Raw genomic sequence first — 58,558 nt, 5'->3', positions numbered from 1 at the left:
CCTGTCTCGTCCAACCAGTATGAGTTTATCTTTTCATCAGGTCAGTTTGGGAAGTTTTACTGCGCCTTGGAATTATGATGCAGTGGCAGTTGTTTGGAATCTGGACCTTGCCTCTACTGAGCAGATTACTGGTGAGGACTTGCGCCTCCTCATGCGACATCTCCCGCCCTTAATCGCTCGGTAGTGTTGCAGGAACAGCACGACAAATTCTTGTTGAGACTTTACATCTCCCCATACAGGACGTTGGTTTCTGGTATTGCTGCTCATGCTGAATGCCCTAAATGTCATTCTGCACCTGCTGGTTTGTTTCATATGTTTTGGTTCTGGGACAGAATACAAACCTTTTGGTCTTTTGTTGGACTTCATCTGCAGACGATCATAAAGAAAAGGATTCCCTTTGGAGCGAATGTTTTTCTTTTCTATCAATTTACCTCTTTGGGACTCTCTAAGGGTAATTCCTTATTGCTAAAGAAGGCTTTCTTGTTATCTCGTAAATGTATTCTTTTGTTATGGAGGCAGACTGAGGTGCCTACCCTTACCATGTGGAAAAATGAACTGTTTACCTTGTTGAAGTATGAATACTTGGATACTAAGAACTGTAGCCCTGGTCAATGGAGGAAATTCCGGGCAGTTTGGGCTCCTGTTTGGGACAGTTTGTCCCATGGTACCCGAAGTGCTTTCTTGAATTTCTGACACTGGAGTGCTTGGAGGGGTGGGGGTGGTGGAAGGGGGGTTTGGGGGGGTTATTGGGGGTGGGTTGATCTTTGGTTTTTTGGTGGGTATCTTTTGTCTCCGCGCAGACACCACGCAGTAGACCCTTTTGTCTTGTGCTTTGGTTAGTTTCTGGTTGTTTCTGTTTCCAGATTGTGGTATACTTCTTTGTATTTTCATTTTCCTAATAAATCTTTGAAAAAAAAAAAATGGGGTTCTTATGTTTTATTTTTCTGCTTTTGTAAACTGCCCAGTTTTAGGTAAGCTAAGATTATTTTAAATAAATATTCTTCATTAAAACTTCCCCTCCCCAAACCAGTGAGCTCAAAAAGGGTTTTTAAACAAGAATTGAGAGACAGACAACAAAATGGAGGAAGACTCTTTATTCTCCGTGGACTGAGTAGTACAGGGCTGAGCCAAAACAGGCCAGTAACATACAGTAGGAAATCCAAATCATAAAATTAGAGTCACCCCCACGTTGACCAGACAAGCTGACCCCATCCTGGTTTTGCATGCTGGGTGATGCTGGCAATAAATGGGAGAATCAGAAAAACTCCTCCCTGAAGCCAATGGCACAAAAACAGGCCTGGATCGACTTGTTTGATTGATTTGGGATGACACAGGGTTGTAAACCACAATTATTAATACAAAATCACCCAACAATATGGCAGCTGAGCAATGCAGCTATGACATCATAGTGGCAGAGACAATGAGCCTTAATATCATTTGTTCTTACTTATGGCACAGAAAAATGGTCACATCCTCGCTCAGAGGGAGGAGAATAGAGGCCCGATCATTAACAGTTCCTGGCATCAGATTCTACCCACAATTCCCTCTTACCACTGATTCTTTCCCCTATCACACTGAGGTGAAATGCATGCTGGAAGAGGTCTTCCACTTCCACTGAGCAGACCCAGGGAAAACATGAACAGGTTTCCCAAACATCATCCGATGCTCACCAAGTCCATCCTCTGGGTCATATGCAAACTGTTCTATACTGATGTCATACCAATCCAGCCCACACTGCATCAATGATTGCTAAATTGTATATCCCACAGCTAAAGGAAAAAAGTTTCTGAACACTATGAAAAGCCACAATGCAGAGCTGCTAAGAATGAGATTTTAAGGCTGTAACCAGGGAAAGGGAACAGAGCTCAAGAGCTTAAGGTAGGTGAGCTAAGTGACTTGCTTTGAGTTAGTGGTAATGGTGGGATTGGAACCTGGATCGGCAAGCAGTTATAGTTCTCTGTATTAAGTCTCGCACAGTCAGTAAATGGCAGGAGTGAGATTAGTTCCCCAAACCAGCATTGCAAGGTCTCTAAATGAGAAATCAGAGCCTTAAGTTATATGCCTCAGACATTGATAAAGATAGATCACTAAGCTTCCCCCTCTCCTCTCTCATATATCCTCTCCTCAGATGGTTACTCAAAACTAGACAATGACACGGGGGTTTTGTTGCTGTCCCATTCCTGTAAGCTCTGCCTTAACTGCACAAGCCTCAACACTTATGATTTTACAGTGTTTGAGGCTTGTGCATATGAGGATAGAGCTTGCAGGAATGGGGCAGGGACAGAATTGGCCGGGATGGGAAAATGAGTTCCCGCAGGGACAGGGAAAAATCTGTCTCCATGTCATTCTCTACTCAAGACATACTGGAACTCTTGCTGGGAGAGGACTAGAAGGAAGATCTGCTCTGAACACCCCCTTCAACTCCCTTCTGTGGCCACTGGAGAATCCTCCTTCCCTCTGGGGTTTTAGCAAGTCAGCACTGGGTGTTTCTGAAGAAATGGAATCTCTTATTAATAAAAGAAGCAAGTCTAAACAACACACTTTTAATGGAAAAATAAATCACAACTGTTTAAGCTGAAAATTTTAAGTCATTTAGTCTTAGACAGACTAAATAACCCTCTTCCTATTACACAAAATATTAATGCAGAAAACTACCTTAACACTGCAAAAGAGATCAGAAAAAAATACAACCAGCAGATTTTTTAAAAACACATCAGTGATTATTATTATTTTTTTATATTTCACATAATTAAGCAGTGGAATGGTGTTGCCAGAGGAAAAAGTGAAGTTCACTAACATAAAGAGGGTTCAGAAGAATTCTGGAAAAGTTCATAAAACATTAGACTTGGAAAAGCCATGCTTTTTTCCTGGAAATAAGTTAAGAGAAAGTAAGCTACTTTTTGGGATCTGCTAAGATACTTGTCACCTAGACTGGCCACTGATAAAGACAGGATGCTGGACTTGATGGACCTTAGCATGGTTTTTCTGAAGTTCTTAAAAGAAAGATCTGGGTTTTGTGTTTGCTCCAGGATCAACCCTCAGTGGGGCAACTGATATAACCTACTGATAAGTGGAGGCACTACAGGTGTGCTTTAGGGAGTCCTTTTCCCCTGGTTCCATCTGGTGGCAAGTATAAATATTGCAGATATATCACCTGCTCTAGATCCCAATTTTTCTTCTAATTTTTTCTTAGGCAAAGAATTAAAAATTAGGAAATCAGTTCTATCAATCATCAGAACATTAATATACCTAAAATTTATAAATATCAGATGATTTTTTTTAACACATTGCAGTTGAGAAAATCAAAAGAAATCACAACCAAGTTAAAATTCTATGGAAGTCAGAAACTGATGGTTCAGCCAGGAACAGCGAAAGAGAGAAGACGCTGGAACACATCTGGTTTTCCGTCCTCTGAAAGAGCAAAATCTCTTCTTCCTAAATAGCTGAAATGAGACACAGAGGGAGAGAATCAGTGTCATTAAAAAGGTATTGAGAAAATCAGAAGAATCTTTACATTCCTTTCTTTCTGTAATATGAGCATGGGTTAATGCTACAGTATTCAGAGTATGGCAGAATATTAAAACATAATTGTATGAGACATAACTAGCTAATATCACCTGTCTCACTCAGAGATTGCATCCAAAAACATCTGGCACCAATACTGGGAATAGATCGCACAGAGGCAGTGGCCTGAACTGTGATAGGGGGATTTTCTCTCCCCAGGAAGAAATACATTCAGCTGGCTGGAGCATATACAGTGGTATCTCGGAATTCGAACGCCCCAGAACTTGGAATCCAAACTTTTTTATTAAAAATTAAATTTTGTCCTGGAATCTGAATGCTACTTTGGAATCTGAACGTACGGGAATTGCAAGCGTTGCTCAGCCCAAAGCTTCCCCTCTGACGCAGCTTCCTGTTTCCGCTTGGGCGGTTCACTTCAGAGGGAAGCTTTGGGCTGAGCACTGTTTACAGTTGCCGTTGCCAATTTTGCTGCCTATGCCGGCAGGGGCCCGATCTTGCTGTCTATGCCACAGCGCATTGGTCCTGCACAGCCCTCAGGCCATCTATATTAGCCATGTGTCCAGCAGAAAATTTATTTGAAAATCTGAGTTTGTGGGACCAAGGAACGGATTAATCCAGTTTCTATTATTTTTAATGGGAAAAACTGTCTTGGAACTCGAACGGGGTTCTGGAAGGGATTACGTTCGGATTCTGAGGTGCCACTGTACTAGAATCTGCTGGAGCACACGGTGCCAGTTTTGTCGTTCACGCCTGTCATTATCACACCTTGAATACAACACATGCATAGTCTAATGCTTTTTATATGGCAGTCAATTAAACAAGCTAAAAACTCTTTCAGATTTTGCAGTTAATTATGCAAATCTTCATATGTCTTAAATTCACTTCTTAAACGATATTCAATTAGTATTTCTAGAGCCATCAGAAGCAGCATCCCAACTACAGAAAGTAGAAGCACGAGGAGAAATACTTTTTCAGGGCGTGGCACGATTTTTCATAGTTAAACACTCATTTAAACATGGGAGGCCTGAAGAAGTATTGCTTACATGCATGTCAGCGTTGGCGGCTAACTGTTCCTGGAATCGAGTTATCCGAACCGGGACGATTAAAATGATAAGTTGATGAAATCATTTAAACTTTACTAATTTATTAGCAACTTTGAGAAATTAGTAGAAGAGCCTACGAGGAAGTGCTAGCGGCAAGATAGCCCCTGGAGCTCCCCGCTTCTGATGGCTCTAGAAATACTAATTGAATATCGTTTAAGAAGTGGATTTAAGACATATGAAGATTTGCATAACTTGATGAATTTTATATGGCAGTGGCAGGTGGGGGAAAAACTCACACTATATATACATAAAGGCCTCACATTAAATACACACCCCTATATAATAAAAGCTTACCGGCGCATGCGCTTTGAAAACAGCGTGATCCCTGCCACTGTGGTGTGTGAGCCGTGGCCGTGTTCCATTTTAGAACCCGGCGGCAGGGAACATTCTGGCCACTCCCCTCCTCCCGCCCTCACTCACCAACCGCTGGAGGAAGCCGGCCATATTCGGCGGCTTGAGGAGGCGGTGCGGAGCGATGCTAGCGGCGACTGCCGGGAGGAGGGCTTCGAGCCGCTGAGGGTCGGGCGCTGCTCCAGTGAAGATCGTGGCCGGCCCTACTAAACTTCGCAGGCCCACAGCACCTCTGACGTACGCGATCGCGTCAGAGGGAACGCACTTCTGAGGGGCAGAGCGGCCTACGAGGTTCGCAAAAGCTGGCCGCGATGCTCACAACGCTGCATACTGGACCGGGGAAACAGGTAAGGGGTGCTGCTGGAGCAGGGAAGAGGTGCTACTGGGCCGGTAGAGCAAGGAAGAGGGACGGGGAGCAGGGAAGAGGTGCTACTGGGCCGGGGGAGAAGGGGGCTGGGGGAGGGGGTGTAAAATTGGTTTGGAGCGGGGGCTGAAAATAGGGGACATGTGAGGGAAGGAGGCTTTACTAGAACCCGTTAATGTAACGGGCTTAAACACTAGTATAATATATTTTAGGATGAAGTGTGACCGTCTCTGTTTCTGTGTTTATCTTACAACATGAGGTATTTTCCCCCATCTGCCGTTGCCACATGGAAAGCAGCAGACCATGCTTTCATTTGGGGGTTTCAGTGTGTGTGGGGGGGCATTTCATCTTCACGATATTTCTTTGTTGATCAGTATATAGTTAGGTCATCACAATGCACCCCCCCCCCTCAGTACCTGGATTAGGGCTAGTTCCGGATGAGGTGGAAGATCCATCCTCTTTAGCTGAGGGAGGAAAAAAACCAGATCTGGGTTAAGTTTCAATAAACAGTAATTGATTTAATACACGGTGGAGAAGTTAAATGTATGCAAACTTTTCAGCCTTCATGAACCTGACCTTCAGACAGAAAGAAATATCTGCAGATCCTGTGTTGGAAGCCTGGGTGTTATGCAGATGACACGGACAAATGCTACTACTTAATCATTTCTACAGCGCTACTAGACATACGCAGGGCTGTACATCCAAATACTGAAGAGACAGTCCCTGCTCAAAAGAGCTTACAGTCTAGTCAAGACAGACAAATTGGACAAGAAGGTGCATCAATACACTGGGGGAACCATATACAGCTGCATTATGATGTCATCAAGAATTCTGTGTATGACCCAGATGCATTGTGATGTCACTGAGCATTTAGACAGCTTCTAATACTACTGCTTTGACACGCAGCTCCTGATTGGATAAGGCCCGACTTAGTGCAGGAAGAGGCGGTTGGAGCGTACTGTGAATGATTTCCTGCATTCGCAGCGCTCCGGCTGCTCTCTCCTGCCTCTCCCGCTGCCCTCTCCTTGTTGGCGGTTCGGGGTCAGAAAATACCACGAATGACCGGGACCGCCAACTGCGAACCACCGGGGGAACACTGTAAATATTTAAAATAAACATTTATTTCTGAAATCACTGTGTGGGCTGTCCTTCAAAGCTTCTTGGATACTTCATCCTTCCACCATCATCACAATCTAGACTGTGCTCAGTCTTTGAAGAGATGACCATATGTGGAGTTATCCCAAGTTTGGTCCTTGACTAGTCAGTCATCTTCTGTGCAGATCAACCTACCCTGCTTGTCCACAGAACAAGCTAGGTTTCTCCTGTAACAGGGGCTCTCCATTGACAGAAGGAGAAGTGAATTCCACAACCTACCTGCAACTAAAGCCTGAATTAATTACCTTCCACAAGCCTCAGGTTCTCCCTCTTGTGCTGTTTTGCTATATTAGGAATGAGTAAATGAAGGAAGGCATACTCAGAACACCTATTTTCTGGGCTCTGGGAGAAGCACTTCACTCTGGAATCAGAGGCGACACCACCTTTTGTCCACTTATCCTGTCATCCACAGACGACCTTACAGGTAAGAAACTTAGCTTAAGTGCTGACATAGATCAGCACCAGTGAACACATTTAGGAGGTCATTCCCAAACTGACCACATTGGCATAAAATCCACAGGTAATTTTTAACGGCAGACTTTACACTTAATTTTCAAAGAGAAATTACAATTTCACTGTGAAAATTTACTCCAGGGAAGTCAGTTGCACAGGTCTCCACAGGTAATTAGTACGCATGGTTTAGTAACACAGTACATGATGGCAGATAAAGATCCAGCCTGCCCTGTTATTAAATTGTTGCCCGTCTTTGGCACTTCTGAGATACACTGTAGAAGTCCATGCCCCAGAAATGCCAGACAATTAATCATGAATTTAACGCTGACTGTTGGCAGACTGGATGGACCATTTAGGTCTTTATCTGCTATCTTTTAAAGCAATTTAATTTTTCAGGAAAATTACACAAACTTGATTGTAACTTGAAACTCTTCCCCACCCCTGGAACAATTCTTACACCACTGGTAAAGGTACATATATATCTGCATCTCATATGAGTGATTTTCAAAAGCCCATTTATAGGGATAAAGCACTTTTTTGGCCAGGAAAATGGTTTTCAAATTATTGTCTCATATATAGCAAATATCGGACACAACATTTCAAGCAGTAAAACTCTCGAGAGAGGATCTGAGCTCTGACACTTACCCGAGGCCGCACTGTACCCACCAGCCTTTTTTCCTGCAAAATAAAAACTATAGGTTAACCAAATGGTGACCATACCAATATAGAAAATAACCACAAACAAGAACTGAAAGTAACATCATCTCTGTGGCCCATTTCTTTCTTACTGAAAACAAAATCCATTAAAAAAAAAATAATAATAAATGCAGCTGATTTGAGAGAGAAAACCTAGCATGAAATTTGTTCGGATAGTACTATACCTGGATGATCACTGACTGCTAGATCAGAGGAGTGATTTTGGGACAGTCAACTGAACATCATAAACCTTGTGGCACTTATGAACCAGTCACCACCTTTGCTCATCCTTTTCAAACCAAACCCAAGCTACAAAAGATGCCATTTCTAACTTCCACTAGATTCTTTTACTATCTTGGACAGACCAGCGCAGTATATGAGCGTAAATACAATTTTAGTAAATACAATAATCCATGCATTAATTGGGTTGGTTAGATGCCATCAAAATGGCTTAGGTGTCTTTTGATAGCTGCATGTTAGTCTTCTGAAGAATTTACCAGCCCACAAATGAGGTAAGTGATCTAAGCGAAAGCTGGGAGAATTAGGGAGAGGACTTGAGAGGAGTTCCCTTCTTTCTTCTGCAGTAGAAGTGAGGGGCTGTCGGGACCCAACACTTTTATTTTAAATTAACTAAATTAAAGATGCTGTTTAACTTGGCCTTCAGGACGTAACATTCTAAGAATACCTGCCATCATATTAAAAGGGGGGGGGAGGCGGTCCACTCCGGGCGCTGTCTCAATGGAGGCACTAGCACCTCCCTGCCCCACCCACTCCATTCCTCCCCCCACCCCGTACCTCTGTAGATCTTTGCCAGCGTGATCAACTTCTCTTGCCTGATTCCCCTCTGAATCACTTCCGGGTTGTAGGGCCAGGAAGTGATGTCAGAGGGGAAACCCAACAGTGGCACGAGTGATATATTGGAGAAGCCACTTGCGCTTGCAGATTTACAGAGGCATGGGGGGAGGGGGAAGGGAAAGTGCGTGCAAGTGGGGGCGGGAAGGAGTGGGGTAGGGAAAGAGTGTAATACTGGGAAGGATGAATGTAGTCAAGAAACAGCAGCCCATGACTGGCTTTCTAGGGGTGGGTATATATTGGGGAGAGGGTCAATATCCCTAATCCCAGGGACGGGAAAGAACTCAGTTTGGTAGTCCTGTGCACAACATAGGGAAGAAGGGGGATGTGAAGCAGACTTTAGCCAGGATTTCACAGTATAACACGCGACGGGGATGGAAGGGGTCAGAGTTCAGCAAGGTGCTCTGCAAATACAGCACTAGGGGATGTGTTGTGGAGCTCGACTAGGCATCCACCAAAGTAGGATACCAGGGCGGAGGGCTGGGGGCAGATGGAGATTTAGACCAGACTTTCTTCTTTATAATAGGGAGTGTTTGTATGATGGGAGGGAGGGACCACAGAGCTCAACTTTTTCACTATAGGGTGAGGGCTTCAGAGCTCAGCCAGTCATTCCTCGGTATAACAGCCAGAGCGAGTTGAGAGGTGGAAGGACAGGAGAAATCTATCATTGATCTCTGAGGGCAGATCAAGGTTCTCCCCAGGATAATAGGGGGACCCCATAGAAAAACGTAAATATTTCCAATCTCTTACCTGCTCGTTTCTTCCAGATAATGACTCCAATCACCACAGCAATCAGAACCACCGCCACAGCAATTGCCCCGATGATGATTGCAGTCAGTGACGAAGATTTTGGCTCTAAAAGAGAGAAAAGAAAAAAATGCTCATGGTATGAACCTGTCTAATATTTCAGTTCTTCCCAATCACTGATCTCTGAACTTCCAGACCAGCATGTTTACTTTTAGGAACTAATGTAGAACAATGTTTAAATGATAAGGTTGTAAATTATCTTAATTGCCATTACAAAGAAGAGGGTATATAGCAAATCATCAAAAAACACACAATATATACAAACAAAAGCAAAACCGCTGCATCTTATCCATTCCTCCCTTGAAGAGAGGCTTTTAAGCAAGCGACAAATTCAATTTCTTCTGGTAGCTTTATCCACCCTTCAGCCGTCTAAAAACTTTTTCCTCCATTTATGCCTTTCCAAAAATGGTTATATGGGAAGACTGCAAAATACAGGGGGGTGGGGTTTGGATTACAAAGACTAGGGGGCAGCACTGAGCACACATTCTGCACAGAAACCTTCACATACCGAGGAGAGCTTGTGGCACCTCTTCAAGTGGAATTCTAGAAACTGCACAACCCATGTTCAGGCGCAATTTACAGAAAAAGGACCCCTCTCACTTGTGTATATGTGCACACAGACACACAAACGGTCCCTATGCTATATCTTGTGAATCCTGGGCGGAGTTTGGGCCTGTCCATCAACTATATTCCTATCTTACAGATTAATATTAAACTGTAAGTGATTCTGTTGTGTTTAGGGACACCCACGTTCACCTGCTCTACAGCTGATGGAAGTGATGGCATCTAAATGAACCTGCACATCGATCTGTTAGACTAATATTCTAGAAGAGAAAATATGTGTGTGTTTTTCTTTAGAACAGGCTCCTAAGCACATATCTGAGACCTAAATGTGCCAATGGGCAAAACAACAAACTCTACCTGAACCCCAACAAATGGAGATTCTTTGGGTTCCTAAGACAAGTAGATAAATACCTGCTTCAAAATATATTTTTGGAATTATGAATTCCCTCTAAAAGCTAGATTCATCACTCCCTCTGATCCTACAAAGTCAAACCACCTTTAAAAAGCGTCTCTATCATCTTCACCAGGTAGGAAATCTCTCTCTATATATTGAAAAGACAAGTCTGAACACATTGGTCCATGGCATGATAACATCATGAGTAGACTACTGCAATGCTCCAAACTGGTCTAACCGAGAAGCGTTTGCAACTAATTCAGAGTGCTGCAGTGAGACTGATAGAACGCTTCAAGCGACGTGATCACTTCACACCCTTCCTGCGCAAACCACACTGGCTACCAATATCTTACAGGGCTAAATTTAAAATGCTTTGTTTGATTTTCAAGGTCCTCAGCACTGAGACTTCCGAGGCCCTCTCAAGGAGCATCACTATCTGTACCCTCAACTAAAGAAGATGTATAATGTGGTACCTGCCAGTAAGCCTTCTCTGACATAGACCCTCATGCTCTGGAATTTACTCCCAGAGGGGCTACGTCTAACTCCAGATACCTCTCTACTTCAAGAAGCAGGTGAAAGCCTGGCTCTTCTCTCAAGCCTTTAACACACAGGGTGACTGACTCTCCACTCACCCTGCATCCGGACTAGCTTGCTACACACCCTGCAACTTAGAACAGTTCCTTATATCTTGTTTAACTGTAAAACGCGCCTTGAGCTTAGCCACCCCTCTGTTTATCCCAACAGACTCTGTACCAGCCATCTTGCTCCCGGCCCCTCAGCTGTGTGATGAGCTGTATTGCAGAAAAGCAGTAGCTTTATATCTGTTATTTCAATGTTCTAATGAGTGCTTATTAGGTGTTTTATTGGTGTTATGTTGACATGGTATTATATCCGTGTTATTTGAATGTTCTTCCATGCTGTCTATTATGGTATTGTTTGCATTGTACCAACATTTATCATAGTTCTGTTGCATTGTTGTTCTGCAGTGCTGTGAAAGGTCTATATTTTTGTTACCGTTTCATGTTGCTGATTTTGAATTTACCTTATTTATTGCATTTAAGGTTGGTCAAAAAGTTTTAAGCTGCTCAAAAAGTTTTTAAGTTAAACTATACCTCCCATTTCATAAAGAGATTCACCCAAAGTGCTTTACAATTCATTGACTAGTAATCAAGAACTCTCTCCTTCTGTGGTACCTGGAGCAATGGAGAGTTAAGTGACTAGCCCAGAATCACAAGGAGCCAATTTACCTCCTTACTGTGAAAGTGTTCTAGTACCCCCGCTCTCTGAAGTGCTACCCTCTTCCTCCTCCACAGTAGAGAATGACATAGTGGCTGTTACCCCGGCTAGCCACAGGTAACCCGCCGAAACAGTGGAGGGGGGAAGTGCTCACTGTGGAAGTTGCGTCACAGGAGAAGCTTTCGCCCACAGACACACGCGACTTCAGGCAGGCTCCAGTGGTTTGAACAAGTTACTCTGTAAACTTAAAACTTGCTGCGAAGGTAAGAGGAAGGGAGATGCTCAAACCGCACGAGGGGTGCTGAATGGCAGTAGAAAGAAACAGACGCTGAAGGGGGGTGGCGAGAGGGAAGGGTGGTGGTGGAAAGGAAAGGAACAGACGCTGAAGGAGGGTGGAGAGGAACAGACGCTGAAAGGAAATGGGGAAGAGAGAGTGTGCAGAAGACGTTGAAGGGAAATGGGGATGACAGAGTGGGGAGAACAAGCTGAAGGGAAATGGGGAACAGAGAGTGGGGAGAAGACACTGGAGGGAAATGTGGAAGAGAGAGTGTGCAGAAGACGTTGAAGGGAAATGGGGATGACAGAGTGGGGAGAAGAAGCTGAGGGGAAATGGGGATTGAGAGTGGGGAGAAGACGCTGTAAGGGAAGAGGACAGAGATGCCAGACTATAGGAGGAGTGGAGGGAAGAAGATGGGTGCCAGACCAATTGGGAGAGAGGGAGTGAAGGGAGAGGCAAAGTAACAGAGCAAATGGAAGACGCAGAGAGAAGGAATTGAATGAGAAGATGAGGAAAGCAGAAACCAGACAACAAAATTTGAAAAAAAAATTTCTATTTATTTCCTTTTTTTTTGCTTTAGGCTAAAGTAGTATATTAGTTGCGTTGATAAAAATTTATAAACAAAGCTCTGCCAGATTAACATCTCTTTCTCTAGTTCAGCAGCCAGAACTTTGATTTATAAGGAAGGAATGAGCTAAATATTACAGTACTGAGGCTTGTATGGAAGCTGCGAGGATAGTAGAGACGGGGCGGGGACAGTGGTCGCGAGGACGGGGCACAGAGTACAGACACCTCTAACAAAGATTTGGGCATTTTGGGAAGTTTTAAGCTCTGTATCCGGAGTCCATACCAGAACAGTGTGAAACCCAGAGCCAATCACATTACTCAGATTTTGCCCATGTACGTAATTCTGAACTCACGGCCAATCAGATTATTCAGTTCATCTTGTTGTCCTCATAACTAGAACACAACACTTCATGTGTCATTTTAGGAAAGCAATACAGCCTTAGCTTTGTACTCCATTGCCACTCAGCAGTAAGAGTGCATGTGAGAAGAGCAATATTTTGCTAAATAGTTCAGTGACAGACCAGAGACCTATAAAAAAAAAACCAAAAAACTTTATAGCTAATCTACATTGTATAATCAAGCCCTGTAAGGTTAAACCAGCTGACTCCCTCATCTACCCAACTCGGATTAATCCCAGACTTACCCCAGAGGACAGTGAGCGACTCTGGCATGCTGCTGTGTTCCACGTGGCAGGAGTACTTGGCTTCCTCCTGGGGGTCAATCTCCACAGACTCCCGGGTCTGGTAGGTGCCATCGTGGTTGGGGAGAATGTCTTTGGCTGCTGTTCCATGCATGATGTTTCCATTCTTCATCCATTTCACATCAATCTCACGGGGGTAAAACCCGGTCACTTGGCAGTGCAGGGTGATGAGACGCTCCTCAGACTTTCGATCTGAGACCTTCACTTGGGGACGGACTGTGGGGAAGAGAAGGGGGAGGGGAAAACAGGAATCGGGTGTTCAGAACACAGTGCACATCCCATACGATAGGACCCAGAGTCCCTCCTAATTCCCCAGACACAGTCCTTCTGCCTGGAGACGGATCTCTGCCCACTGAAAACAAACCCCAGATCTTCCTTGAGTGGGACTGGATACGACAACCTGAAACTCATCTCTGCAAAAGGGATGCACAGTCCGATCAATCACTGAATCCCCCTCCCTTACCGATACCAGAATGCTACAGTGACTCAGGGGATGCAAGGCATAAATAACACAAGCAACTGACTAGGATCCTACCATTTAAAGGCATCAAAAATCACTATTTTTCTGTGTCCCTATCCTACAAATAAAACTGGCTGGATGGGATCCAGGGACTGGGGACAGAAATCCTGAGTCAGGAGCATGTGGCAATCTGGCCCTTATCCATCTCAAACACTAAACTCTCTGGTTTTCTTATTCACCGTTCTCCTCTGCTCACCCTGGTGTTAGGGGAGAAGCAAGATTCCACCTTCAATACAAGTGACACATCTGGACAGCAACAGAGGTGGGGCCCACTATCGTGCACTAGAAGAGGGTCAGGGTGGGGGGTTGTTACCTTTATTGTTCAGCTCCTTGGCTCCGTATTTCACATATTTCTCTAACCACTCGATGCATATCTGCTCCAGGTAAGCCTTCCGTCTCTCAGCATTACTCCTATCTGCATTCCATCTCTGGGTCGTGATCTCCGCTCCTGGCATTGCCGTCACATAGGTCAGTCTGTCCTTATCGAAGCTGAGGAAGTCATGTCCGTCATAAGCAATCTGATGAAACCCCCAAGTGCTGCCATCTTGGTTCTTCTCACAGCCGTACATCCTCTGAAGTGTGTGTACCCCTGAGACAAATAGAGAAAACCAACTGATTCCGACTCAGTAGAGGGGAGGGAAAGTCTGTCTTTACTGGGCAATGAGGAAAATAAACATTGCTGGAGAGAAGAATTTTCCAGGAAGGAGGAATTAATGACCATCAAGGGCTGGGGGGTTGAGATTTGGGGGGGGGAACAGGGGTAGGGCCCTTGGAAGAAAAGACCAGGATAACAAGGATCTCATTCTCGGCACCCCACTCCTCACCCCTCAGTTGTTACCAGTGTTCAAACACCAAGGGCTCCTTTTACGAAGGAAATTACAGCGCACTACACCACACGCTACGCTTCTAGAACTAACGCCAGCTCAATGTTGGCGTTAAGGTCTAGTGCGCATGGCAATGTAGCCCTAGCGCACCTTCGTAAACGGAGCCCCAAGTTTATTTCAATATTTATTATACCACCTAATCAGACTTGTAGGCGGTGAACAGAAATAGAAATAATGTATAGGTACATTAAGTTATTTAAGTAAAATTGAATTAGTAGGTAAAACGTTTCTAGGGTAGATTAAGGAGACACATTCACGGGGGATGAACTGCAATATAGAGAGAAAAGGAACATAAGAAGGAAAGACGGGAGGTGGGGAATGATCTTCCCATTGGTCTTATAAGAACCAGTTACCCTTCCTATTCGAAGGAGGAAGAGTTTGCTTGTTGCAGACATTTAAATATTTGAAAGGTATTTGGAATAAAACGGTATATAAATTTGAAAAATAAATACATAGAAGGGAAAACGGGAAAACATAATTTGAGGTTTTATTTATTTATTGATTTTTTTAGCCCGTCCTCCCAAAGGAGCCCAGAACGGGTTACAAAGTACATCCATAATAATCCAGACAGAGCAGAGATGACAGTTTACGTAAATTACAATATAGACATGACAATAAAACATATGCACTAAGTAGCATCTGGTGAGATTAAGTGACATAGGTGCGTTGACTGGGTGGCATTTCAGGGTGAATGACTTTAAGGCGCTGGGTTAGTAAAGAGGAAGGTTCCTTCCTGAAGTTCCAGAGTCCATCTAGTGATCTGACAGATGGAGGGATTGTGGGCCAAAGTTTGGGTATGAAATGTGAGTAGGAGCGTTTGCGGGCGGTTACAGGGAGCGGCCAGAAGGTATGGTCAGTCGTTTTTCTCTTTGGGATCTCAGTGATCACTTTGGGAAGTAGATTTGTAGTTTAGTTTTCATGTAGTACGGAATCATTTCATGGAAGGTTTTGAAAACGAGGAGCAGGGCCTTGAAGGTGCAGCGTTTTTCAATGGGCAGCCAGTGCATGGAAGCTAATGCAGGGGTAACATGGTCGCGGATGCCTAGGTTTTTTAGAAGTCAGCCTTCACAGAAAATGTTATGGGCAGCTGATGATGAGTTCCCGCATAATTCTCCCCGCATTGAAACATTGAATTAGCAGCGGAGTGGTGGGGCTGAGGCTACCTACTAGAGGGGTAAGAAAAAGGGCACTGTGTTTTTAGCCGGGGTCTTATGCATTGGAGTTTGATTTAGGTTTTTTAGAAGGCAGATTGCAGCATTTTGCGCCCTTTGGAGGCGGGAGAGAGTTTTGGTAGGCAGGCCCACTAGTAGAGTGTTAAAATAGTCTACGCGGGATATAACAAAAGTGTAGAGTAGTTGGGCAAATTCAGATTCTGAGAAGTAGGCACGTATGGTTTTTAGCTGGCGGAGGTAGTAGAAGGAGGATGAAACTAGTTTGGATACATGATCTAGACGTTGTCTTTGGGTGTAAGGGTGTTTGTAGCCCAGGAAAAGGACGGACAGGGGTATACACATAAATCTTTGTGGATCCAGAGAACTTCTGTCTTGGATTCATTTAACTGTAACTTGTTTACGGTCATCCAAAACTGTATTTCAGTTAAGCAAGACTGAAGATTTTTGATTTGTGTGTCTCGGTGACGTCCTAGGGGAAGATAGAGTTGTAGGTCGTCAGCAAAGGAGTGGATTCTGATTCGGTGTTTTCCTGCTATGTCCAGAACTGGTTTGACATAGAGGTTGAACAGGAGAGGTGAAAGTAAGACTCCCTGAGGCACTCCATAGTCCCTCTTCCCTGCTCCCCTGGTCCAGTAGCACCTCCTCCCTGCTCCTCCTGTCCCTCTTCATTGCTCCCCCGGCCCAGTAGCACCTCTTCCCTGCTCCCCCTGTCCCTCTTCCCTCTTCCCCCGGCCCAGTAGCACCTCTTCCCTGCTCCCCCTGTCCCTCTTCCCTCCTCCCCCTGCCCAGTAGCACCTCTTCCCTGCTCCCCCGGTCCAGTAGCACCTCTTCCCTGCTCCCCCTGTCCCTCTTCCCCCGGCCCAGTAGCACCTGTTCCCTGCTCCCCCTGTCCCTCTTCCCTCCTCCCCCTGCCCAGTAGCACCTCTTCCCTGCTCCCCCGGTCCAGTAGCACCTCTTCCCTGCTCCCCCTGTCCCTATTCCATGCTCCAGCAGCACCCCTTACTTGTTTCCCCAGTCCTCGTAGGCTGTTCTGCCCCTTGGAAGCACGTTCTCTCTGACGTGATCGCGTATGTCAGAGGATCCCTGCAAGGGCCATACCAATGAATAGGGTATAGACTTAATAGAACGGGTCAGTAGAGTGGCAGTATGATCTGACTTAGGGGGGCCAGTAGACTTAAAAGGGTGGGTCAATGGTGTGGGCAGACTTGATGGGCTGTAGCCCTTATCTGCCGTCATCTTTCTATGTTTTCTATGTTTCTACAGGGGTGCTGTGCGGCCTGCGAAGTTTGGTACAGCCGGCCGCAATCTTTACGGGAGCAGCGCCCGACCCTCAGCGGCTCGAAGCCCTCCTTCCGGCAGCCGCCGCTCCACACTGCCTTTCATGCGTCTTAGCACACATGCGCACTCTGCCGACCACAGACCGACAGATCAGGGATCAGGGAACATGGCAGTAAGAGTGCGCATGCGCACTTAGCATTTTATTATAGTAGATTGCCTATTATAACGCAACTAATTAGGGAAATTATAAAGCAGTATTGCTCTAAACCAGTGTATCGCAAACTGTGGCCATGAGACACTGGGGAGGAAGAGAAGAGCCATCTGACTGCCTACAGGACGTGCCTTTCATGGCAACCATGAGGTCAGAAACATGGACGCGCCATTGCAAGACTGAACCATGGAAGAACAAAGTGCAGTAGTGTGCTTTCTTTGGGCAGAGAGAGCGAAACCTGTGGAAATTCACCATTGGATATTGATTCGGTATGGACATAGCACCAAAAATCAACAAAAGGTTTATGAGTGGGTAAAAAGGTTTAAAGCAAGAAGGACAGGTTTAACCGATGAATGTCGTTCTGGGATTGAGGGGTACAAATAAGAGTTGAGCTAGGTTATAGGAATAGTCAGGGACCACTGCACAGGTGATAGGCCTGAGGGGCCGCCGCAGGAGCGGACCGCTGGGCGGGATGGACCTCTGGTCTGACCCGGCGGAGGCAAATTCTTATGTTCTTATGGTCACCCATCAACATTGCACGCAAGAGCACATTGATAGGGCAGATGCCTTGATTAGAGAAGATTGATGGATAACGGTGTCTCAACTAGTTGCAAATTTGGATATCAGCCATAAAGCATGATGACTTGGGATACAGGAAAGTCTGCACATGATGGGTTCCCAAACAACTTACTGACCCAGTTTCTGATACGGTATGAAGAAGATCCAAGTATTCTGGAGAAAATTGTCATTGGCGACGAGACCTGGGTGCATCACTGCGACCCAGAGGACAAAAGACAAAGCAGGATTACGTAAAGGAAGTAGAGCTCACCTGGCTTCGGGAGCAGCCAAAAAACTTTTCTGCAGGAATGCAGAAGCTAGTTGAATGATACAACAAATGCGTCCTCTTACATGGGGACTATGTGGGAAAATGATATGTTCAATTGCTCACAGTTACTTCTATTAAAGCCGTTAAATGCATTTACTTTTTGATTTACCCTTGTACTTTAAGCCTGAAATGGAGAGACAGTCCTGGAGCAGAATTGTAACTATATGTGACCATCTCTGGGGAAAAGTGACTAACATAATACAATAAAACCTTATTTTATATTTCTAACATTACAGCAAACAATTTGTAATAATAAAAAAAAAAAGTCCAAGCCTCATCCTTTTATGTGAACAAACAAATAAGTTACAGAAGTTCAAATATGTAACTTTTGCAGATTTATGGACCCAGGACATGAAAAATTGGCCACTCTCAACATTTTTGGATTTGAGACTTTAGTCACCTTTTCCCAGAGATCGTCATAAAACACACAAACAGATAGAAATGCCAAGGATACTTACACCAGCTCCACAAGTGTAATTGCATGTGGTTACTGCCTCCCCCCCCCCCCACACACACATACAAAAAGAGGAGAGGGTGACCACTATAAAAGCAAGCAAGTCCACACTTTCTCTTACACAGGGCACTAGGGATCACTCCTGCCCCGACCAGGGCCTTGATGCTCAAAAGCTTGCCATGCAATTAAGAGTGGTTGAAGCCAGTCTTACTTGCAAGACAGTTCAGTTTCTGATGCACAAAAGGGTTCTCCGGGGCTTTTACCAATCCCAGTAGCGATATCCCTGGAGTGACACTTTTGTGCAACAGAGGCCTATGAACCAAACTCTGACTAGGCCTCAACCAATTCTGTCATGGATGCTTGCTTGCTTCTTGCATGTGCATTCAGCCCCACCTCACCATGGACACTGACATATCATCACAAGGTATCGAGAGGGAAAGATGACAGATCTATGCACCCTCTCGTTCTTTGAGATCACAAGGCAGAGATTTTTTGGTTGGTTGTTCCCACAATCCACTCTGATTCTAAAGTTGCAAATCGATCTCGTATGTTTCAAGTTGCTGGACCATTACTATGGAACTCGGTTTGAAAGCGTATTCTTTTCAACGGGCATTTTCAGGTTTGGATATTTTGTAATTATTTTAAGGTTTAAATTTAAGATGCACATTTATGTTGATTCATTCTGATTTGTCAAGTTTTGTTTTAATTATGTAATGCTGTTATCCACATAGATGTTTGATATGCAGGCAATGAGTGTTTTATATAAATAAATAAATATGGGACCCCAGAACGCTATAAGACCCTTTAGTGGCACCAGTACCATTAGCATTGGTGTCTCAGTCAACATGGACCGGAGTGCTCCCTTGGCCTGCTTTCTGTGTGATCTGATTGGGCCAAGGCTGGACTAAGGTCTGCTGGAAAGATTTTGGTCTGAAGGAGAGGAAAATAAATTTGGCCTTTGGAGAGGACAGACTGATTTCTGTGAGCTCTTCCCTAGAAAACCTACCAGCCTAAACACAGGCCTCTCTGTATCTGTACAAAGAAGGGCAAGCTCATATCCCAGGCTTCCCAACTTATAGGAGTTACCAATTCTGGTTGCCCGCTGAGCCGAAGCAGCCTTTTTGCTTCAGATAATCTAAAGTGATTGCCACGCCTGATCAACGTGTGCAAGGGGAGCCTTGTTCTTCTGACAGCCGAGACTGGGCTATGGTGAGCATTACAGGGGATTAGCTAGATTTACTTGTCTGTGATATTCAGTGTTATAACCTAAGGGCATTGTGGTGAGCCTAAGATATTCTGCAGCTAGAATTCATCTCAGGAAATTCCTTTAACACTTAAGAGCAGTGATTTTGCAACAAGGCGTCTAACCTGTAGCCACGCCCACACCTAACATGCATAGCCTATTTTTTTTTTCTAGGCCACCTAGATTTTTAGAGGCGCCTTGTTGCAGAATCGCACTTTCTTGATAGGCGCCTAGGTTTCAATCAATGCTGATTAAAAAGCTTAATTGAGCTTGATCTTCAATTTAGATAGGCGCCTATCTAGCTGGGGGCCTCCGAAATAGGTGCCTAACTTTAGACATTGGTTACAAAATTTGGGCCAAAGTGATTTTCTGCGATACCTATTCTGGCTACACTGAGAATCCTATGCAAATGTTATTACAAGGAGCTCATCAGTATTAAAATGAGACCTCCTTGTGATGGCAACTCTGGACCATAGAGAATGACATCACCGTTCCCGTCCCTGTGGATAACCACGGGAAACCGTCCTGTGTCATTCTTTAGTGTCCATCTCAACCTCAGTCCTTCTACATCAGCATTCTTCAATGCAAAGCTTGAGGGTCAGCGACTGGGACCATTCAAACTCTTCTCTCCACAGGGACGGTTTCCCACTGTCATCCGCAGGGGATGGGAACGGTGATGAATTCTGTCACCGTGTCATCGAGCTGCCAGTAACTGTTTGTGTATGTCCTCCACCTATGGTGACAACGCAGCTGTTAGGCATAGGGGACAGACACTCTCACACAACACATGCACAACATCGTGTGTTAAACCAAAAGCCCCACAAAAATAAAAGCTCTGGCAATCGGGAACTATACTGTGCCTGCGCAGAAGAGCTGAGCCTACCACTTAGCTCTTGTGTGCAGGAACTAGGCAGAATCCCTCCTCCTTTTACCAGGATACTCGGAACAAATCGTGTGCATATAATTTGCATGCTATATGTTCGTAGCTTAGCCCAGCAAATCAAAAATTGCTCCCAACCCAGTCTTTTTTACCAAGATGCTGCAGTTTTGTGCATCCTATCTTAGGTCACTAGATCACCAGGGCTTCTGAAGGTAGGCCCAGAGGGTATTGCTTCTGGATGAGGGAATTTTGGTTTCATCGAAAAACAAATTGGCATTTTTGGCCAAAACCAAATTGACTGTGTGGGGGGGGGGGGGGAGGGGGAGGGGCATGGAACTTGCAAACTGCTTTTCTATGGTTACAAATATACACATACTTATTTTGTGCCTGGGGCAATTGAGGATTAAGCATGGCTGAAGCCAGATTTCGGCCCAGTTTCCGTGCTAAAGCCAAAATTCAGGTGGCCTCTAATTTCTTGTATTTTCTTCTGTACAGAACATAAGTATTTGTTTCTCTTTCTTCCGTGTTCCACTGCTTATAGAATCTGTTTTGGGTGGGGGGAGCAATTTAATATTTTGCTTGTATATTGGTTTCTAATTTATGTTCTCTTGGTTGTGGTCTGGGTTTCCAAGTGTAGCCAAGGTGAGGGATTCTGTTAACCGGCAGGTTCTGCATATTAACGTATATAAATCTGTCTAATAAAGTTCTGTTCTGAAATGTTCACAGTGGATTTCCGTTCTTTGATTCTTAACGTCACATATATAACCAGAATAAATCCCCTTCCAACTCGCCTCCGAATCCCCCCCCACTCCTCCCACTCAGGCCATTCTTAAGCCTCTTTACAAAATCTTTGATGTTTGGTCCATCAGCTTCTCCAAGTGCATTATAAATTTCAAGCGCTCCCTCCATATTTCAAGCATCGATATCCTCGTTTGCTTCCAGCTTCACCACCTCTTGCTGACATAATCCCCCATTTGATCAATCTTTATTTATCTTTACAAAATCTGTGAGGCAATCCCAAAAGGTGCTCTTGATCACAAAGCTCTCCATTTTTCACCTCCTACCCACATTTCTTCCAATACCAGCTTGAGGTGTCTGGGAACAACATTTTTAGCCTGTGGAGTAAGATCCGTCTATAGGGAACCTTATAGGCATCTTCTTCTATAGCTAAACTTTCCTTTACTGTCCTCAGTTGCAAATATCCATTTCCAGTCTCCTATATTTCTACCCCCAAATCCGTCTCACACACAATCAGATGTAAGGAGCAACAACCTTTCTCAAGAGGAAGATAATTTAAAAAGTTTAAATAAAATTAAATGATTTTCACCTGTTACAAAGTTTCTACCCCCACATCCTCATCTTAACGCCTTTGAGCTCTCATATCGTGAAAGAGAATTAAAAAGTCCCCTTTATCCAACTCATATTGCTCTTGTGGATCTTGAAACTCTGAGTGTGACTTCCTCTACCATTTGATGAAAAGTGGACACGGCAGGGCCTGAAGACCTATCAAAGACACCCCTTGTTTCTCCCTTCTTTAACGAAAGTCAGCTTAAATGCTGAATTCTTGATCCTTTTGAGCTTGAGAACCTCCAGATTTGTAATACATGACGAGTAAACGGGTTTTGCACCTATTCCACCTGCTTTCCCCCTCCCCGTGTGATCCATGGTAAATATTTCAACTCAAAATTGGGCTATTCCCCTTTTCTCAATTAGAACTTCTGGCTGATTCCCACCCAAAGACCAATCCAAAAGGTGTTTCAATTCCACCTCTAAATAATAATGTTTAGCAGAGCCAGACCCCCCCTCCTTTCCACTGAAATAAAATTTCTTGTGCCACTGTCGGCTTTTTACAATATCCTTTTTGTAGTTTGGTTAGGACCACTTTGGGAACTAAAACAGTATGAAACAGGTAGAAGATTTATCTTTACGGCCACTATTCTCTCCCACCAGGGTCTCTCTGAATCCCACTGATGTCACCAGTTATCATATAATTTCCCCCTATCCACTCCTACTTATATCCACGGGTACCTAATTTGTTCTTTAACATGGCTTTACAAAAGGTAAATCGTGCCAAACGAACCTGATTGAATTTTTTGATTGGGTGACCAGAGAGAGGACATATGCTAGATGTAATTTACTTGGATTTCAGCAAAGCCTTTGCTACAGTTCCTCATAGGAGGCTGTTGAACAAACTTGAAGGGCTGAAGTTAGGACCCAAAGTGGTGAACTGGGTCAGAAACTGGCTGTCGGACAGACGCCAGAGGGTGGTGGTTAATGGAAGTCGCTCGAAGGAAGGAAAGGTGACTAGTGGAGTCCCTCAGGGTTCGGTGCTGGGGCCAATCCTTTTCAATATGTATGTAAGTGACATTGAAGGGTTAGAAGGAAAAGTGTGCCTTTTTGCAGATGATACCAAGATTTGTAACAGAGAAGACACCGAAGAGGGAGTGGAAAATATGAAAAAGGATCTGCAAAAGTTAGAGGAATGGTCTAATGCCTGGCAACTAAAATTCAATGCAAAGAAATGCAGAGTAATGCATTTGGGGATTAATAATAGGAAGGAACCGTATATGCTGGGAGGAGAGAAGCTGATATGCACGGACGGGGAGAGGGACCTTGGGGTGATAGTGTCCGAAGATCTAAAGGCGAAAAAACAGTGTGACAAGGCAGTGGCTGCTGCCAGAAGGATTCTGGGCTGTATAAAGAGAGGCGTAGTCAGTAGAAGGAAGAAGGTGTTGATGCCCCTGTACAGGTCATTGGTGAGGCCCCACTTGGAGTATTGTGTTCAGTTTTGGAGACCATATCTGGCAAAAGACGTAAGAAGACTTGAGGTGGTCCAGAGGAGGGCGACGAAAATGATAAGAGGCTTGCGCCAGAAGACGTATGAGGAGAGACTGGAAGCCCTGAATATGTATACCCTAGAGGAAAGGAGAGACAGGGGAGATATGATTCAGACGTTCAAATACTTAAAGGGTATTAACGTAGAACAAAATCTTTTCCAGAGAAAGGAAAATGGTAAAACCAGAGGACATAATTTGAGGTTGAGGGGTGGTAGATTCAGGGGCAATGTTAGGAAATTCTACTTTACGGAGAGGGTGGTGGATGCCTGGAATGCGCTCCCAAGAGAGGTGGTGGAGAGTAAAACTATGACTGAGTTCAAAGAAGCGTGGGATGAACACAGAAGATTTAGAATCAGAAAATAATATTAAATATTGAACTAGGCCAGTTACTGGGCAGACTTGCACGGTCTGTGTAAGGCCGTTTGGAGGAGGATGGGCAGGGGAGGGCTTCAATGGCTGGGAGGGTGTAGATGGGCTGGAGTAAGTCTTAACAGAGATTTCGGCAGTTGGAACCCAAGCACAGTACCGGGTAAAGCTTTAGATTCTTGCCCAGAAATAGCTAAGAAAAAAAAAAAAAAAAAAATTTAAATTGAATCAGGTTGGGCAGACTGGATAGACCATTCGGGTCTTTATCTGCCGTCATCTACTATGTTACTATGTTACTATGTTAACCCATTAGAAGGTTGTGTGGTCGGAGCTGCGTTATTTCCCTTTCTGTTAAAATGACCGATGCCTCCGTTTTATTTAAATTAACTTTAAACCCTGTTACTTTTTCAAATACCTGTAATTCTGACAAGGACCCTGGCAGCTCATTTAGCCAGAAAGGCCTTAAGTCTGGCCCTAGATAAATCAGGACATACTATTACATTTAAGCCACAAAAAAGTCTGCTTATAGCGAAAATTCAGTCGTAATTCCCAATTCCTCTCTGGCTCAAGGGCAAAGGTTTCAATTAAAGAGGCTTTGGATGGCAAAATATGGACTATGAACTCTCTCTCTAAAGCTAGTCTCTTCCCCTCATGGGTCCTGAAGGCTCAGTGCTAATGTAAAAAGCTCTTGTTAAAAGGTGGCAGATTCTCTTGGATCTGAAGGTTTTCCACAAAATATTCACCTATACAACCATGAAAACATGGAACAGTTTCCATTAGGACTGAACTGAACTACCTCAACTTTTGAAAACAAAAAACAAAACACCTCAAAACCTACTTATATGACAGACCTTGTCAACCTATAACAAACACTGCTGCTATCTTTAAAAACTATCATCAGTAATACACCAATACACTATCCCAGACATGATAACACATATGGAAAAGCTTCAAAAATTATAATGTACATGTCTGACCCTCCTCACTCATCTCTATGAAATTTTAAAAAATTTGTAACCAAAATTTTACTGTCATTGTAATTCCCCTTATTATATGTCGCTCTCTTTATTTGAAAATTACTTTAAATCTATTTTTGGATACGTATGATACAGAAATTAAGATTAGATTAGAGATCCGTCACAGATATCAGTGGCGATCTCTGATTAAACCTATCAATAGTCTTGAGCTTCTAGTGGACCAATGTCTAAAATCTCACTAAGAAAAGATGAAAAAGAAGCTTTCAAGTACCCCAGGCCTCTCCCTTTGGGCCTACCAGACCAGTTTAGGCTGCATGAGAAATACTGGCTGGCACAGTGCTATTATACAGTCTTAAAATCAGGTGCTCTCAGTCTCCATCTGCTGGCAGGTGAGCATAACCCAAGCATCTAGATTGGTTTGGAGGGCTGATAAGGAAAACTAATTTATGCTTCTCTCTATAGGTATCCCTTTGATAGCTATACTCCTAATTTTGTTGGCAGGGGCTCCACTGAAATGGCAAATAGAGAGAACAAGAGACACCCCTGGGGAGTTCCCCTCTCCAACTGAATTATAATCAGAATATCAGGCCTCTGGTCTTTTGGTACAGTCAGTAGCGTGCAGGACACTGGCGTGTCGACAATTCCACTCCGTCAAATGCGTGCAGCAACAAGTGTGCGCATGAAGGGAGAGGAACTGTCGGTGCGCCAAAGTAAGTATAATTGGGAGGGGGGTTTGCGGGAAAGATTGTGTCAGCATTGAACACCCCCCCTCAACGAGAGTGTGAGTTTTTTGGGGGTTCCCCCCCTCAGAGCACAAAATGCCTTATAAGTTTAGTAGACATGCTATCGCGCGTGAGTTGTAAGTTTAGTGGGGGGGGGGGGGGGGTTTCCCATCTCAGAGCAAAAAAAGGAAGGAAAAGGGCACGCGCACATGTCCTGGGCACAAACGTCACGGTAGAATTGTCAGCGTGCTAATGTCCTGTACACTTTTGACGGGTCACCAATCTTTCATATAATTGACGATTCCTTGTGCAAAATTGCCTCTGTCACCCCCTCCCCACCCACACAAAAAGACCCACATCGAACACTTTTTCAGCATCAAGGGCAAGTAAGATGGCCTTTTCCTTCATCTGCTGTATTGACTAGATCAGTGTTTTTCAACCGCTGTTCCGCGGCACACTAGTGTGCCGCGAGATGTTGCCTGATGTGCCGCAGGGCCGCCGGGCCCGGAGCTGACTAGGGGCCCGAGGCAGGGGCGCCAGTAGCTCGCCAAGGCAAAGTGAGTCGATCACCCAGGACTCATTTTGTCTTGGCGATCTAATCTATCGAGCCGATAAGTCTTCTTCTCCCCGACGTCAATTCTGCAGTCGGAGAGGAAGTTCGGGCCAGCCAATCGCTGCCTGGCTGGGCGGAACTTCCTCTCCGATTGCAGAATTGACGTCAGGGAGAGCATGCGTCGGCGTCGGCTTTGGGGCCTGTTATCCATTGGTGGGTCCTGTTCCCCGATGGCAGCGGCAGTGGCTTGGGGAACGGCAGGGAGAAAGAAAGGGGGCAGGCAGGGAAACAGAAGGAAAGAAGAGAAACAGAAAAAAAGAAAGAAAGGTCAGGGAGAGAGGAAGAAAAAGTTGGGGGAGGGAATGAGGTGTGGAGGAGAGAAAGCATACAGGCTGATAGAAGGGAAGAAAGATTGGATGCACAGTCAGAAGAAGAAAGTGCAACCAGAAATCACCAGACAAGGTAGGAAAAATGATTTTATTTTAAATTTAGCAAAGTGGAGGCAGTATTACCACAGTTTTCAAAGGAATTTGCCCAAATAACTTAATAGTTAACTGGGTAAATTCCCAGAGATGAAAACTTCCCTTCACTTACTATGCACAGTTCTGAATTTATATCTGCTGTCTATATTTTACAATATGGTCCCCTTTTACTAAACCGCAATAGTGGTTTTTAGCGCAGGGAGCCTATGAGCGTCAAGAGCAGCGCTGGACATTCAGCGCAGCTCCCTGCGCTAAAAACTGCTATTGTGGTTTAATAAAAAGGATGGAGGGCATATTTGTCTATTTTTGTATGCTATAAAAACCAAATACAGAGAGAGACTGAGAGCTGTTGACGAAGAGCTACGTGTGTGTCTTTCTTCGATTCCAGCCAGAATATCAGCTTTGTGTTCAGCCAAACAGGCCCAGGTTTCGCACTGAATAAAGTATTTTATAATTTTTATTTCGTAATAAAGTAATTATAAAATACTTTCTTTGTGTTTATTTGATTCCTATTCAAGAGAATTACTTTATATATAGTCAATATAGGCAGAGAGTTAAATTTTTTAACATTTTCTAATGGTGGTGTGCCTCGTGATTTTTTTCATGAAACAAGTGTGCCTTTGCCCAAAAAAGGTTGAAAAACACTGGACTAGATTAAATATTAAGGTCCTTCTGACACTGTCAACCACCTTTCTCTCTGGAATAAACCCTACTTGGTCTACATCAGGGTCCTGCAAACATTTTGACGCCACGGCATATTAAACTCAGTGCCACGGCTGGAGGGCATCTGGAAGTGCGTGGACGTCGGCATAAGGACGTCATGTGCATGTGTGATGGCATCACACCAACATCTGTGCATGCGCGGAGGCCCAGAGCCTATTTTTACACTGGTAGGAGGTAACTGATGGAAGAGAAGAGACACTGGCGAGAAGACGTGCCAATGCCGACTGACAGCCTACAGGGCCTGCCTCTCTCTGGACTTCCTTTCCCACTACGAAGACATTTTAAAACTGCTCTGCCACATCTCGGTCTCCTGCCCACCCGCCACTCCCTCTTCCTATCCCTGAAATGCTTTCATGTTTTCCTTATATACTGATATTTCTCAACATTTGCTTTTTTTCTGATCTGAAGAAGAATGGTTCCCTTTGAAAGCTCATCATAAAATGCACTGAATTAGTCCCATGAAAAAGGTATCACCTTATTTCCTCTGGGTTTTTTTTTTTAATTTCTATATTACCTTGGAAAGTGGACTAACCACAGGTACCACACCATTTCACTTCTGTAAAATATGAAAGAGTAGCCCGAGAGCCTGTCTCGATGGGCGTATTGTAAGACGGGGCTGGGAGGCCCATGTGTCGCCCACGAGGCAAGCTGGTAGAGGTGAAAGAGGGCGGTAGGAAAGAGTTAGGAATCAGTGGGAGGTGTGGTTTGCGCCAAAAGGCTGGCCGAGGATAGGGCAGGCAGAAAGAATGACGGTGCGGGGGAGGTGATAAAGCAGGGTCCTCCAGGGCGGCTTTTTCCCCACCCACCCGCCCGTTAGGGTGGCCTTGGTAGCTCGGGAAGGCGGGTCTCCTGAGATACTGGGTGCTGGGGCTCATGAGCGGTGGGCTGGCTGGGAGCCGTGCCTTGGGGGTCAGGTGACCCAGTTAAAGGGGCATGAGGTCATGTCACCCCTCAGACTCTTGCTGTTTGTGGCAGGGTCGGGGCAATATATTGATGTTTTCACCGGGTAGCTTGGGAAGAGCTTGCAGATGTTGTTCTATAGAAGTTTAATGTTTAAGGATGTTAATATATGCAAATTAATTTATTTGCTGTTCTTGTTTAATAAATTGAGCTGCAGCTATGTTCCAAAATTATGTGTTGTCTTTTAGTAATGAGAACAGGTGATGGGATGGGGGTTGTGCATGGGCGGCAGTAGGGACTATTCAGATCCCACTGTTAATACTGCAGTACCTGCGTTTGCCACAAAGTGGCAGTATTGGCACAGAAACAGTGTAGCTCTTCTATTTGCATATAAAGTCTTTCCTACTTCTATCAGGCTTTGCAGGGCCCAGCACAGAATCAGAACCTGAATGGAACTTTCCTTGAGCTACAAAAAAAAACAAAAGCAAACCATGAGATAGTAAGAGGAAAAAAAGGGGCAAGGGGAGGAAAAGCAAAGGGCTTGGAAAACGATTACAGTAAGGGCAAGGGAAGTATTTTTCCACACAAAGATGATACGTGAAGCTGAGGGGTGGGGTAAGAAGACATCAGAAGCATACATATGACCAGACAAGGGAAAGTAGCTTGGACAGAGCAAGGGAGACTGAGGATAGGATAAAACCTATTGCAATCAAACTACTGAAAAACCTGTCCCTTCGATCCCATCATCACTGCCTTGAGCGAAGTACATTGGCTACTCATAAGAAAACAGGCCATCTTCAAACAACTGACCATTGCCTTTAAACGCTTCCACAACACGGCTCCCTACTATATAACTGAAAAATTCCCCATCTACCACCCAGACCACTCGGATCGCAGCAAGAACGCTGACTTAGCTTCCTCCGGCCCACCAACTCCCAAACTTGATACCGCCCGGAGATGATCCTTCTCTCACAGAATGGCAAAACTGTGGAACCAGCTCCCCCCAGACATCTGAGTTTTAAATAGCCTACTACTGTTCAGGAAAGCAGAAAAACCATATTGTTCTCGAACCAATGCATACCTGCCTTGAGACCCCAATGACCAGGCTTTGGCAGGATAAACCAAAACTGAAAATCAGAATGTACCGCTCTCAACACTAACCTTCGACTCAAATATATGGAGACAGAAACCCATCCCGACACCCTAACACATTATGATTGCATCACTCTATACCCAGACTGAGCGCTTGATGAGTATAGTACGTTATTCCGCCAACATATTAAGAATAAGTCACTATATCCTGCACCTAATTCCCTAATATAATGTGAATAAACCCTGTCCTATGCTAATATAATGTAAATGTACCCTTATTCGTATGCCTAGTTCTATACCAAAATAATGTGTATGTACCCTACATTGTCTGTCGAAATCTGTTCTGGGCTCCTAGAAATCGAAATAAATAAATGAAACCTAATAGGGTTATGCAAATGCATCCTACTAATAACATATGAAAGGCAAGGGAAGGTGCTCTGATGGGGGGGAGGGGACGGACAGGAAGAGGTTCCATTGAATGTTGGGTTAAACCAAGAGGTCCACTGAGCTCGGCATCCTAAAGGATACTGGGCTTGATGGACCTTCGTTTTGTTCCAGTATGGCAATTCTTATGGGTCACTAGAAGGTACCTGCCAGACCCCAAACAGTAAAGCACCTTACAAAAGTCTTCGCATTCTTGTACAATCTAAACAATGCAATTTAAAGGGCCACCACAGTGAGTGGACTGCTGGGGATGATGGACCACTGGTCTGACCCAGCAGAGCCAATTCTTATGATCTTAAAGTGTATTTTCATTGATCTGTACAGCATTAGTGCACTTGCTCTGTGAAATAAAGGAGTTACCAGATATTCTGGGGTAAAATATTCAGCCGAGAGTGGTGAGTATTTTTTTTATTTTTTTTACAGATACATGGAAACATTGTAACATGATGGCAGATAAAAGTCAAATGGCCCATCTAGTCTGCCCATCCACAATAACCATTATCTCTTTCTCTCTCCGAGAGATCACACGTGCCTATCACAGGCCCTTTTGAATTCAGACATAGTCTCTGTCTCCACCAGCTCTTCTGGGAGACTGTTCCATGCATCTACCACCCTTTCTGTAAAAAAGTATTTCCTTATATTACTCCGGAGCCCATCACCTCTTAACTTCACCCAATGCGCACTTACATTACGGAGGTATTTAAACGTCTCTATCCTATCTCCCCTCTCCTGCCTTTCCTCCAAAGTATACAGATTGAGATCTTTGAGTCTGTTCCCAAACGCCTTATGACGAAGATTACTGGCATTGAATATCCAACTCTTTTACTTGGTTAAGTGGGATATTTAGCACTGAACTGCCTAAGCGAAGTCAGAGAAAGATAGGACCAAACCCGTAAGTGCAGATCACATTTAAATGTGGTTAAAAAATAAACTGCATTTCCGAAATGTGTTTAGTTCGGTAAACTTTGCACAATGTTTGGGGCAGCGTAGAAAGGTTGGTTGCCCCTCCCCCCCCCCGACTCAGCTGAGACCCCTCCCATATGAAATATTCCCAGGAGGCCTAACAGCCCCCTCCCACCTACATAAACACACAACAGTGGTTTTTACTCTCCCCCCCATCCCATACACTACCAGAGACCTCCCTGGTCATCACTGCTGTCTCTCTTCCAGGTATTGGGGGGGGAGGGGAATAGACTGCCAGGGAACATTTTGGTTATGGAATTGGAAGAGCAACTGGACCACTTGTGAATATTTAATGTGGGGAAGGGGCAGCTCAGCCCAGTCACTTTGTGGCATGTCTGTGTTTTTTAATGTAAGTTTCCTGTCAGTGTGAAACACCCATTGGCTCCCCATCACTCATCGAATAACATACAAAATCCTCCTGCTTACATTTAAAGCAAGATCTGAACACACCTCAGCATTCATTGATCATCTGCTAATACCATATTCCCCCTCCAGATCACTTTGTTTGACAGAACAAAATCTTCCTTTGAATATCCCTGATCTCTTCTGTAGTTCTGGACTCAAATTTGACAGCATCACCCACTGACTTCTTTCTAATACCCTTAAAGTGAATCTTGTGATGTCATAAGAACATAAGAATTTGCTGCTGCTGGGTCAGACCAGTGGTCCATCGTGCCCAGCAGTCCACTCACGCGGCAGCCCTTGGTCAAAGACCAGGGCCGTAACTGAGACTAGCCCTACCTGCGTACGTTCCAGTTCCACAGGAACCGGTCCAATTTTGTCTTGAATCCCTGGAGGGTGTTTTCCTCTATAACAGCCTCCGGAAGAGCCTTCCAGTTTTCTACCACTCTCTGGGTGAAGAAGAACTTCCTTATGTTCATATGGAATCTATCCCCTTTCAATTTTAGAGAGTGCCTTCTCGTTCTCCCTACCTTGGAGAGGGTGAACAACCTGTCTTTACCTACTAAGTCTATTCCCTTCGTTATCTTGAATGTTTCGATCATGTCTCCTCTCAGTCTCCTCTTTTCAAGGGAGAAGAGGTCCAGTTTCTCCAATCTCTCACTGTACGTCAACTCCTCCAGCCCCTTAACCATTTTAGTCGCTCTTCTCTGGACTCTTTCGAGTAGTACCGTGTCCTTCTTCATGTACGGCGACCAGTGCTGGACGCAGTATTCCAGGTGAGGGCACACCATGGCCCAGTACAGCGGCATGATAACCTGTGATGCTATCACATTCTCCAGATGCTAAACAAGGCATCCCACAATTTTTTTTCTGTGGCACACTCACAACCCTGCCTCACACCACTTCAGCCCCACCCAAACCTTGTCTTTTTTCCCCCTGAGCTCAGTCACGTCTGAAAGTCCTCCGAGTATGCACGGATGTCGATGCAATGATGTTGCACACATGTGTGCATGCACATGACCAGTGGCATAGCAAGGGTGAGAGGCACCCAGGGCAGTAGTGCCCTCTCCCACTCCTTCCCTGACCCCCCTGTCCTCTAGTTGTTCACTGCCGCGACTAACTTCAACGTGCTCCTCGCGACCACATCCTCTCCCTCTGACATCACTTCCTATGTGATGTCAGTGGGAGTGAATGCGGTCATGAGGAGCATGTTGAAGATGGTCGCGGCAGTGAACAACTAGAGAGATGGGGAAGGAGTGGGAAGAGGCGGGGGGGGGGAGGTGAAGAGGAGGAGGTCCCAGGGCGGACAGTTCCCCTTCCCCTTAGTACTGACATCATCACATCGACATCATCACATCGACTGACATCGATGTGATGCCTGACATCATCATCGATGTCATCATCTGACATCGATGTCATCACCTGACATCATCATCGATGTGATGCCTGACATCATCACATCAAATTGCACACATGCTCATAGGCCCTCCAGTCATGGCCCCAAGCTCAGGGAAAATGAGACAAGGTTCGTGTGGGGGAGGAGAGGTGCCGACACTGGAAGTGACACTTGGTAAACGTCAGGCGTCCTTCAATCCCTGGCAGCACACCCGGAATCTCGCAGTGGCACACAGTTTGCGATTCACTGCTCTACCTGAAAGACTGGTACATAAAAACATTCAAAATGGGTTTCAAATCATTTAAAAAATACATCAAAGGTAGAACAGTAGATATTTAGACAATATACACTTCTCCCTCCGTATTTGCTGTCATAGGGGATTAACAGACCAGTGAATAACTTTTTCATGTTATTCGCTCTTTTCTATTAAAAACCATCGTGAATATGGTGAAACTGCGAATAACATGGTGGGAGACCTGGCCTGTTTCTGAAGGAGAGGCAAAACATGGTGAAGAAAGTGCTGGGAATCAGCAATTTTCTCTGTAAATGCTTGGAATCAGCAATTTCTCTATGCAAACTGATGTAATTTGGGGGGAGGAGCCAGCAAGCTAAAGACTGTGAATAATTGAAATCGCGATTACTGAAACCGCAAATACAGAGGGAGAAGTGTCCTACCAAGTTGTTCTTGATTCCTGTCAATGATCAAACCAAGTATGTTCACTCAATCTTGGCTTATGATACTTGCAGTGATCACTGACAGGCACCCGACCTTTAAATGTTCATATTTCCATCAGGACAAGAAGCCAACTTTGCTCAACTTGGTTCGTCCCTCCCTGGAAAACCCAAGCCCTGCAATTATTGTCCACTCTCGTATCCTCTCTTGCCTCAATGTCTTATATTCCAACCTGGCTGCTTCTCACTTATGTTGCATAGAATTAATAGAGAAAAATTTTGTTATATAGTTAAAAAATGGCTCCCTATAGCTTACCAGGACCCATTCAAGGTTCTCATCACCACCCAGCAGGGTTTTCTACCAGGTAGACCTTCCCTTGTACTTCTACTCCTATACTTTACTATCCCGTCTCATTTCTCTTGCTTCAAAGCTGTTGCCCCTGTACTTTGGAAATCGGCTTCTTTTAATTCCATCTCAAGACTTTTTTTTTAATGAGTTCTAATAATTTTCTCTGAGGCATTTCCTACAGATCAAACTTTGCCTTTGGGCCAACACCTGCATCCCTTTAGTTCTTTTCCTTCTTTCATATCTTAGTTCAATATTTTTTATGAGTTTTAAACAGTTTCTGCTGTTTTAGTTGAATTATTAATATTTTACCATTTGTTCCTCTGTCCCCTGTTCATTTCCAAATTTGAACTGTAAACTGATGAGATACAACTTGTTTAGGTGAATATGAAATAAATATGACCTATAACCTGTAAGTATCAAAGGAGAGGGAGATGCTGTGCCACTGTTGTCACTCACCTGCGCTCTGGTTGTAGCGATTCATCAGTGTCCGCATGTCCACTTTGAAGCCTTGCTGCCAGCCTCTCACAATCTGGGTATATCGCTCCTTGTACTCTGGATCCTCCTCCTCCAATTTACTTGTCCATTTGGGCAGCAACTGAAACTGTTGGGTCCCACTGTCATACCAAGTCAAGGGCATGTCATCCACATATCCAATCCTATAAAACTCGGGGGCTCCAGATCCAGGCTCCGATATTCCCGTGTAAAAATATCGGAGCGAGTGAGACCCTGAAACACAAGAGACGCATCATCACCTCCAGCTCTTTATTAATACTTCTAGGCTCATTACTACTCCACAGAACAGAAGCCTGGTGGAACCTCACGCACGTCTTATTACAACCTGCCCCTATTTAGTCAAATTAGGCTTGATCTTACCCACAGATTGCTAATTCTGAAGACCAGATCTGTCCACGGCCTAAAGACTGGATTTCAAAAAACCCGGCATTAGCATTCTTTCCCTTCACTAAAGTGAAGTGCGATTTCAAATTCCCTGTTTGCACCCTGCTGGCACCACCCCATGTTTCTAACTAATTTTAAAGCAACGTTATAGATTGGATGGTCCTATTTTTGACATATTGCCTTGACTGAATCAAATGTTTAGAACATTTAAACTGAAAAAGCTGCGTCATTGAAAGCGAATCAAAATCAAACAATCAATTCAACAGGGTGAATCGAATCAAAATATTTTCCCCTGAACCAGGCAGCTCTAGGGTGTGGGCTCTGGTGCGGGTCACTTTGTTAAGTTATTTCCTCTTTCAGAATCATTTCTCTTGATACCAGGGCTGTGGAGTCGGTACATAAAACCTTCTGACCCCAACTCCTTTATTTATATATCTAAACAGGTGTTTACTACATGTTTTAAGTTTATTGTTTTTGGTCGGCTATTATGGATTTGTCAATTGTGTTCTGTTAGCATGGTTTTTGTGTTGCATTTTGCAGTAATTTGTCTTGTTCGGTTGTCTCGATAGTGGAGGGGATATTTCTGAGGGGGGAGACAGGGGTTTTGTTGATCCTTGTTCTGTATTTGTGATTTATAAAATGACAATTGGGCAGAATATTGTTTCTTTTTATACTGTAATAAAATGATTTCAATATAAAATCATAACTATTCGAGGCTTCTGCGGATAGGATCAGACAAAGTTCACAGCGACAGGCAGGGATGAGAACAGAGCTCATGGGGACAGGAACCAACTTTATCCCCATGTTATTCTCTAGGTGCCACCGATATAATAATCATAAAATATATTACATTTTGTAATCATCAAAAAATTGATATCAAAATATATTCTAAAAGTAAAAAACATATCCTGAATAAAAATGGGTTAATCAAATTATTACTTGTGAAATAAAAAATTAAAGTGTTACAGTATTTGCATGACAGAGTTGAACTCTGAGGTCCTTTTATTAAGGTGCTGATTTGCTGATTTAACGCACACTAAATGCCAGGACATCCATTATATTCCTGTGGGCATCTTAGCATTTGGCATGCTACCCCCCTTTACCTAACCACGACAGCGGATATTAGCCACGCTGTACGCTCCGTGCTGCTCCTGACGCTCATAGACTTCTTATGAGCGTCAGAAGCATTCAGTGCGGCTCCCTGCGCTAATAACCGCTATCGCAGTTTAGTAAAGGGGGGAGGGTAAATCGGTTAGCGAACCTTAATAAAAGGACCCCTCTATTAGGAGTCACAGTCGGCACATTTTCACCAGACTCCAACTCCAATGACTCAAAAATTGCTTCCGACTCCACCTCCAAAGCCCTGCTTGATACGACCAGAGGTAAAATCGAAACATACTGGGACAGAACAAAGTCCATCAAGCCCAGTCTCCTGTTTCCAGCAGTGGCCAGTCCAGGTTCCAAGTACCTGGCAGAACCCCAAAGAGTAGCAACATTCCAGAGCTGGTATTGTGATGTCATAATGCCTCATTCCACCAATGCCTAAGAGCCAGTCTCAGCAGTGATGTCACAATGGGTCGATTGTCCTATACTTGGCTCACATAAGAGTTGTCATACTGGGACAGACCAAAGGTCCATTAAGCCCAGTATTCTGTTTCCAGCAATAACCAACCCAGGTCCCAAATAGGAAAACAGATTTTAGGCTGCTTCTCCTACGAATAAGCATGGATTTCCCTAAGTCCATCTTAACAATGATTTATGGAGCTTTTCTTTTAGGAAGTTATTCCCTGTAATAGGCTCCTCCCTCTGGAATTTATTCCCATGGACAAGTTTCCAAGTTTGATTAATCGCCTAAACTAAGTTTCACAGCGATGAACAATATAAAACCAGCCAAAAGGTTTCATTTTTACTATTTCCAAAGGCCAAGAGAGACTAGAGACTTTGTTGATCCAGGAGGGTAGAAAGGGGAAGAACCACAATATAGAAAGAAGGGAAATAAAAGGGAGGGGAATTAAGAAAATCCCTCTCCACCGTCCCTGCCTTGATTTCATGTTCCTTCTTTTATTAAATTGTACCGATATATTTCTTTGCAAACCGCCTGGATTGTTCGATTTGATGCATCGCAACAGAAACCGGGATCGACCCCCTCAAAGGCTACTTTCCCAGGGATCCGATCGTGACAAGTAAGAGAGGACGAGACTCACCCGAGGAGCCATAAGTCGGCGACAGGAACACGAGGAGAAAGATCAGGATAAGTGCCATTGTCGCCCCCGACTCAGAGAAAACTGAAAATGACTTTCTCTCAAATGATCCCAAACGATTACACATGGAGAACGAGGGGAACTGCCCTCTTATTTATACCAGACACGCCCCCCCCCGGATTATTCGGCCAACCACAACTAAGGAGCGGCGGTGACGTCACTAGGCACTGGGCAGATCCCGGCAGCGCAGTAAAAGTGAAAGTGAAAGTGTTTCGGGCCCGAGGAGGCACGTGATGGGCTTTTGGCAGCTCTTCGACGTTCCGGGGGAATTCTGCGCAATAATTCCCTCCAAAGCGGTGCTTTAACGACCTGTAGGCTGTAGGCCTTATTTGTTCAAACTACACACTAGAATCAGATGTTCTAAAGCAGAGTAAAAGGAACAGAAACCAAACCCCACCTAAGATCCACCAAAAAGAGAACAAGTGGGGAGCGGGATAGAACATGTCAAGCTTGGGACAAACAAACTTTTCTTTCTATAACTTCAAATTAAATACAAGAGCACATGAATAAAAATACATGTATAAAAAGTCCTACGGACGTAATGTCAGGTCATTGGCTGAATCGTGTAAAATGTAAGGACATTACGTCCGTAGGACTTTTTATACATGTATTTTTATTCATGTGATCTTGTATTTAATTTGAAGTTATAGAAAAAAGTTTGTTGATAAACATCAGTCATTGGTCAGAAAAAACCTCCACTTTACACCAAAACTTGGACCATTCCTCCCTTATATCAGGTAAAGACTAAAGAGGGGGACTTGGCCTAATGTACGTGGGACAATGGGGGTAGATCTGGCGACCTGCCCAGGGTCACAAGGAGCAGTGTGGCTTTGAATCTGCAAGCCGCAATTCTAACCACTGTGCCATATTTTCAGACATAGAATGGTAAAAGATAGCACGGAAATTGTCTGACAAAGATGGCAAGCCAAAGTTAACAAAGCTGAGTACAAATATGACAAAACATGGTATGGTGAGACATCGCACGATGCGCATAGTTCAGTAAAACATAGTACGGTAAGCATAGGTTTATAAGATGGCTAAGATGGTATGACAACTAGAAAAATGTTTAGGCAAGCGGGCATGACGAAGCATAGTATGGAAGACATGGAACGGTAGACATTGTTTGGAAGACAAGGCATCAGAGATCAAAGCATGGCCGCTTCTCTGTCAGATGTCCAATCACACCACCTGCTTAATTGTAGTCCCGACAGGCGTACCCTGTTTCGCATGCTGAATCTTCAGGGGAAAGAATTCCAAGGAGCAAACCCGCATAGAATTAAGCAATAATGGCGGCTCTCCAGCTAGTAGCATTCCTTTTCATAGCAGCCTGGAAGAGAACGTCAACATGTTCGAAGATGCTAACAACAGTGTCTTGACGTCACTGAAAAAATAATCCAATTAGAAAAAAGCTTTCCGTTCAATAGCTGAATTCTAACCTATTGGGAAAGCATGTAAGCTATGAAAACTGTTCTATGTGTGACCTTGAAACAACATTTTTTTAAGGATCCAAATTCTCATAAGGAAATTCATTTGCAATCTGTTGCTACCTGTTGTTCATTATTATATTCTATACAAGTGGCTGCTTGGTTTATTAAACTGGAAAATTGCCATAAAAATGCAATTAAAAAACTTAGTAATATTTCTAACTCCTCCAATTCCCTTTCTGAGATACAAAGGCTTCAGCCCTACGGTCACAGCTAATGGAGGGCCTCAGGGTGATCTGAAGTTCTTTTAAAAAATATATATATACAAATTCAACAGCAGAAATGTGAAAAAAGCCCAAATACAAGCAACAGGCAACAGTTGAACAATTCCCCCAACTGAACCCAACCAGAATCCTGTAGGTACAAAAGAAGAGCAGAGGAGCCCAAACGGGCAGGCAAGTGCAAAATATCAAAACAGCAAGTACAGTGGCCTTCCACCATTTTGAAATAAGTGCCCCCCATCCACATCACTCGCCACCCAAACACACTGCCTTAGCCGCTCCACACATCAGAACACACATACCCTCATTCACACTAGAACTCCCCCCCATCCCCCCTCAGGGTACCAAGGAAACTACAAGCCCATTGCAGAACTAGTAGCTCGCTGAAAAGAAGAAGGTGTGGAATCTTCCCCCCCCCCTGATCTGAAGTTCTTACACTGTCAACATCCTGTTGCTTAGAGATGCAGTTTGCAGACTGGTTAAAAGTAAGGTTTGCATTTCCTCTGTTGAAAACGTGGTTTGTGGGTCGTACTTTCAACTGTCTTCAAAGGAACAGATTTCTCTGTCTTTGAGCATCACACCCCCCCGCCTCAGTCCCTGTATTTCTTATCTCGAAAAGCAGTCCAGACAACGCAGCCACTCACCATTTGCATCAAGCCCCCTCCGCCTCCCCAGTAAAAGGGTTTCTTTCACCATGGCGGGTCACAATAGAACATAAGAAACGCCTTCACCGAATCAGACCTTTGGTCCATCCAGTCCGGTGATCCGCACACGCGGAGGCCAAGCCAGGTGTTCCCCGATGAAGACCTGTTTACCCGTATCCATCAATGTGATTTGCAAGAAGGTGTGCATCCAACTTGCCCTTGAAACCCAGAATGGTGGTAGATACACAAAGAGAATCACATACAGTACAACAAATCGAACATGAATAATGATAATGTAAAGCCTGCTAAAGTGACAGAGGCCACCAGTGCCTCGCATCAGAAAAGCTATAGATCAAGTCCCATATTTCATCTTACAGAAGAGGTTCCTTCAACATTTTCTTAAAACTACTCAAATTTGTTTGCTGTCGTAAATATCCTGGGAGCTTATTCCGCTCCCGAGGACCCACGCACGAAAGCGTGCTAGCTCTAGACGCAGCTGTTTCACTGTCGGAATAGGTAGGTCATCATGAGTCCCCGAGCGCAACGTACGCTGCGGTTCATAGGGCAGAATCCATCAAATGTGATGAAATTTATGGGATTTGCAAGAGGACTATTTCACACGCCGAAAACCTTAAACATTCCCCCTCTCCCCCATATGGAATTACCATTGGAAACCTATCTGCATTACTAATACTTTTAATTATCTCCATAATGCTACTGGACAAACCCAGTGTATTTTGACTAGACTGTAAGCTCTACAGAGCAGGGATTGCAAAATCTCTGGGCTTTTCTCGTGTTGATCCAACAGGACTCCGGACACGGCAGGGAATTAAAGTCTCGAGCAGAAGAGGTGTCGTTTCAAATCGGGGCAAGAAATTGACTTGTGGCACGTTTCCCTGCTTTTCGACCCGGTCCTTTCATTCTGGGTTTTTCGATGCTCCTGCTCTCTGCCCCAGCCTTCCCCCACAATGCGACCCCGTGGTTTTTAACCCACGGACTGGCTGGGCTGGCTATAAAGTTTAATTTAAAAAAAGTTGCTACAGAGCGATCTGGGAAGTCAGTTGGGGGTGTGATTCCGATCACCCTCATTTGCATGAAGGCGATTCGTGGATCAGCCTCCCAGACATGGATCAGATCGGATCCCTCACGTGCCCTTAGTGAATCTAGGCCTAAGTCTGGCTTCCATTCACAAAACGTGGTATATTAACTTGCAATATTAGTTCATCTAATTCAGCGTCTCTGACAATATTTTATCTTGTGGCGCATTCCCCAAGGTGGTCCCAGACCCTTAATCTTCTGTGAACTGGACCACTTAGAACTTTTCAGCATCTCATGCTCACGTAGGAGACATTAACCAGCCACTCTTCCAAATGCCACGGATTGCCTAGTGGTCACTAAAGAACATCAGAGTCACCAAACTGGGACAGACCGCAAGTCCATCAAGCCCAATATCCTGTTTACAACAGGGACCCACCCAGGTCCCAAGTACCTGGCAAGATCCCAAGCAGTAAAACAGATTTTCTGCTGCTTATCCTAGGAATAAGCAGTGGATTCCCCAAGTCCATCTCAACAATGGCCTATGGACTTCTCTTTTAGGAAATTAGCCAAACCTTTTTTAAATCCTGCTAAGCTAACTGCTTTCACCACATTCTCTGACAACAAATTCCAGAGTTTCCTTATTCAACGTGTAATTAAATATTTTCTCCAGATTGATTTAAATCTACTAATTAGTAGATTCATCATATGTCCCCTAATCCTAGTATTTTTGGAAAGAGTAAACAAGGGATTGACATCTACCCTTTCCACTCCGCTCAGTATTTTATAGACCTCTATCATATCACCCCTGAGCCGTCTCTTCTCCAAGCTGAAGAGCCCCATCCACTTTGCCTCTCCTCATAGGGAAGTCGTCCCATCCCTTTTATCATTTTCATCAGCCTTCTCTGTACCTTTTCTAATTCTAATGAATACACCTTATCTGAACGAATGAAAGCTAAAGAAATCCCTATAACATGGGGCCTGGCCAATGGAGGAGCCTTTTCAGCTTAAGCAACAGTGCATTCCCATCTGTGCAGGAGGAAGGGGAGCTGGAGCCCTGGTAAGGTGATTCTTGCTTGTCCAAGACACGATCCCCGAGGTTCATAGTCTACATTGCAGAGACACCTCACTGCTCCCTTGCCCCATGCCTGAATGTATGGAGGGGGAACAGTTCTACCATGGACGCAGAGGTGGATTCCTGCTACTGGTTCCCAGTCTTCAGCTCCAGTCAATGCTGGTCTTGAGGTGAGACTGATGACACCATCCTGGTGCAATTTCTGGGATAGCGCTGGTAACAATACAGAATGGAGCAGAATCAGAAAAACATTGAACATTGTTAATTTTTTCCCTTTTCTTATGAAATTCTTATTCTGTATTCCTCTAACCCTAATATTATCCTTCCTAATAATCAAAAGAACCTTTTGGACATTCTCCTCGCTACTGCCACTCATCTTATAATCTGTAACTGGAAAGATAATACTAAGATTAATTTTAGTGAGTGGTGGAGTTATGTGTGCTCTATACGAAAACATGAAAGTAGGTTTTTATTGCTGAGTTAGCTGAAGCCATTTTAAGTGATTTAAAGTCTTGTTTGTACTAGTTGGCCATTCTAGATATGGTACATGGTTATTCTCTGTATCAGCAGTGCTTAAAGTCTGAGATGCCTTCGCCCTGGTTTGTGTGAGCTTGCTGGCCCGGCTCTCCCGCCCAGAGGGGAGACTCCCACCCTGTGCCAGGAAGCTGTGGGGTGGGGGGCCAGGCCGCTTGTTGTCAGTGGTACAGGCTTGGCACAGCCCGAGGCAGCCGGGGAAGATTGTTGGCTTGGAAAGTCCCTGCAACAGCTTTCAGTTTCTGACTGGAAACAAAGTTCGCTGGTAGAGTTCAGGAGACGTCCAGAGCAACATATTTATACACCGTCAACATACGGGGAGATATACACATAGAAACACTGACAGACTGATACGCAAACATATTTATGTATTAAAAAAATGTATAGCCCGCTGAAAACCTCAGCAGGTTCCAAATATATATACACAAAACATAAAATCAACATAAAACCCATCTCACTAAATGATAAAATAAATAAAAACACACATTCTATATCCAATTTCTGGCATCAAAAGTTTCCTCATCAATTTAAAAAAAGGCTTCTACAAACAGATCCACCCTGTTAAATCTTATGAACTCCAGAGAGACGATGCAAACTTCTAAAGTGAATGTTAGCCTTAAATTTGGGAGACTTCGCCTGGCTTAGGAGGGAGGTTCATTCCTATGCAAAAGTAACCCATTTGCCCCCAGTACAAGAGACGTGTGAACATACTTCTCTTATGTGCATAAAAACACAAAGACCAACACACATATGTGCACTAACACAGGCAGACTGAAACATGTCCTCACACATATGCACAGGTAATACCACACCTCTCATCTCTAACAACCTGCTGTGTGTTTCCAACGTTTGAGAGCTTGTTTGTAAGGACAATAAAAATATGTTTTTGCTGTGGCCGTGCAGGGACGGCCCTTTGCAGTATGTTTGATGAAGGGTGGAGACTTTTGCTATCTCAGCCTATACCACCAGTTATAACACATCAGAGCCTCCCCCGCATTCAGGTTTGGCACTGGTCCTGTTGATGCTATTAACCTTCCTTGGGCGGCCATCTTGTGCATCTCAGGAGTAATAAGCACAAAATGGCAGCCGGAACCTGAAATCCCTATTTGAGCTGCTGACATCAGCATCACCCCTGTGTCTGCTACTCTTTAAAGTCGTTGAGAGAGACGCCCTGAGCTTTATTCATGTCTGCTGTCTATTTAAAGGTGATTTACTGCTCTTGTAATGTCTTTTACGCATTAAAGTTCTGTTATAATAGAAGGCTTCTCCCAAGTATGTTGCACATTTTTCAACGTCCAATAAAGAGATTACAAAAAAAGGTGCTTTACCCCAGTCTAGCAATCTATCTCATAGTGAATTATATCCAAACATTTTCCTGCCGTGGATTTTACATATCCTCTCAATAATGGTGTCAGTAGATGAATTTGTGCCTGCTTATGTGGGGTGTGATTTCTGGAGATAAGTAGTGCAGTTCCCATGTTAGTCCACTGTAATCAACTATAATAAAACCCTTAGTGCGCATGAGCCCTAGGATTGAAACGCCATGCCTCCTTGCCTCTGCATGCGCAGTACAATAGAACTCTCCCCTACTTGAAGGAGCCTGCAGCGGTTTCCCCATCACCTTCCCTGGGTGACCCTGTGAGCCCAGAGCCAGTGGCGACCACCAAGACGGCAACTCCCCCCTCCCGCCCTATCTCCATCTGCCGAGAAACCCCCAGCCGAGATGAAAAGTAAAAACAACCACTGCAGTGACCACCACGGCGGCAACTCCCCCCTAAAAGGGGGAGGGGGAATAAGGGGGCTACAAAAGGGGACATGTGAGGAGGCAAAAGGAGTAAAATAGGAGAAGGGAACCAGGGGCTGAAAAAAGGGAAAAGATGAGAGAAGGGGGCTGGGGTAGGGGCTAAAAAGGAAGACAGGTGTGATATGGAGACTGGGGCTGGAAGAGCAGGTCTGAGAAGGGGGTTAGGGTTGCGGGCTATAAAAAGGGAATGTGTAAGAGAAGGGAGTTGGGGATGAAAAAAGGGGGAGGTGGGAGAACGGGGCTACAAAAGAGAACATGTGAGAGAAAAGGACTGGGACTGAAGCTGGGGGCTAAAAAGGGGGCATGTGAGAGAAAGGGGCTGAAGATAGGAGCTGGAAGAATAAGTGAAGTAAGACATAAGAAGAATAGCCATACTGGATCAGACTAATCTATTCTAGCGCCCGTTGTAATATAAAGAGAACAAAAAAAGGAAAATAAGGTACATATAATTTTTATTAGACTAGCAATACACTTTTTGATTATCCTTTGATGGCCATGATCATACAGTAGAACCTTCTTCTTCAGGTCAGAACAATATGAACAGATGACAATTCTGAATTTGTACATGAAAAATAAAAGCATTCCAGTGTCAGCACATATTTACTCACCTGGAAAAACATTCAGTATAGGTGAATATCCTGCTCTTCCTCAAATGTACTATATATATTATTCAGTATATAATGTGTGAAGAAAAGGACTATACTGGAAAAACAAGAACCAACCCACACATTAAACACCACTTTTCTAACCACGGTGACATATTTGGAGAAACTGCTCCAGAGACAAACCAAGGTGACACCTCTGTGGTGAGCATTTTTCAGGTCCTTGGCACAGCCTTAAAGAGCAATCCAGGAATGTTTGACATTTGAGGTTAAACTTAGGAAATATTTTGACACCAACAAGACTGGACTGAGCAAAGATATGAGTTTCCTTCCACATAATAATCACTTTCTGATCGACCATCTACCTCTCCCTCTGTTTCTATCCCCTTCTCCCTTTCCCCTTGAAACTGCAATTGGAATGGTTTTATGTTTCACTTAACTTTTCTGTTATTTGTCATCTTTTGTTCATTTCCTGATCTCAGGAAGAAGGTTCTGCCTTCGAAAGCTAGTCAAAAATATATTTCGTGATCTTCTGATGGTCCCTGTAGGCCAGTGGTCTCAAACACAAACCCTTTGCAGGGCCACATTTTGGATTTGTAGGTACTTGGAGGGCCTCAGAAAAAAAAAACAAAAAAGTTAAGGACTTATTAAAGAAATGACAATTTTACATGAGGTAAATCTTTCCTTTTGGCTAAGTCTTAATAATAATATTGTCATTTATAGCTAAAGAGACATATGATCAAGAAACTGTTTTATTTTACTTTTGTGATTATGATAAATATACCGAGGGCCTCAAAATAGTGTCTGGCGGGCCGCAAATTTGAGGCCATTGCTGTAGCCTGTGCTGAAGCTTTCCCTTTGACATAACTTTCTGCAAAGTGACTAATTTTTTAAGATTGCAATAATGCATTAATTATAGAACTAACTGCAATTAATTTGCAGGCCTAGTAAAAACCTGCCCAGTATACACACAAACACCCTGTTATAGCACTGTGTAATAACCTGTCTCCGATCCCCTGTCCATTTCAGGAGGATTCAGATCGAAATCCTGATAATGTATTTATAGTAAAGATATGTGTTTCAATTTCCTTCTTGGATTATTTTTAACCCAATTTCAGACTAAACAATGATAACTTACACTAAACTTCTGCTGAGGCCACACTGCCACCTTCTGGCCAGTGAAGAGAAGGCTTCCCATCAGTCACCTGATTTCTGGGAACAGGCTACGAGGCAGAGATGCTGGAGTGATTTCAACAGGGAGGTCCCAATGCCAGTAGACAGACCACACAGGGCTCTCCCTCTGTACCACACCCACAGGATCAAACAAATATACGAGCATGAGCCGTCCTGTATTATCACACACTCTGATGTACTATGCAACTTTATGCAGTTAACATATGCATCTAAACTCTAAAATAACCCAGATAACATGATATGGTTACCTTTAGGACACTGAGTTTTTTCTGACCAAACTTAACTGGATAAGGTTGAATATTAGCCTTATCTGGTTAAAGTCTAACCAAGCCTCTGGTATCCTATTTGTTTGTCTTGTCTGTTTAGATTGTAAGCTCATTCCAGCAGGGACTGCATTCTTCGAGACTCTGTACAGCGCTGCGTACGTCTGGTAATGCTATAGAAATAATAATATTTACAAGGATCATATCTGCTCCACACTGACTACATAATTTTAGTTGTAGTCCATATATTTTCAGTAGATATTTTTAAATGCATGCATGGTCTGATCTGACACTTTGTGGCTTTTTTTCCACTTTTTTCTGGGTGTTTTGATTTCCTCCTTTTTTCCTTTGATGCTTTAACTCTCTGCCCATATTAACCATTTAAATATCAATGATTTGTCTACGTAATGCTTTTCTCTACGGAATATATAAAGGTAGATGTACCCAAGACTTACACAAAAACCTTTCCCATTCTAGCTGAAGTTTATTGAATCTCCTGTTCTAAACCTGAGGCCTAATGTGACGTATTTTGTCCGTTCAAATCCTAAAGGTCTATCATTCTCCATCTTCTCCTTTTTATGTTGGCAATAACTACTAACACTTATCATTTCCATAGCTGTGGGTAATATGTAGAAACAAACAAAACCACAAAGAAAAAAATAATGCTTTTTTTTTCCAACTAGCTTATAGGTATAAAAAAGGGGGAGTTCTCTTTTTGTTTTTGAGGGGGTTTTTTTTCTATATATTACCTTGAAGAGTGACTTATAGGCCACCACACCATTTCACTATAGCTGTGAGCAAAATATGTGTTGGCAGACATTGTAAGGTTACCAGATTTTAGGTTTTTTTTTTTTTTTTAAACTAATCTGGGATGGCCTAGTGCCCCATCACTTCTAGTTCTCAGTGCAACTTTACAACATAAAAATGATCACCTACTTTGAAAAAGAATATGATGCTATTTTTGTCTTAGAAATTCGTGTTTTAAATTCTTTAGCATAAAATACTTAGGGGTCTCTTCCAGCATCCTGTTTCTTCTCACCTAAGGGTTAGGACACTGGCAAAGCCCCACCGGGCACAGATTCTGGAAGTTTCCATGGGGCACCGTTAGTATTTAATTCTTGCTGCTGAGACCGGTTCAGGCAAAGGAGCATCGCAGTGAGGAAACTTTGAAGGAAGACCACAGTAAAAGGATAAGGGAGTGAATCAGGGACAGGAGGTATCCTGTCCTCCATGGAATCAAGGACATCCAATCAAAATCTGGTTATTATTCTCAATGATAACTAAAAGACTTGCGTACAGGTAGGATTTCTAGATTCATAACTGCAGACCTACCCTTTCTCTTGCCAAATCTGCTAACTCAGCTGGTGTAACCAGGGCTGATTTGTGAAGGTGCCTGAGATTCACTCCAGTAGGAAGTCGGCAGTGCACGTGTTGGTATCACCTCCAGGTTGCCTGTGATTGGTCTGTGCTGCTGCCTGTATCAGATTGGGTGTCTCCATCCCCACCCAGGTCCACTCTTGAGTCCATCCCTGTTTTCCCATGTAAAAATAGTGAAAGATGGGGGAATGGAGAGGGGGAACTTGAGGGCTGAGCAAAGGAGAGGGAAAATTAATATGGGGTAATGGTGCATGGAACAAACAGAGAGAAGAAAGATTAAGGATGGAGCCAGGTGTTTGGTTAGGGGGAAAATAATGCAGGGCTTCTTGAGGGTCAAGACCTATTCCAGAGCTTTTTTCTTAGTTGTATTAAATGTCCTGTACCAGATGTTCTCAGTCCAGTGCTAAGCCAGTCAGATGTCTAGGATATCCACAATGAATGTGCATGAGAGAAATTTGCACGCTCTGCCTTACTCCAGAGGGGTCTCAGTCTATGGTACTCCTGGGGGAATTCTGCACAATTGGGCAATACAGAGTTTGTGCAGGATGAGGAGGCAAAAGCGGCGATGGCTTGACGGGTCCCTCCTTCTTTGCAGCACACCCCTTTCCCAGCACAGCGTCCCTCCAGAAGGAGGTGCACATCTGTAGGTTGGGCCGTCTCCTCCTCCTCCTCCTCCTCCTCTGCCACCCTGGGTCCAGCTGTTTATTTGAACTGTGTGTATAATCCTACACGTCTGAACGCATAGGGAAAGGCATTTGGGGCGCTGGTATTTCTGGGAGTGGCGTTAAGGAAGAGTTGGCAGCACATGGGGGTCAATTTTCAGCGGGCGGAGATCAGTGGTTTCTGACCACTGGCAGTATTGTCCCAGATATTCAATGTCGGACCATGTCTGGGTACTAGCTTTGAATATTTAAGGGTATATGGCTTGTAATGCTTATGTGGTTAAGTACAATATTCAGCACTTAACCGCATAAAGATGGGGTCCATCTTCAAAGTGATTTTAATTGCCAGAAAAAGCTTCTGCCTGGGCTAAACAGTCATGTTCAGCAGAACGATCTGGATTTCCTGTTACATTAAAACTCTGTCACCTTCTGAAACATTGTGAAACACCTTTACCATTACTATATATCAGAAAGTGACAGCAAAAGAGCTTTATGGGGGTTGTTGATTTTGATATACAAGAAGTACAAAAAGAGAAAAGTTAACGAGGCCAGATACAGACAAGTTGTACAAAGGAAAAAGGAACATATGATGTGGGAAACCTGATCTTGGTTAACTCCTTTTAAATTTCAAAGTATCTGGTCATTCATCCAGTGCTCCCTTCTCTCTCTGGAATGCTCTTAGGGTTCACTTTTAGATTCTGGGGTTGGTCACCTTTGGCTCATTCTGTCCCAACTGAAGGAAGGAAATTTTAGGTTCCGAGTAAAATGGTACCACTTTAATTGAAATCTTTATTGTCATTGCTTACTGCATAAAACTGAATATGATGAGCTCAAAGTATTATTAGGTAAACAAAACAGTGTTAGAGAATACAAAACAGACATATTATTACAAGAAATGTCCCCTCTGTTTCACCACATCCCTCTCACTACAAGTCTTTAGAACCTCCTCCTGTCCCCCTAAACTGGACACCCTAAATTGTGATATTTCCTTCTCAGGAGCAATTCTCACGATAGCCAAAGGCCATTACATGTCAAGATTATTTCAAAATGTAGATCGTACTTGGGTGATAAGAGTTTGTAAATATGGAGGCCACATCTTTCATCGTTCATCCGTCATGGGACGAACAACTGATCACTGTAATTGATGGAGCATTGAGTGAAATATTAAAAACCCCTGGTGGGTGTGAAAGATAAGTGCTCTTTTTTGGCATTGAAATTCAAGTAATTGCTACTTGTATTTAAACAAGAACAAGTTCACATAAGCACAAGAAAATGTTGAATGTCTTTGAAGTCTTCCTTAGTCCACTGACAACTTTAATTGAGGAACATCATATCAAAAGCTGTCATTTGCACAGACAATATTCTACGAATTTATTTATTTATTTAAATATCTTATTTCCCACTTAAGTGGGTTACAACAGCACCCCCATAATTTATCATGTAAAAATCATACAAAAACATAACATTTGAAAACAATGATCATTTTCCCAGTATCCCCATTCCATCTCAATTCAACACCTTTGCAAACTTGTAGGAATATGTTCTCCATCGTAACTTGGTTGTCATCGCATGGTATGGTTCTCCTCCTATCGTCCTTCCCATATTTGTTTACTCTTTGTTCTTGTTCGTCCAGGGTTTAAATGTTTTTGAACCCACTGACTATCCCTAAAGATGTCAAGTATTTAAGTTTTAATCTTGTATTCCAGTCATTGTATATTTTTATTTTCATTGTACACCACTTAGAAGTTTGATTAGGTGGTATAAGAAATTTTAAATAAACTTGAAACTTGGAACTCAACTCTAGAAAAAGTACCATCTACTGGGTCACTGGTATGCTCTCAACACAAACCCTAAGAATGAAGCTATTTGGAACTGATTTAGTTCCTTTATACTCATTCCATTATATAGGGCTAATCTTTGACTCTTCTTTTTATTACTTGAGCTACAGGTTTCCCAGGAGGGTTCCGCTGGCTTAGACGTAGCATGTCTATCAACTCAGCTCTGGATTTTTCAGCTTTATATACCCTCCTTCATGCATTCGTCATTTTCAGGATCGACTATCGTAATTCCATTTACTGTGGCATCTCCTCCTCTCTACGACGTCATCTTCAAACTCTACAGAATTCTGCATCCTGGCTTCAATGTAAGGCTAAACTTTATGATCACACAGCTCCATCAATGATTCAACCGCACTGGCAGTATTTTTAAAATTTTATGTCTGACGTTCAAAGCTTTCCATAAGGTCTTCTGCCATACTTAGCTTCTGTTACTATCCCATGTACTCCGCCACATTCCTTATACTCCCTAGACTCCCACAGGCTTCCTTCCCCTAGATTGGTATATTATGATTCTACCTGTTGTGTGGTTTACTTTTTCCTATCCCCCCTTCCTGCCCCCTCCCCCCCCCCCATATTTAAAAGCAGAATTATCATTCCCCATATTTAAAAACCTGTTATTTTCAGCAAGCTTTTAATCTCCCAGTGATGTAATGTTCCTGGGCACCCCGAGTGGAGTGCTTGTAGGGGGTGGGGAGTGTCTCAGGCACACTGTGATGTAATGGGGTGTAGTGTGCTTTCTCTTATGACTGGATGCAATTTGTTGAAGTGTTTTTACTTTCCTATCATTAACTGGCATTCCTTTATTTTATTTTTGTACATTTAGATTTTCTGTGGTAAGACTCGGGGTGGGTGGGGGAGGATTTTGAGGTGTTTCTAATATATGCTTTCTTTTTCTTTTTTTGCATGTTCTATCACTGTTAAAAAAACAATGAAGATATTTTAAAATGAATTACATGTTTTTATTGTAAGCTGTTTTGACCTTCTGAACCAGTGGAGGTATAAAATACCCAATAAACATAATTGGATGCTAACTGCAATTAACAGCTAATTATTCAATTAAATAGTATGCACAACTGACCTTACTCTATAAAGATGGGCACCCAATTATACAGAATGAGGGGGATTGCGCTTGTCTGGTTTGGGTCAGCTGTGCTGGCCTGGCTCTCCCGCAGAGACAGGAGACTCCTGCTTTGTGTCTGGAATCTGGGCAGCGGAGATTAGGCAGAGGAATGTGGACCTGACACAACCAAGGCAGCTTCCTGATGACTAACCCTGAGGCTCGGCTTGGAAAGTCCCTAAACTGGCTTTCAGGTACTGGCTGTAAACCAACGACACTGGTAGAGCTCAGTAGACACAGGCACACATATTCACCAACGACTGGCATGCATCGACAAAGATATATACAATAAACATAGATTCAGAGATACACACATACCGTATTTGCCGGCGTATAAGATGACTTTTTAGTACCTTAAAATCCTTCCCAAAGTCGGGGGTCGTCTTATACGCCGGGTACAGTTTACATGCCCTTACTTGCGGGGCTGGATGTAATCAGTCGCGCGGCTCTTCTTCTCCCTACCTTCTCTGCTTGCAGCACAGAGCCGAACGGAAGTCTTCCCGACGTCAGCGCTGACGTCGGAGGGGAGGGAGGGCTTAAACAAAGCTTAAACAAAGCCCTCCCTCCCTCCGACGTCAGCGCTGACGTCGGGAAGACTTCCGTTCGGCTCTGTGCTGCAGGCATGGCAGGTAAGGAGAAGGAGAGTAGCCTCGCGGTACCAAGAGAGAGGGGCGGCCGCCCCGCCCCGGTTGCAGCACAGCCGGCCAGGTCCCCTTACTTTTGTGGCACTTCCCCGACCGACCGATAACAGCCCGGGTCCGACAATCCTCCCTGCCCTGTAGCCGCGAATCTAAATTACCTTCTTACAGCAGCTGTAAGAAGGTAATTTAGATTCGCGGTTAAGGGCAGGGAAGTTTGTCGGACCCGGGCTGTTGTCGGTCGGTCGGGGAAGTGCCACAAAAGTAAGGGAACCTGGCCGGCTGTGCTGCACCCGGGACAATAGAGGAGGGGGGGGGAGAAGGACGCTGAAATGCCATGGTGAAGACAGGAGGGGGGGGAAGGACTCTGAAAGCACTTGAAGACAGAGGAGGGAGAAGAACGCTGAAAGCACATGGGGGAATACAAAGGGGTGGAGAAGGAAGAAGGGGTCGTCTTATACGGCGAGTATAACACAAAACTCTATTTTTTAACTAAAAGTTGGGGGGTCGTCTTATATGCCCAGTCGTCCTATACGCCGGCAAATACGGTACATATATTCAGGAAACACTGGGAAACATACATACATGGTACATCTTATGAACTCCAGAGGGAAGTTCTCTCTGTGTCAATGCGAGTTTTACAGCGAGTGTTAGCAGTAAATTTGAGTGACTGCCGTGGCTTAATTCCTGTCATGGTATGTGCAAAACTAACCTATCTGGAAAAAACTGCCTTCAATACAAACATACATTCACAGAAACACATTGACAAACATGTGTACACATATCTCTCTTACATGTATAAAATCAAATAGACCATCATATATATATGTGCATAAACACAGGCAGACAGAAACATGTCTTCACACACACCTCACATCACAACCTGTTGTGTATTTCCAGTGTTTGGGAGTTTGCTTATACGTACAGTAAAAGTTTGCTTTCACTGTAGCCATGCAGGGATTTCTCTTTGCAGTATGTCTAGTGAAGGGCGGAGACTTTGCTATCTCAGCCCGATATCACTGGTTACAATATTCACCTCAGAGCCTCCCCCACATCCAGATATGGCACTAGTCTTTGTTCTTTCAATGTTATCAACTGTCCTTGGGCGGCCATTTTGTGTATTTCAGGGGTATTAACCACAAAATGGCAGCCAGAACTGAAATCTTCATTTGAGCAGCTGACGCCAGCATCATACTGCATCTGTTACTTTTTAAAGTCACTGACATAAGACAGAGAGACTCCCTGAGCCTCATTCATATCTGCTCTCTATTTAACCCTTTATTTGGCATTGTTGCTCAGAAGCAACGTGTTTTTATGGCTCTTATGGGAGATCTGCGTCTTCAAACGCCTGTTACCTTAGAACTGTTGCTCTCTTTCAACATCAAGTTATGTAAAGCAGCTGTTTCACCATCTGCCAATTAAAGGTGGTTTACTGCTCATTTAAAGTCTTTTATGTATTAAAGTTTTGTTAACATGGGAGACGTACATTGCACATTTGCCAGTGTCCAATGACATTTTAAAAGGTGGATTTACCCCAGTCTGGCAATTTATCTTTTAGTGGATGGATGACATCGACACTGTTTTCTAACCTGGATTTTATATATCCACCGAATGATAGTGTAGCCTGAGGTAGATTTTTACATCAGTAGATGTGATTGAATGGTGCATAAATCTCCCTTTCGTCTGACATGAGTGCTAGCAGTCTCTAAATCAGTGTATCGCAAACTATGTGCCGTGGTGAGGTTCCGGGTGCGCTGCCAGGGAATTAAGTGCATCGAGTCTGTCACTGCCGGGGCCTCTCCTCCTTTCCGCCCCCGCCCGGAGTACCTCCGTAAATGTTCTGCCAGCATGAGAGCTTAGGGCCACCCCCACACGGGATTCCGAGCATGTGCGGACATTGACGTGATGACATCACAAGCACACACACATGCGTGTGATGTCATTCCATCAACATCATCAGAGGGTTAAGCTCTTGTCTCGGGCAATCTCCATCTTAAGATCAAGATCCCACCAACACAGTGGATCTTACTGTTAGATTTACAATTATCATACCAAACCTACTGAGTCTTGTTTTGGTTGCAACTGAACTGTTGAAGTACCTCGTTCCCGTTTGGAGAGAGGAAATAAAGGTGGAGTTCAGTTTGTGCACAATTTCCAGTGTGGCCTGGCAGGCTAAGAGAAAGTTGCTTGCTGCCAGAGGTCCTGGATCATGGCCCAAAATCTACAAGTAAATTGTGAGGGTTCTGTACCCGGCAGCTGGGTGGATAAAGGGCCATCCTTACAATAGAATTGGTAGATGAGTTTGTTCCTGTTTTTGTGGGATGTGGTGGCTGTGTTAGTTCCCTCTAAAATGTTTGCCATGCTAAGCTGCCATCCTATGTTTTGTCATACATTGCTGTCATGCTACATCACACCATATCATGCTTTGTTATGTATGTAAACTTGTAACCCATTCTGAGCTCTCCTGGAGGATGGGATATATAACCAAAATAACTTTTTATTGGACTAACTTACTGATTACGGTAGCTTTTGATGGCTAGAACCTTCTTCCTCAGGTCAGGACAACGTGAACAGAATATCAGAATTTGTGCATGAAAAAAAAAAAATTCCAGTGTCAGCATAAATCACACAACCCCATAGTTTCTCACCAGTATAAGGGGATCCGAGCCTGCTCTGCCTCAAATGTTCTACACTCCTCCCTCCGTATTCACGGTGGTTAGGGGCAGGACATAACCGAGAATATGGAAAAACCGCAAATAACTTTTTATATGTTATTCGTGGTTTTTTGTATCAGCCACCGTTATTACTATTGAAATCACGAATAACAAACGGTCATATTTGCGATTTTCGGGGAAAACTTAGTTATTTATTGCATAACGATACAGTAGTGTTCAGGCTGATAGCAGGCAAGTAGCGTTTTACTCCATGCACGCTGGGAAAGTGGGAAGCAGTGATTTTGAGGGTGAAAGATTGGAAGCAGCGATTTTCTGAGTGAAAGCTGGTAAGCGCCAAATGGGTACTTTACTCATGAAGTAATTATGGGGGGAGGAGTCAGCATGCAAAAAATCACGAATGAGCAAAACCGCAAGTACGGAGGGAGGAGTGTCTATATTATACAGTATAGAATGGATTTATATTTCATTTACCTATTCTGATATTTCTCATCTTTTGCTCATACTGTCCTGATGTGAGGAAGAAGGTTCTGACCTTGTAAAGATGGTCAAAAATATATTACATTAATCCAATAGAAAATATATCCTCTTATTTTGCTTTTTTGCTTATTTTTTTTTAGAAGTTCTGGTGAGGGAATTGGATGTCAGTATAGGATTCAGTAAATGTTACCGGAAAGATCCGTGCTAAACTCGTATTCTTTGATTAATAACTTTTATTGAGTATAGAAGAAATACAACATAGGAAAATATAAAATTCAGATACAGTACATCTGACATGGGTGAAAAAACAGAAAAAAATAATCTGATAAACCGTATAAGAAATCCAATACACAAGCAATAATTTAGAAAGTAATGTGAAAGAAGGGAGGAATTTATCAATGGGCCCTAACTAGTCTAGCACACGCGGAACCTGTTGACAAAATTCCCCCTAAATCTGTTGTTATCAAGGAGATTTGGCGAGGAAGTGATCTAGCTTTTTCCATTTCTTCTACAGCTCAGAGGTAATTTTTGAAAGGAAATAATTTCACATGTTTTGAACATTAATAAAGTATTCCACCAAACAATCATCCTTCCAGTGCTGAACTTTTAGTTTTGGTCTCATCTTCTGAAACACAGGAGTGTGTTTAAGCTTTGCCGGATGTTTTTCAATTGAAAAAGCAACATAAATTATTATCAAATAGGCCACTCTTATAAGACTTGAACAGGAATCCGTTCCCGATCTCCTGTGGTCCACAGTGATACTGGGAATTCAATGTCGGCAGCGTATCCGGCCTTGAAGTTCTGGTCTAATTTTGGCAGGCTGAGACAAAGCCAGCTATGCAAATATTCAGTGCCACACCGGTTATGTCTTCACGGAGAAAAACAGACCAGCCTTTTAGGTGGCTCGATCTGGCTAATGGACTTAGCCAGTGAGCAACTGAATATTGGCCAATCTGGCAAGCCAGATATAGCCGGCTCAGCTGGGAAGCTATTTCTGGCTGACTGAATAGCTCTGAATATTGAGTTCCAGTGAGTTCTATGTTGCTAAGTGTTCTTCAACCACCGGTCCATGGACCAGTGCCGGTCCACAGAAATTTCCTGCCGGTCCACAGGGCCAGCACGTGCATCAGGCCCAAAACAGTGTTCTTCAACCGCTGGTCCACAGTGCAATCGATGCGGCGTTATCTTCGAACCAGCTCCCTCTTCCTAACTGATTCAGCGCACAAAAACACGGGCAGTGGCTCCTACGGGCATCCTGTGCCTGAACTGGAAGCCATCTCGCTGACGTTGCAACGTCAGAGGGAAGGCTTCCAGATGAGGCACGGGACGTGCAAGGTGCAGTTAGTACTATTATGGGGGTGGGGTCTGGGGTGGAGATTGGGTAGAGATGGGCAGGTCTGGCCCACGACTTAGCCCAGTGTTCTTCAACCGCCGGTCCACGGACCGATGCCGGTCCACAGAATAATTCTTTTATTTCTGCTGGTCCATAGGTGTAAAAAGGTTGAAAAACACTGCTTTTATAGAATAGCACCAACTTTGAAAATGAGGACTTCCGGGTGAAAATCCTGGCGTGCAATTCAGGAATTCTATAACACTGTGCCTAAAATTTTGGAACACCCCTGACTCCCCCCCCTTCATGGCAGCCCATCCCCCTTTGATTTGCATTTGAGACACTTTGGACACACAGTGTTATAGGACAGCGAGGCAGCGGATATGCATGTAAGTCCAAATTAGTGCCAATTAAAACCAGTAGCTGTTAATGGCTCATTAATTAATTAATTCACATAGCATCTGTACCGCGCACTCAAGTTTGAATGACCTTTATAGAATCTGGGGGAAAATACATTAGTGAACAAGCTTGTCTGTAATACTAGTCATCAACCAAGTATTTCTGGAATGACTATGTTTTTAAGTGCATAAGAGATCTGTTTTATAGTTATTAGTAAATTGTTCCTAATTTGCACGGTTTGAAACAAAAACACGTTTAACATACTGTGTACTGTAAAAATCTGTCCCCCATCCTCCCCTCTCTCAGATCTCATTTTCATCAAGGAGGATTCAGTTTCAGGTACTATTTATAGTAAAGATTTGGATTACTTTAAACCTAATTTGAGACTGAACAATAATAAGATACTCTCTGCTGAGGCCACACTGCCACCTTCTGGCCAGTGAAGAGAAAGCTTCCTGTCTGTCACCTGATTTCTGGGAACAGTCTAGGAGGCAGGAATGCTGGAGCAATTTCAGGAAATTCCCAATGCCAGTACACAGACCACAGGGCTCTCCCTCTATACACACCCACAGGGCCAAAGGACTATACAAGCATGAGCCTTCACACACTCTGAGGCTGATACTCTGTGGGAAGCAAAGTATCCAGTTAAAGTGGGCTACTGAACCCGTATAAACTTATGTGAATTTTCTGACCAGATTCAACTAGATAGCGTTCACCAGATAGCAGTGAATGTCAGTGTTATCTGGTCTGACAATCAGTGGAGTATCCACCTTCCCTCCCTCTAGGATTCAGTGTGTCAGCGCTCCAGTTGTTTCTCAGCAAATTGGAAGCTTTTATTTGTAAAAGAAGCCAGTCTTTAAAAAAAAAAAAAAAATCACAATTTCAGCAACATAAATCAGAACCTCTAAGCTAAATGAAATAAGTTAATGCTTCTTTATCTTTATTTAAGTTTTTGATTAAACACATATCCAGGAGTACAAAGCGAACAAAATATTTAAAAATAGCTGGAAGATGAACATGTCAACTTATTAGACATACATAAACTAATTATTGGACATACATGAACAATGGGAAAAGGGGGGAGAACCACAATTTTTATAGAAAGAATACATAGAAGGAAAATACAATAGGAAATGGGAAAAAAGTTAAAATTGATGGAGTAGATACGTGTATAAGTGTCAGTTATAGGCATTATTTAAAGAGCAAACACTTTAGACTGCTTTTGAATTTTTGCAAGTTTCGTTCGGCTCTTAGGTATAGAGGGAGAGAGTTCCAGATTAAAGGGGCAGTAACTGAAAAAAAATAAGGGTACCACGAGTGCCAATTATCTTCAAGAATGGGATATTAAGGGAATGCTGTGAGGCTGATCTTAAGGCTCTGGGAATCAAGAGTCTGTCTATGACAGATTAAGGGTTTTCTGTCACCACCAGGCAACAGGAGGCACTAACCAGAGAGGCAAGAACTACAGCTCCCAGAGTGCTCCTGTACTTGAGAGCTCATTACTGAGTCAGAGGGGCGGGATTCAGGCAGTGAAGAGTATTTCTGCCCCAGATCAGAATCAGAGAGGTCCCCCAAGAGAAAGAGGAACTCCTTGTTTTCCTAGAGCTCTCGGAAACTGATTAATGCCTGTAGCAGCTTGGCTGAGGTAAGCCACAGCTATATTTCATGTTTATTTTTGTGCGCATCAAAGAAACAATAGTGCCTCCTAGATCGTATAAAGATTTGACACGGAAATGGAGCGCTGAGCTCAGAGTAATTATAAGGGATCTTGATATTTGCTAAATTGTTTCCAGGTTCTTACCTGCTAATTTTCTTTCTTTTAGTCTCTCCACACTGGCACTGGAGTCAAGATAACAAGGGCAATACAAAGTCTTCCAATTTTCAAAAGAAAACACAATTCATCGCCCACCAAAGAAAGCCTCCCCCCACCACTCAAGCCCTACCCCCCTACCCTCCCATCCCGAAGTCGTTCTCTCCAAAACAAAGCAATGAACTAACAATGTGGATATAGACGAACACAAACAGCATAAAATATCAAGAATTCAAAAGACGACTCCGCACCAATGGAGTCATAGTAGTCCAAAAAGGTTCCCAAGCCTGTTGAAATAAACGCCCTCAAGGGGAGGAGATATCCACGATATCTCTGCATTTCCACATCATACAAGTAATCACTCGAGTCCTCCAAAGGGAAAGATCAGGCACCTCCACATCCAACCACTTCAAAAGGATGCACTTCAGAGCTATCGCTATTGTCCATTTAAGAAAGGTGGACGTTCCCCGCTGTTGGGGATGGCAGCTGGGAAGAACACCAAAGAGTAGTAAGGGAGAACGACTTATTTTTATAAAAGAGAAGACGCGGTCCCAAGAGGCCTCAACCAAGGAACAAACCTAAAACATGTGGCCCAAATTCGCCTCTGGGCAAGAACATCGAGGGCAAAGAGCAGAGACCCGGTGAGCAGTTTTGGTTCTACCCTGCCCATGGGTGCACTGAAATGATGATAATTGTACAAATATTCCAGATAAAATCTTGTTTTATTAAAATTCAACAGACAGTCCTGTTTCAAGGCATTTATTTGTACAATGG

The 58,558-nt window shown here is 43.7% G+C and overlaps 1 protein-coding gene across 1 annotated transcript; it reads right to left on the bottom strand.

The window, feature by feature from the left end:
• Positions 1–1,079: 1,079 nt before the first annotated feature.
• LOC117350101 (major histocompatibility complex class I-related gene protein-like) lies at positions 1,080–36,710 on the bottom strand. Its single transcript, XM_033924075.1, has 8 exons — positions 36,549–36,710; positions 33,904–34,173; positions 13,875–14,150; positions 12,985–13,257; positions 9,247–9,351; positions 7,594–7,626; positions 5,757–5,804; positions 1,080–3,443 (listed from the first exon to the last, which is right to left on the bottom strand). Exons 1-8 carry the CDS (start codon positions 36,670–36,672, stop codon positions 3,436–3,438), a joined length of 1,137 nt encoding a protein of 378 aa, XP_033779966.1. The 5' UTR covers positions 36,673–36,710; the 3' UTR covers positions 1,080–3,435.
• Between the last annotated feature and the right edge of the window lie 21,848 nt (positions 36,711–58,558).

The sequence above is a fragment of the Geotrypetes seraphini genome, chromosome 16 (assembly GCF_902459505.1).
Source record: "Geotrypetes seraphini chromosome 16, aGeoSer1.1, whole genome shotgun sequence".
Classification (NCBI taxonomy): Eukaryota; Metazoa; Chordata; class Amphibia; order Gymnophiona; family Dermophiidae; genus Geotrypetes; species Geotrypetes seraphini.
The sequence above is the reverse complement of the archived record's forward strand: the minus strand, read 5'-3'. Positions and strand labels throughout refer to the sequence as shown.

Excerpts from the sequence above, each read along its gene's own strand:
- LOC117350101 (XM_033924075.1), bottom strand. The coding sequence starts at position 36,672 with ATGTGTAATCGTTTGGGATCATTTGAGAGAAAGTCATTTTCAGTTTTC. Across the intron at positions 14,151-33,903 it reads TCGCTACAACCAGAGCGCAG|GGGTACACACACTTCAGAGG; the intron begins GTGAGTGACAAC and ends TATTTGTCTCAG. Across the intron at positions 9,352-12,984 it reads GTCGCTCACTGTCCTCTGGG|AGCCAAAATCTTCGTCACTG; the intron begins GTAAGTCTGGGA and ends TCTCTCTTTTAG.